This window comes from Aquarana catesbeiana, linkage group LG03, assembly GCF_042186555.1.
Source record: "Aquarana catesbeiana isolate 2022-GZ linkage group LG03, ASM4218655v1, whole genome shotgun sequence".
NCBI lineage: Eukaryota > Metazoa > Chordata > Amphibia > Anura > Ranidae > Aquarana > Aquarana catesbeiana.
Window position 1 is genome coordinate 654,495,501 of NC_133326.1, and position 72,089 is coordinate 654,567,589.

A 72,089-nucleotide genomic window follows, 5' to 3' on the forward strand; every position below is an offset into this window, starting at 1 on the left:
GGGTTTGGGACCCAGGTCCTGCCCCAGGGGACATGTATCAATGCAAAAAATTTTTTTAAAAACGGCCGTTTTTTCGGGAGCAGTGATTTTAATGATGCTTAAAGGAAAAAGAAAAAAAAGTGAAATATTCCTTTAAATATCGTACCTGGGGGGTGTCTATAGTATGCCTGTAAAGTGGCGTGTGTTTCCTGTGCTTATAATAGTCCCTGCACAAAATGTAATTTTTAAAGGAAAAAAAGTCATTTAAAAACTGCTTGCGGCCTTAATGTAATGTCAGGTCCTGGCAATATGGATGAAAATCAGTGGGACAAACGGCATGGGTACCCCCCACTCCATTACCAGGCCCTTTGGGTCTTGTATGGATATTAAGGGGAACCCCGCACCCAAATTAAAATAAGGAAAGGTGTGGGGCCACCAGGCCCTATATACTCTGAACAGCAGTATACAGGCGGTGCAAACAAGACAGGGACTGTAGGTTTGTTGTTAAGTAGAATCTGTTTGTAATTTTTAACGGGTACATTTTTAACGTGTTTAGATCCAGCCAAAAAATCTTTTTTAAGCTTTTTGGAAAACATAGGGAAGGTTATCACCCCTGTGACATTTGTTTTGCTGTCTGTCCTCCTCTCAGAAGATTTCACCTCACTTTTTGTCCCAATGACAAATGTTTTTTGAAAATTTGGGGTTTCTTTGTGGAACAAGGATTGGAAAGCATCAGTGGAAAGGAGAAATGTTTTTCCCATATTAACTCTTACAGGAGAGAATTTCCCTTCCTAGGGGTAGATTTCATCTCACTTCCTGTTGTCTCCTTCTGTTTGCAAGTAGGAGTCGTTTGTAAGTTAGATGTTTGAAAGTAGGGGCCTGCCCTATATACTCAGCAGAAATTTGGGCCTTAGGTGTTGTTGTGGCCACAACACTGTAAGCCCTCACAGGGCCCTGCTGTGAAATATTAGATCAAGAATTGTAATTACATGCCCCTGTTGAACAGGGGCAGAAAAATTGGGCCTTTGGTGGTGGTGCTGGTGCCACAACACTGTAAGTCCTCACTCGCTCTTGGTGGGCGCAGAAATGGGCCCTGCTGTGAAATATTAGATCAAGAATTGTAATTACATGCCCCTGTTGAACAGGGCTGAAAAATTAGGCCTTAGGCACTGGTGCTGGTGCCACAACACTGCAACCCCTCACAGACACTCTAGTTGGAACGCAGGAACGAGCCCTGCTGCAAAGTATTGCATCAAAAATTGTAATTACACGCCCCTGTTAAACAGGGGCTGAAAAATTGGGCCTTAGGCACTGGTGCTGGTGCCACAACACTGCAACCCCTCACAGATACTCTAGTTGGAACGCAGAAACAAGCCCTGCTGCAAAGTATTGCATCAAAAATTGTAATTACACGCTCCTGTTAAACAGGGGCTGAAAAATTGGGCCTTAGGCACTGGTGGTGGCGCCCAGAACCAAAAATGTTCTTACAAGCTATCAGCGTGATCATTGAGGAGGAAGAGGATAATTACTCAGGGATAGTCACTCAGCATCAGCATAGGCAGTCTTTGAAGGGATCTGAGATTTCAAAAAAAATTATTCGGTTACATCAGCATCAGTTGCTTGGTAGCTGGTGGTGATCCAAGACTGATTCATTTTTATGAAGGTCAGTCGATCGACCGAGTCGGTGGACAGACGCACCCTGTGATCAGTTACAAAGCCTCCAGCAGCACTGAATGTGCGTTCCAAAAGAACGTTGGATGCAGGACAGGCCAGTAGCTCAATTGCATACTGTGCAAGCTCTGGCCAGTGATCCATCCTCAAGACCCAGTAACCCAGAGGATTTTCGGTGGGAAAGGTGTCCAAGTCAGATCTTGCCCCTAGGTATTCCTGCACCATGTAAAACAGACGCTGGCAATGGTTGCTGGAACCGATCATACCTTGGAGCTGCAGACCAAAAAATTGTCTGAACGCATCGGTCAGACGGCCACCTTCTCCACCGCTCCTTCTTTGACTGACTGAAGCCTCAGCAACACGTTGTCCAGAAACAGGAGTTTGTAACCTCCCAGCCTCTGGGAACGCGTTGCACAGACCTTTCTGCAAGGCCTCCTGAAGATGTTTCATCCTCTGCTCCCTCTGCGATGGCAAGATAAGGTCCGCAATCTTACCCTTGTAACGTGGATCAAGGAGGGTTGCCAGCCAGTATTGGTCCTTCTCCTTGATACCACGAATACGAGGATCCTTATGCAGGCTTTGCAGGATCAGGGAGGCCATGCAGCGTAGGTTTGCTGAGGCATTCGGTCCGGAGTCCTCTGGGTCACTAAGGACGACATGGTCCGCAGCCACCTCCTCCCAGCCACGTACCAGTCCATGTGTTTCTTGGGGCTGATCCCTTAAAGACTGCTGCTGATTCTGAGTGCCAGGCTCCACCTCCATACTGACACAATCTTCCTCCTCCTCCTCGTCCTCTTCCTGTGTGATCGGCGGGCACGCAGGAACACTGTCTGGATAAAGGGGGCCTTGAGAGCTAAGGAAGTCCTCCTCTTCCTGCCTCTGTCCTGCCCCAAGTGCCCTGTCCATTATTCCACGCAGCGTGTGCTCCAACAGGTGGACAAGGGGGACAGTGTCACTGATGCATGCACTGTCACTGCTCACCATCCTCGTGGCCTCCTCAAATGGTGACAGGACAGTGCATGCATCCCTGATCATGGCCCACTGGCGTGGGGAAAAAAACCAAGCTCCCCTGACCCTGTCCTGGTGCCATAGTCGCACAGGTACTCATTGATGGCCCTCTGCTGCGTGTGCAGCCGCTGCAGCATGGCCAACTTCGAGTTCCACCTGGTGGGCATGTCACAGATTAGGCGGTTCTTGGGCAGGTTAAACTCCTTTTGGAAGTCCGCCAGCCGAGCACTGGCATTATATGACCGGCGGAAATGCACACAGACTTTCCTGGCCTGCCTCAGGACATCCTGTAAGCCCGGGTACCTGCCCAAGAACCGCTGCACCACCAAGTTAAGGACGTGAGCCAAACAGGGCACATGGGTCATTTGTCCCTGTCGGAGGGCAGAGAGGAGGTTGGTGCCATTGTCGCAAACCACCATTCCTGCCTTAAGTTGACGTGGCGTCAACCACCTCTGAACCTGCCCCTGCAGAGCTGACAGAACCTCTGTCCCAGTGTGGCTCCTGTCCCCCAAGCACACCAGCTCAAGCACCGCATGGCATCTTTTGGCCTGCGTACTTGCGTAGCCTCTTGAACGGCTACGGAGCACCGCTGGTTCCGAGGACAAAGCACAGGAAGAGGCCATGGAGGAAGAAGAAGAGGAGGGGGTGGAGGAGAGAGGTGTGTCACAATCATTAGTAGTGGCATTTTGGAGGCATGGTGGCGGAACAACCTCCAACACTACTACACCTTGTCCTGCATCCTTCCCAGCTGCCAGCAGAGTCACCCAATGCGCCGTGAAACTTAGGTAACGTCCCTGTCCATGCCTGCTGGACCATGAGTCAGCGGTAATATGCACCTTACCGCTGACCGCCCTGTCCAGCGAGGCATGGACATTGCCTTCCACATGCCGGTAGAGAGCCGGAATCGCTTTCCGTGAGAAAAAGTGGCATTTGGGTACCTGCCACTGAGGAACCGCACATTCCACAAACTCACGGAAGGGGGCAGAGTTTACCAACTGAAAAGGCAGCAGTTGAAGTGCTAGCAATTTTGCCAAGCTAGCATTCAACCGCTGGGCATGTGGATGGCTGGGAGCAAACTTCTTTCGGCGGTGCAGCAGCTGGGGCAGGGAAATTTGCCTGGTACAATCTGATGTCGGTGTACCAAAAGCAGATTGCCCACAAGTACTTGACTGTGACACACCTAATTCTACACCTTCATTCCTCTCAGTGCAGGTCTCAGAGAGGACTGAAGGTATAGTGGGGTTGGAGATCTCAGCTGATGAGGAGCAAGGAGAGGTCCTCTTTGTTCTTTGGTGTGGGTCTTTTAGATACGCTTGCCAACGAACTGCATGGCAGGTCAACATATGTCTGGTCAAGCATGTGGTACCCAAGCGGGAGATGTTTTGGCCATGCGAGATACGCTTGAGACATATGTTGCAAATAGCAGCGGTGCGATCTGATGCACTCGTCTCAAAAAAGGCTCACACCAAGAACTTTTTGAATAACGCACAGAGACTGCAGCGCCCTGCACATGTGGAGCTTTGGGGTGTGATGCAGTCAGTGTGCTGCCCTTAGGCAGGCCCCTGGAGGGCATCTTGCCTCGTTGGTGATGTGCCTCCTCCTCCTCCTCTCTCCTATCAGGCACCCATGTTGAGTCAGTGACCTCATCATCCCCTCCCTCCTCATCACTGGAGCAAACCTGGCAGTATGCTGCAGCAGGGGGAGCATGACTGCCAGATTGCTGTCCTTCTTGGGCACCCCCTCTGTCCATGCTCATGTTACTGCCTTCATCGAGCTCAGTATCATCATCAGAGCCTTCCAAATGCTGGGCATCCTTCTGGAGCATGTACCCAACACTGTGGTCAAACAGTTCGAGAGACTCCTCAGGAGGACATGGTGGGGCTAGGGAAGGAGTCACTGATGACATTGAGCCGAAAGAGGCCGCTGCTTTGCCAGACAAAGTACCCTGAGCATGGGTGAGAGAGGATGAGGAGGATGAGGACGGCTTGGTCATCCACTCGACCAAGTCTTCCGCATGTTGTGACTCAACACGGCCAGCTGCCGAAAAAAAGGCCACGTGCTGATGAGGATGCACCGTCTCCACGACCAGCACTAGACACAGAGCCTGCTTGCCTCTTTTATTGGCTTGTGACTGTCTGCCTCTCCTTCTTGGCCTTCCAGACATACTAATGGCCTGTAGCTGCACTAAGCTGGGATATATATATATATATATGTACTGATACTGCAGCTAGCAAAATCAACTGCCTGCCTGTAGTATGAGAACACCACCAACCTTCTACAGGTAGCTTTAGCTGAACACTGTGCAGAGCTCGCAAAAAACTAACTTGTAGCTTTTTTAGCTGCCTGCGGTAGTGATAGGATCAGGAAAACACCACCAACCTTCTACAGGTAGCTTTAGCTGAACACTGTGCAGAGCTCGCAAAAAAATAACTTGTAGTTTTAGCTGAACACTGTGAGCTGGACGCACTGCACTAACTTGTAGCTTTAGATGAACACTGTGCAGAGCTTGCAAAAAAATAACTTGTAGGTTTAGCTGAACACTGTGAGGAGGACGCACCACACTAACTTGTAGTTTTAGCTGAACACTGTGAGCAGGACGCACTACACTAACTTGTAGCTTTAGATGAACACTGTGCAGAGGTCCCACTACACTAACTTGTAGTTTTAGCTGAACACTGTGAGCAGGACGCACTACACTAACTGTAAATAGTCTAGCTGCCTGACTGTGGTACTAATAGGATCAAAGGAACACCAGCAATTTTCTTCAGGTAGCTGTAAATACTGTAACAAGACAAGCCTGCCTGTCAGTAGCAAGATAACAGGAACGGATCTAGCTAAACTGAATACAGTGTGTATAATATATATATATATATATATATGCAACACCTGGGATGCATATATACACACAATACATTGTAAGTGCAGCTAACTCACTGATTGTCCTGCCTAACCTAGCTAACTCAAATGAAATGACACTGTCTCTCTGTCTATCTATGTATCTCAACGCCGGAACACACACTACACAGGGCCGCCGTGCAGGCGGCCTTATATAGTGTGGGGCGTGTTCTAAACCCCCTGAGCCATAATTGGCCAAAGCCACCCTGGCTTTGGCCAATTACAGCTCTCTCTACCGACGGCGCTGTGATTGGCCAAGCATGCGGGTCATAGTGCATGCTTGGCCAATCACCAGCCAGCAATGCACTGCGATGCCGCAGTGAATTATGGGCCGTGACGCGCCACACGAATTTGGCGCGAACGGCCCATAACGTTCGGAATTCGGCGAACGACCGAACAGCCAATGTTCGAGTCGAACATGGGTTCGACTCGAAAACGAAGCTCATCCCTATATATTATTAGATATACTGTATATACTATTAGAGGAGATATATACTATTAGAGGAGATATACTGTATATACTATTAGAGGAGATATATACTATTAGAGGAGATATACTGTATATACTGTTAGAGGAGATATACTGTATATACTATTAGAGGAGATATATATAATTAGAGGAGATATACTGTATATACTATTAGAGGAGATATATACTATTAGAGGAGATATACTGTATATACTGTTAGAGGAGATATACTGTATATACAATAAGAGGTTGAATCTAGAAAATATCATCAGACTCAGAGATCAAATTTTTTTTATTTAAAAGAAAAAAAATTAATGATTGTTTTGCAGATTTTCAAACAGAACTGTAATATATTATATGTTGGCTATACAAAAACAATGTCTTCCTTCAAGAAAAAAAAATTAATTTTAAGAACGTTCGTTCGATTTTCCAATCGTTAGTGGGGTCAAATCGATGTTCGTATTAGAAATAATAGAAAACTTCTTGGTCAAAGGAATTTTCAGACAGCGGATGTGGTTTTCGTTCAGAAATGACATTCGTTTTAAAACAGAATGTTAAAAACAAGTGAAAATTTCAAACAACGTTCTTTCATTCAGCGAATGTACAAAGATTTTTCGTCTGAAAATTGATCTGTGTGGCCAGCATAATGCTTGGTGTACACACCTATGCAGTATGCTTTTGATCTGTTTCTGCAGTGCTTTTTGCTGTGCGTTTTGATTTTTTGGGCACAGCTGCTCACTATCCCCACTATGTATCTTCCCCCCACCTTCATATCAGCCAGGGAAGAAATAGAATAGAAAAAGGAGCATAGAAGAGGATTGTGGGACATGTAGTCCCGAGGACTGGCAGCCCCACTGTAACACGGAAACTGCAGCCCACACAGCATGCTCAGCTGAAAGGGAGAGAGAGAGAGAGAGAGAGACAGGAGCCCGGGAAAGCTTTCAGGGAAGTACACCCAGGACTCCAGAGGGAGAGGGCAGCGCTTAGGGAACACCATCAGAGAGAGAACCCCGCTGCCCTGCACCACAAGAGGGAAAGCCACATAGCCTGGCGCCATCCCTGGCGGAGAAAGGAATGGAGTCATTGCAGGAATACAGATCTGGGCTCTACCCAGCAGAGTTGCCACGGGCAATTCAGGATGAGCTGACTCCTGATCAGAGGAACCTTTGTTGCTGTATCGCTGGGTCAAGTGAGAGGGCCGATCGGCCATTATCTACTAACGTCCATAGGAACTGCAGTCTCTGACCATCTCCTGTACTATGTCTGCAGTCTCTGACTATCTCCTGTACTATGTCTGCAGTCTCTGACCATCTCCTGTACTATGTCTGCAGTCTCTGATCATCTCCTGTACTATGTCTGCAGTCTCTGATCATCTCCTGTACTATGTCTGCAGTCTATGACCATCTCCTGTAGTATGTCTGCAGTCTCTGATCATCTCCTATACTATGTCTGCAGTCTCTGATCATCTCCTGTACTATGTCTGCAGTCTCTGATCATCTCCTGTACTATGTCTGCAGTCTCTGACCATCCCCTGTATTATTTCTGCAGTCTCTGATCATCTCCTGTATTATGTGTGCAGTCTCTGACCATCTCCTGTACTATGCCTGCAGTCTCTGACCATCACCTGTAGTATGTCTGCAGTCTCTGACCATCACCTGTAGTATGTCTGCAGTCTCTGACCATCTCCTGTACTATGTCTGCAGTCTCTGACCATCTTCTGTATTATGTCTGCAGTCTCTGACCATCTCCTGTACTATGTCTGCAGTCTCAGACCATCTTCTGTAGTATATCTGCAGTCTCTGACCATCTCCTGTTCCATGATTGCAGTCTCTGACCGTCTCTTGTATCATAACTACAGTCTCTGACCATCTCCTGTAATATGTCTGGGGGCTCTTTCTAACAGAATCTCTAACAGAAGCCATCTCTGTGTGCATCAGAGAGTCCCCCTCCAGGTCTCATTAGTGTACGCTCTTCCTGTATTTTTTTTATTTTTAAAAGATCATGGGAGGATCCCAGGGTAACAAAGACCTCTTAGGGGAGCATCTCTGTTTTTGAGTCGTTGCCATAGAAACATTTGTAAAGGGGAGGAGGTGGTAAGATGACCACGCCCATGTGGGGGGCGCCAGAAATATTTCTGCACCCAGGCGCCAGTGACCCTAGGATCGGCCCTGAGCACAGAGTAAGTTTAGTGTGGTTCCGTTAAGTTGAGTTAACATTGCATTACAAGAGTGGAGATATAGCAGTAAAACAGTTTACTTTAAAACTAAATATAGCTACATTTTGATTAATGCAACTATCGCCCAGCCATTAAAAACTAGCCCACTATTGGTATTTTAAAAATAATTCAACTGCTTCCTAAAGTATACTGTTTAAGCCTGATTTTGCACTCTAACTATAGTATACTTTTGTATTGGGGTCTGATTCTGGAGGTGAGCGGGCATTGCACTTAGAGGTGGCGGTACACAGGACTCATTCGTGAAGATTTTAGCACCGTCACTTGTTCAAAACACAGTTTATGAAAAGAATATATATATATATATATATATATATATATATATATATATATATATATATATATATATATATATTACACACACACACACACTTGAGATTTATGAGAATATTGAAGACACATTTTATTATATAACTTTATTTTGTGTACCAGGCTTTAGATCCCATGCATTGTCAGTCTATGGGGTCCCACCTTCTGTACAAACTGTGCTTAAAGTGCATCTCTGGCCGGGCTATGGACTTTCAGTTTACATATTCTTAATGGAGAAGTAAAGCCAAAGCTTGTTTGGCTGTACCTCTGTGTATCGCAGGCGTGCAGTTCGTTCTGCCGATCCAGGCTTGGGCAAGATTGTGACAATGAAGTAGGGATCTGGCCACATGCCTGGACTGGCACCCGGGCTGCTGAGGGCTTGAGATGGCCACTCCCTCCACAGCCCAGCGCTCCAGTGAGCGAGGAGGGAGCAGAGTGGTGACTGACAGCTCTCTGCTAAGGGAGTCCTGAAAACCGAGTAATCGGCGGTGTTTGATCGCTCGGTTCTCAGTTTTCGAACCGGCATTGGACTGATGCTGCATCCTCCTAGGTAAGTATGAATCTGATAAAAAAAAAAGTCCATACTTCTCTTTTAACAAGAAGTAAAACGAACCTTCACTGACCTCTGTAGCAGCAGACCCTAGGCAGTAATTCAACCTCAAATCTTACAGCAGAAAAACCTTTCACTTTTTCACCAGCACAACCCACCCTATTACCTGCTCACAGGAGTAACCCAGAGTAGCTCATCTCCAGTGTTAATTTAAGTCTTAGTCCCATTTTAGTTTTCTGCAATTGTTTTAGTTTTAGTCGACTAAATCTCCAGTACATTTTAGTCGACGAAAATGTCCTACGTTTTAGTCGACTAAAATCTCCAGTACATTTCAGTAATTGCAATTTTTAGTTTTAGTCCTAGTCTTTTGACTAAAATGGCATTTTAGTTTTAGTCTCTATTTAGTCTTTTGACTAAAATGGCTTTTAGTTTTAGTTGTATTTTAGTCATCTCAATTGTTTTAGTCGTATTTTAGTCGACTAAAATAGTATTCATTTAGTCGACTAAAATGTTTTAGTCATTTTAATCAATTAAAATGTTTTAGTCGACTAAATTAACACTGCTCATCTCCCCATGCGTCCCTTCCCAGCAGTGACTTGGAAATTTAGCTCAGCTCTTCCCGGCATGGAAGGATGAGGACATGAGATAGTCGAGCGCCCGTCCCGCGGTCCTTTCCCAGCCTTACCGCACAGCTTCAACCCTGGATTTTCAGCTCTCCCAGCCCCACTGGTGACAGACCACACCGCAGACAGTTCCGATCCAGCCGTTGCTGGAAATATTCTCCCTGCTCCTGATCCCGCAGCCTCCAAGCAAGGAGACCGCGGGGAGGAACGTAACATGCCACCGTTCTTCCCGTGCCTGCCTCGCTCCTTCTCTATGTCTCCTGATACAGGGGATGGGACATTCAGTCTGGGCCCATGCCTCTCTCCGATAGCAACTACCCACTCTCAGAGACACAGCTGCAGCCCCAACATGGACACAGGCACCCAGCTACTTGGATCGTCATCACAGTCAGTACCTTCCCTAAAGATACCTTACAGCTCAGACCCCCCACTGCACAATTGACCGAGCAAACCCTGTGGGCCTTTCTTCAGCAGCTACCCACAAGAGCCAACTTTGAGGCTTCAGCTGACCAGGTGGAATCTGCACTCGGAGAATTGCAGGTGCTTAAGCAAGAAGTGACCGAGATAGACGATAGAGTGGCAGCATTGAAACAGGATAAAGGGGATTGTGGAGCATATAATTCATCACCTTCAATCTGCCCATACTGACCTAGCTGATCAAGTCGTACAGCTTCATCTACTTCTTGATGACCTTGATAATCGCAGCCGTAGACAGAACATTTGACTACGGGGCATTCCAGAGCATGTAACGCAGACAGAACTCCACTAACACGTTACTACCTTCTTTAACAGATATCTGGACCGCCCCCCAGAAACAGAGATTGCCATTAATAGGGTTCACCGTACTCTTGGCCCTAGATCTACACAAGACAGGCCAAGAGATGTGCTCTGCCGACTGCACGCCTACAACCATAAGGAAGAGATTTTGCAGCAAGCATGGAGAGTAGGAGCAGTGGCGTCGCTAGGGGGTGGCTGTTGGGGCTATAGCCCCGAGTCTCTTGCCGCAGGGTCCCTGTCTAACTAGCAGGCCACGACTGCGGCGGGTGGGCGGGCTGCATGAGAGAGGCGGATGAGAGAAGAGAAGCGGGAGAGTGTGTCCTGGCCACCGAGCAATATGGCCGTGTGATCCGTTGCTGCTCCGGGTGAAAAACCCGGCTCTCTGCATCCCAGCCCGCCCAGTCTGTTTCTCCCAGGGAGGAGAAGATCCCTGAAGTCCAAGATAGCGCCGCGAAGAGCAGCCGCCCTGCCCCACCACAACCACTGCCCAGAGACTCTGTGGACTCATCCATGTCAGAATCTGGGTGACAGTTGAAGCCTCCCTCTCCTCCTCATCTGACAGAGGTAAGAGAGCTGCAGTCTCCCCAGTCTCATCACCCACTAAGCTGCGCTCAGCCAAAAAGCAGCACTAGGCTTCACTGCCAGCACAGCCTGCCTTTCCTGCAGCAGATGTCCCAGCCACAGAGGCTACTCTAAAAGAGAGGAGAGAAGCGAGCGGGTGGACGAGCAGAAATGACATCATCTCTCAGTGCCCGCCCCGCATCACCGCTCTCCTGACCTCACTAAATAGACCAATGCTGCCAGCCTGCCACCAATGCAGCAACAATGCACATTTGGTGGCACTGGTTGGCATGGCAAGTGACAATCTACATCAGTTTGCAAGTGACAATCCACATCTGGTGCCAGGCGACGTGGCAAGTGACAATCCGCATCAGGTGGCAGGTGATGGGGCAAGTGACAATCTGCAAATGATGGCAGGTGACATGGCAAGTGACAATCCGCATCAGGTGGCATGTGACAATCTGCAAATGGTGGCAGGTGACTTGACAACTGACAATCCACATCTGGTGCCAGTGGTAAGTGACAATCCACATCTGGTGGCAGGCGACATGGCAATTGCTAATCCACACCTAGTGACAGGCGACGGGGGCAAGTGACACGCTGCATCTGGTGGCAGGAAATGTGTCAGCTGACATGCCCAGGGCCCCCACTGATTCTGCATTATGGTAAGTTGAACCGCTTCATTATATATTAGAAAGTAATAATAGAAACAATGCGCTTCAATCACCCTGACACCATATCAACCATGGTGCCGTGATGATTGAAGCACCAACACCAGCCATTGTCCAACCAACACCCCCCCCCGGTTGGCGACTGCTGCCATGGGCTCTAGCCCCAGATCTTTTGCAGACCTAGCAACACCCCTGAGTAGGAGTATTGGAATTCGATGGGGCCCACCGTCCACCTCCTGCCTAACGTTTCCAGAAAGACCCTGCTAATGCACAGACCCCTTAAACCCTTGCTGGAGAGGATAGTGGAGCTGGGAATGTCTTACACTTGGGGTCACCCCTTCCACCTCAAGGTACACAAAGGCAGTCAGTCGCTCTTTCACATTGCGCCGCCCCTTTGGAGTTACCTGACCTATTCAACCTTGCTGAGATGGAGCCCCTGCCAGTACCTGGCTTACCACTGATGTGTGATTTATCCCCCAGAAGGTGCTCCCTAGGGCAGACCTCAACGAGTCCAAGACAATCATAGATCCCGAAGAAACAGACAACGTACATCATGGAATGATGAATGTCGCTGATTACCTCTCAGATGTACTATGTGGTTTATCTACCCTGGGGTCACTATACACTGGAATAAATGTGCTGCTCCCTCTCACCTGGAAGACTCACCATTCAAGTATCCTTCTGGGCAGAACCCAACTGAGTTTTTTTTTTTTTATACTGTCTGTGGCTCATATAGTGAACATATGTTGTATAAAACTTAACACCACTGTCTGTACCCCCGGTACTAGTCCACATAATGACTGACTCCCCAAGATAGAATATAAAGCCACACACTAGTGTTCCTCCCAGGACCATGATTAGTTCCACTGGGAGGGTGTATTTACGATTATATTCTTTATGCTTCCGTGGGGGCCCCTACGGTCTCATGGGTGGGGGATAGCTGCTATCATCAATCCTCTCAGAAAGTAGTCGCCCACCATCTTTCTCGCCATTCCTAGCTCCGCATGGCCCATACTACAAAAGGGATTCAAAGTTATAGGCTAATTTCCCTTCAAGGAGCCACAAATTTCCTCCTCCTCCTCGGCCGACCATGGTAAGTGGTCCTGCTCCCTAGGTACACTGTTAGTCCCGACAGAGTGGCCTGCACATCTGAGCGGAATTGCTCCTCCCGCATACATGAGACCGTGGGGTGGCTACCCCCGTGATGGGTTTAATAGGATGAAAGATATGTAAACATAATACCCATCCTGCTTCATTTGACCCATTGGTACATACTATGCCTTCAGAGTGTTATACTGTTTGTTTACTAGCAATAGATGGCTTTGCCCTAGCAGGGTCCCTTGACTTTCACCGACTTTCGCACCGGGAGGGTCCTTTCAAGGGCAACACTTTTCTTTAGTGGGGCGTATCAAACAGCATACTAATTAGCTGTTTAGTCATTTACCTGTTCTTGTGCTGGTGGGAGCCCCTTGGGTCGGGGCTCTTCATCTGAAAGTGCCTTACCGCTACCCACTTTAGGCCTTCTCTGCCCTGGTGGCAGCAGACCTGCTCTTGGGAGCATTAACTTTATTGCCCTCTTTCCTTCTTTCCCTTTTCCCATTTCACTTTGCCACTTGTTAACTCTTCTTCCCCCTTCTTTTTTTTTCCCTCCCTCATTAGTCCCCTTATACCCCTTCCCATCCTCCCCTGAGTTTGCGTCGACAGCCTGCTAACGTCACGTCAGCCATGTCCATGAAGATTATTTCTTGGAATATCAAGGGCCTAAATTCACCAGAGAAACGAACTAGCTGCCTCAAAGAGCTCTGGAGACTGAGGGCTTACATAGCCTTTCTGCTAGAGACTCACTTCAGAGCAGATAAGATCCCTAAACTGCACAACAATAATTTCCCGACGGTTTATCATAGCCCATCCCCATCCTCCAAATCAACTAATATTCTTATAGCCAACTCCCTCCCCTGGCAACTTTACGATGTGTACTGAGATCCGGAGGGCAGATTCCTTCTGCTGAAAGGGAAGCTTTATTCCCGCAGTGCTCCCTAAGCGTTCAAGGGGCTATGCAAGCTGTCAGGCTAAAAGATGCCATGCGGTGCTTCAGTTGGTCTGTCTAGGGGACAGGAGCCACACTTGGGCAGAGATTCTGTCAGCTCTGCAGGGGCAGGCTCAAAGGTGGTTGACGCCAGGGCAGCTTGAGCCAGGAATGGTTGTATGCAACAATGGCACCAACCTTCTCTCCAACCGGGACACTTGGCACATGTCCTGAATTTGGTAGTGCAGCATTTCTTGAACAGGTACCCATACTTACAAGATCTACAAGAGGCAGGCCAGAAGTGCCTGTGGCCATTTCTGGCGGTCATACAATGCCAGTGTTCAGCTGGCTGACATTCAATGGGAATTCAACCTACCCACCAGCCACCTCATTTGTGACATATCCACCAGATGAAACTCAATATTGGCAATGCTGCAGCGGCTGCACACACAGCAGAGGGCCATCAAAGAGTACCTGTGTGAGTATGGCACAAGGACAGGCTTAAGGGAGCTGGGCTTCTTTTCACAACATTGGCTGCTGATAGGACAGTGCATGCATCCTTTGCCACCATTTTCCTGGTTTCCTGGAAGATAGGGTCGAGTAGCGTCATCATTTGAATGCTAAAGTGAGGCTTGGTTTTATTTATGTTACTTCCTGGTTTCCTGGAAGATAGGATGTGGCCACCAGAGTCTCTGAACGAGGTTTTACACTTGTATTTAAGGAGCGATGAGTCAGTGCGTCGCCCGTTCCTATGACAACGTCCAATAGGACGAAACGTACGTCGGAAGGCAGACACGCTGACGTCATCGTTTCTATCCCACTGTGAACGGGTGTATGCAGGCCGGCCGGCTGTTCTATGATATATGCTTTTAATTCGTTTGTTCCATGCAAGTGCAATTATCTTTTATTCATTAAACTGTCTATGCGGATTTACACTATGGAGGATGTGTCTTTCATTTCCCTGGGTTCCTCCTGCTGATTTCTGGTTCCTTCGGACGGAGAGTTCCAGGTTGTCTTCCCCCTGTGTTGAGACTGATGGTGGTGTCCCTGCAGAGTGGATTTCTAACATAAGCTTGGTTAAAGCTTACCTCTGGTAAGCGTACATCGTTATAGGTGGTGGATTATTTTCACTGGGTGTTTGCCGATTAAGTCTTCAATCACTACCTGTGGAATCATTTGTTTTAGGGACTTTTATATTGAAGTCACTATTAGTCACTGATCCAATTTTCTATCACTGTTTGAGGATTCATTTACTATAAGGACTTTTATATTAGAGTCACCATTATTCACGGATTTATTTACTATTTATCTTTATTTATTTTAGTCACATATGGTGTTCAAATACTATCATTTGGGTCTTAATACATCTTGTGTTTTTTCAATCGTGGCACAATTTGTGAGATATCTAAATAATAATAATTTTACCTAGATGTGGATCATTCACAATTATATAAAAAATCTCTCTGCTAGGGCGGTTCTGTTAAATATTCTAATTTATGTGATTTTGGTACCTACAAATTAGAACTGCAGCTTGGGGTATAGGGAAGCGCAGTAATTTTATATATCACAAGGATGGTGAGCCGTGACAATGCATGCATCAGTGACACTATCCCTCTAGTCTTTCTGCTGGAGCACAAGCTTTGTGGATACATGGACAGGGCACTTGAGGCAGAACAGCGGGAGGAAGAGGAGGACTTCCTTTCCTCTCAAGGCCCCCTTTATGCAGATACCAATCCTGCGGGGCCACAAAACACACAGGAGGAGGATTGTGGCAGAATGGATGTAGAGGATAACATACAGCAGTCTTCAAGGGATAGCTTTCAGTCCCCAGAAACCCCAGGAGTTGTACATGGCTAGGAGAAGGTAGTTCCTGACAATGTCATCCTTCGTGACCCAGAGGACTCAGAATCTCACGCCTCCTCAAACTTACGCTGCATTGGCTCCCAGATTCTGCAAAGCCTGCGAATAGATTCAAGGATTTCTGGCATCAAGGAATGATCATTGCCAGTTGGCAACTCTTCTTGATCTACGTTACAAGAGTAAAGTTGTAGAGCGCATCCTGCATTCGCAGAGGGAGCAGAGAATGAAGCAAATTGAAGACGCCTTGAAGAAAAATTTGTGTAACACCTTTCCAGACACTGTGAGGTTACCATTACCTGGACAATGCGTTTCTTTTCTGAGGCTTCGTTCGGTCAAAGGAAGAGCGGTGGAGAAGGCAGCCAGCTGACCGATGCCTTTAAACAATTCTTTAGTCCTCAGCGCCCAGGGCAGTTAAGCAACCATCCACAGCATCTGCATCATATGTTGCAGGATTATCTACAGGCAAGAGCAGACTTGGAGACCTTTCAAGCTGAGCATCCACTGGGTCTTGAGGATGGACCACTGGCCAGAACTTGCTCAATATATAATCGAGCTACTACATTCAGTTCTGCTGGAGATTTTGTGATGGATAAAAGAGTGCGTCTATCCAAAGACTCCGTTGACAGGCTAACATTTATCAAAATGAATCAGTTCTGTTTTAACAGCAGCTATCAAGCACCTGATGCTGATGTAACTGATTGAATTTGCTAGGGATCTGGGATCACTTGAAGACTGCATATGCTATTCCCAAATCTTGATTATGTAAGCTTCCAACAATGTTTTATGTTTAGGGCACCACCAACACCCAAGGCCCAATTGTTCTGCACCTGTTTGACAGGTGTATGTAATTTAAATTTTTTTAATTTTTAAACACGCTACGGGGGACGCTGTGCATACACGTTCTGCGCATGCGCAAATTTGATTTTACGGATCTGTATGGGTTTTTTACTTGCAAGGAACTATTTTTCCAGTCTCTTATGTATGCAGCATTGCAGCTATTTTACCAACAAAACGCCTTAAGAGACATTCTACACTATTTGGAGTTTTTCCCCTCTTTTTTCATCGGTGGATCCTCGATCCTACTAAGCGCTGTTTGACCCCCCTGAGTTAAGGGAGGTCGCAGGCTCTCTGATAAGTCTTTTATCCTAATGAGGTGACGGATATCACGGTGTCAAGCACTTGGTCTACGTTCCATATTGTGCTTGAGATCACCTTCATTGGATTTCAGCTACACATGAACATTTTTTATATCAGCTCTGTATTTTTGCACTTATATTGCACATCTGTGCATTTTCTTATATGCATTTTGTTGTTGGTTTCATTGCACATTAATTGAATAGAATTGCACATTTGCATTGCTCCATATTTTTTTTTTTTGGTTGTGTATACTATCGCACATTTTCACTTTATTGACGCATGTTATTCATACATAAGGTCATTTTGTGCATAACCTAGCGCTGCACTTTATCATTTGTATTTTAATTTTTAACAGCAGGGCCCATTCCTGCACCCAGCAAGAGTAACTGTGAGGGGTTACAGTGTTCAGGCACCACTAGGGATGGATGAACGGTTTGGGGTGAGAATAAGTTTGGGGAAGCCTTAACAACCTATTGACTGTGCGCTCGGCGGGTGAACATCCCGCTAAGTGCCCAGAAAGTTGGGGTGTTAGGCGAGTACCTGAATGGGCGATGTTCAGACCAAAACTTATACTTGGCCCAAAACTTAACTTTGCCTGTCCCTGGTGATGCCTGAACACTGTAACATCTCACAGTTACTCTTGCTTGGCGCAGGGATAGGCCCTGCTGTTAAAAATGAGAAAAAATAAATAAAATGTATCCTCCCAGTAATACATTACAGCTGCAATCAAGTTTAAATGACATCTTGTCCTTTAGAAATTTGAGTATTGCTGCAGCAGGCTCTATACATCATACAGATATGTCACTTTACAGACTAAGGGGACCCCCCCAGGCATGATAGTTAAAGGATTTTTTCTGTTTTTATGGTTTCACTTTAGAGCATCATTAAAATCACTGATCCTTTAAAAACAATAGTTTTAAAAAACATTTTTTTTGCATTCATTCGTGTTCCCCAGACCAGTACACAGGTCCCCATACACTTTTTATGGCAATAACTTGCATAGAAGCCTTTAAAAGTTAGGACTTTTGATTTTTCATGTTCGTGTCCCATTGACTTTAAAAGAGTTCACATGTTTGGAAGAACTTTTTCCCTGTTCAAGATGTTCTGGTGCGAACCGAGGGGGGTGTTTGGCCCATCACCAATTCCAACCATGACTTCTGTAGGCTTAGTTAAGAGGCCGATGTGCAAATAAGATTACACAGCTGACACCACTGTGCCTAATGGACAATGCTAACTGGCGTCCTATGATAGTGTTACCCATAGGAACTGGGATACTGCTGTATCACTGGTTTGTGATTAAAAAGAAAATATCTGGTAGCTATGAGCAATGCTCCCATCCTTTCATTCTCTAGAATCTCTTATAATTATTGTTCAAGTTTATTGAAATTCAGAGTATAAAAAAAACAAAAAACGCACACATACAGTCAACGTGGTAATATCAAAAATGTTTTCTTATTCAATATTACAAAACTATACAAAATCCTAAACTGCAAAGCAGAGTCTAAAGTTACATGAAAATGTTGGCATTCGTATTGAAGCTTTATAAAAATGTGTAAAGACAAAAAAAGAGACATCATTGAGATCTCATCTTTCTTGGCATTATCCAGATAGAATTAAAAAAATGGAAGGGTTAGCACTTTTGGCAGGTATAAAATGCTGTCTGTGTCCCCGTTGAGATTTTTCTCACTTCCTGTCAGACACAACTGTTAAAAATAGGAAGTGCAGAGAAACCCCTGCACTGAGATATGGCAATAAAAAGGGTGACCGAGGTGCTAACCCTTTCACAGCATAAAAAAAAAAAAAAAAGTTTTAGGCAAGGGTTGACGTCAACAAAAGACAGTAAATTTACATATTAGGTTTCAGATCGAGAAACATCTATTTGGCACATTTGTGTGACTGACACAACACTTAATGCAAAAAGTAGCGTGTTGATCAGTTGACAGTGTAATATCACTATGGTGTCACAGGGCAGTTTTTTAACTTTTTTCTTACTTTTATAAAGTCCATACCATCTGTCCCTAGATTACATACAAAGTCTCACATATCCAATTTGTTCATATATTGAAGAGCACTTGTTTTGTTCACAATGCACAAATCACTTGCTAAGCTGCCCACATCAAAGAATTAAGGGGTTGATTTACTAAAACTGGAGAGTGCAGAATCTGGTGTAGCTCTGCATAGAAACCAATCAGCTTCCAGTTTTTTTTTTGTCAAAACTTAAATTGAACAAGCTGAAGTTAGAAGCTGATTGGCTACCATGCACAGCTGCACCAGATTTTACGTTCTCCAGTTTTAGTAAAACAACCCCCAAGTAATCCCACTGACCTGAAACTAAAGTCTACACCTTCAAAGTTGTGCGTTCTTAGTAAATGCATAGGGTGAATATTTTGTGCAGCCCTCGTATTGGTTGCATTTAATACTGATGGGTGGCCGGTGCACTAAATGTAAAATTATACATCGATCAAAAGTTATCAAAGTTGAATTAACCAACCAAATGTAGATATCTTTCAAGGCGTTGTGGTGTTTCCGAATAAGGGACTATCAATTTGCAAATGACAGTATCCAGTTCCAAAGTTGGACACAGACATCCCTCCTGCAGTGCCCTAGAACTCTGCAACCAATAGAAAAGCTCATATTGCAAGTTGGTGTTCTACAGCTACGACTTTCTGAGCTGGAAGCCACTCCTTCCATTTTGAGTGTCCCCTGTTTACAGTGTTTGACAACCCGCAAAATAAATAAAAGTGTGTGCAGGCAGCTATTTCTACTTTTTTTGTTAGTTTAGCTCGATATCTTCAATGTCCAACTCCAGGGTTTATTTAGAGATAGATCTCAGTGCCCACACTGTTCTAAAATTAGAAGTAGCTCTTGCAATACTCGCCTCCTATCTGCTGCGGTCCCTTAAAGACTGCCCGCTCTGTAATCAAGTTCCGGTTCTCCTCTAGGTTAAACACCACCTAGGATCACTCAACCCACACCCTCTGACTGCAAGGTGTCATGCACCTGCTCCTTGAAGGGGCAACACCACTGTTTTCTGTACTTAGAGTACAACTACGCAGAGAATAGCATGAGCATCATTTACGACAGCAATGGTCTCTGCATCATTGTAGACTACCCAACACTGAAGAAGAAGTGAAAAAGGACCCTGTTTATCACATGACTGACCTGAAAACATCGAAAAAACATAAGCATGAAAAATGTGGGTGTGACTCCGGAAGGGTGGGGGGAGGGGGTTAAAGGTTTGGCAGTATCACATAAAGGGTTAGTCCACCCCAAACTGGTAATCTTTAAATGGGTTCATAACTGAACAGTCCAGGCTAACAGGAAACACAAGGGTAATGTCTGTAAATGCTACGCAGAGCTGAGAACTCTCATCACCAGATTTATAAGAATGTGGTTCAGCCTGACAACATCTACCCTAAACTGCTGGGCGGTTGGAAGAAACGCATCATCAAGCAGTGGTTTCCCCATCTTGGGAGGCCTGGATGGTGTCTACCAATGAAGGCGCTGCCTCTTTAGAAGGAACAAAGAATTGCTGTGATTCAATATGAAACAATGGGGTACTGGGTTGTCCTTCATCCGCTTGTGCCAGTGGCTCGGGGAGTTGATCCTGAGGGTTCTCCTGGTACAAGCTATTAGAAGATCCCCACGTGTTATTGGTTGACCTTTTGATAATTGATGAGCGACTGCCAGGTGGTAGAAATGTCGCACTGAGAGCAGCAGATGAGGCCAGCGGAGAAGCACCCACACTTTGCAAGAGTCGGCTCAGCAACGGAAATTGGGAGGATATAGTCTCTTCATTCATTTCCTCTATTTCTGAGAGCTGTTGGAACTGCATGTCCTCCTTGGCGAGCCTAATTGACAAATAAAAGGATACATTTCATCTAGAGATCACCAATCATTTTAAAGTGGTGCTAACACAAAGTTGCTTTCAAAGAATAATAAATAGTAACACGAGTTGAAAGGCCTACAATTTCTGAAGAACTTGCTGCTCCCCTGTCCCCCCCAACACTGCTCACATAAAACAAAGGCCTTGTGATTTGGTCTTGTGATGAGGGGAAGGATCAGAGTTCTGACTGGCTGAGCCTTCCCTTCAGCAGAGATCATATGATAAAATATGTAGGGGTTCCCCATTATGTTAAGCAGCACAAGAAGGAGCATTTTCTTCAGGAAAGGCAAGGATTTCAGCTGTGATATAGCAAAACGAAATGAGAGGTGGGCGATACTTACGCCATGTCAAATGTGGATCCCTGGAAGGAAGGTAGGTACTTCTGGAATAAGGTAGCTGCTGTGTATGGTGGACGAGGATCTGAATCATTCCAGTATCGATCCTTCACCAAAACAGGAACATCATCATACATCTCATCAACTGCCATCATGGACACCTAGAAAGAGAGCAGGAGGTCACACTCGGGAAATAACATTTACAAAAAACAAAACCCAATCCCATTCTCTGTGACACATCTGAGACAACATGGCCAGCCAATTAAAACAAGCTAATGACTAGGCTTTATGACATGGTTTTGTTCTCATAGTGGCCCTTGAAGAGTCTAATCTTCACATTTGGCTGCAATGCTCTGATAATAGCCTTTACCAGTATGTAAAGATACAATAAACACATACATACATACGCACACTCTCCACTCTAATTCATCCCAAAGGTGTTCTATTGGGTTGAGGTCAGGACTGTGCAGGGTAATCAAGTTCCTCCACCCCAAACTCGCTCATCCATGTCTTTATGGACCTTGCTTTGTGCACTGGTTTAAATCATTTGGTGGAGGGGGATTATGGTGTGGGGTTGTTTTTCAGGGGTTGGACTTGGCCCCTTAGTTCCAGTGAAGGGAACTCTTAAGGGGTCAGCATATCAAGACATTTTGGACAATTTGATGCTCCCAACTTTGTGAGAACAGTTTAGGGTGGCAATTTCCTGTTCCAACATTAGGTCCATAAAGACATGGATGACCGAGTTTGGGGTGAAGGAACTGGACTGGCCTGCACAGACTCCTGACCTCAACCCGATAGAACGCCTTTGGGATGAATTAGAGCAGAGACTGCGAACCAGGCCTTCTCGTCCAACATCAGTGCCTGACCTCACAAATGCTCTTCTGGAAGAATCATCAAACATTCCCATAGACACACTCCTAAACCTTGTGGACAGCCTTCCCAGAAGAGTTGAAGCTGTTATAGCTGCAAAGGGTGGGCCAACTCAATATTGAACCCTACGGACTAAGACTGGGATGCTATTAAAGTTCATGTGCGTGTAAAGGCAGGCGTCCCAATACTGCTGGTAATATAGAGAGTGTGTGCCCACTAAAACTATAGCATGATACGCATATGAATATTTGAGGTCTTTAGCTGTACACATACCTATCAATGTACTAAAACTGTATTATTTCTCTCATAGATGGACTAACCTTGATGTTTGACCAATGTCCTGAGGAAGCGGTGGATCCGCAAAACATGCCAACTAAAATGGGCTTTATTGCTATAAGCAATTTTATGTACTTTTCTTGATTTATATTGTGCATATTTTATGGATGTATTATCTATGTTGCAATTAATACTTTTATGATATATACTGTATGTATTTTATTTTATATTTATTTTTTTAATGAAAGCTTCCCATGTTTTCTTGGAAGTACACTTAAAGTGCCTAATTGCTATGTAGGCAATATTTCTCCAGCTTATCAATAGGAAATACACATAAAATAACAACAAAACTGTAGTATGCTCTCCTTTTAACTGACTGCTGAAGCTATATATTATAACATTGACTGAAAAGCCCCAGAAGAGCAAAATATCTCAATTGCGCAGCATCATTATTTTTCCACATACCATTTAACCATTGAACGCCACTCCATTTCTCAGGATATTGTATTTTATCTCTTAACTTGGTTACAACCAGCCTCCCATATATGGATTGAATCTCTGCTGGTTCAGCAGGGACCATGTATGGACGGCTTAACTCTTCCCCAAACTATACAAAAAGCTTAAAAAAAAAAAAAAAAAAAAAAAAAAAAAAAAGAAGAAGGAAGAAGACTGGCTGCAGTTAGGCTTTAAAGCTACCCCGCAGATATGTTTTTTTATCTACGGTAGCATTAAAAAGCACTTTTACCTACTTTATTCCTCCTCTCCTCTTACCTCCAACACTCGAGGTTGTGGGCTGCCGATGGAGTCCTCACTTACTAGACTACCGGCCCTGCCAGTAGTCTAGTAAGTAACAGAGTCTAGTCTAGTAACAGAAACATTGAAGAGTGACAGAAGAAAGACCAAGTGATCCATCGAGTCTGTTCTTTTTTTATTTTTACCTTTTTGTCTGAACATGGATCTAGGTTTGTCCCAAGCTTGATTAAATTCACTTATTGTTGACTCATTACTTCTTAGTTTATATCTGCATTGCCCTCTGAAAAACCAATCCGCAATGGACAGCCTTAACTCCTGAATGCTTGTTTTTTTTTTTTTTTGGACAACTGAACAGTTCTTTTCAATGGTTATACTGTATTGCATCCATGAGCCTAATGGATTGGCTGTCAGTTGCGGCACGGCCTCATTCACTTCAATGGTTTGCATTCGGTAGCAGTTCTGCCTCCTGAATGCAACAGGGGGTATAAGCACTGCAGGCATGGCATGTGTAGATATCCATAAAGCTGCCTTTGCAGTTTAAGGAGGAAAATCAAGGCATGCTAAAAATGAAAAAAAATAAAAAAATAAAAAAAAACACAACAGCTCCACCAACTATTTTTAATTCAGCCTTTTTTGGGTGATTTCACTTTTCTGAACATGAGTGCCTAAATTTAACAAAAAAAAAAAAAACAAACCACACACAACACACACGATACAACTAACACAACCCAGAAATATTCTGTACCTGGAAATTCCGGTCAATTAGGAAATTGGTTTCAAAGTCGTCGTCATCCTCACCAAATGGATTAATCAGCTGCTCTCCCACCTTAAGAGGAAGGAAGCCAATTAATGTTTAAATGATTCAAGAAACAACTCTGCTAAAGCCAATACACAACAGTTTAGAAGAGAAATCCTTTTGTATGACTATGATCTATTTGGGGTCTCGTACCTTCAGCCAGCCGGTATAGAAAAAGAACTGAAGGAGGGTGAAGACGGGGACATAGAGGTCCAGGTCGTGGCCCGGGTACCCCTGGGACGTATCCAGAAACTGACGTCCAATCAGACAGGTGAGAAAATAGCTGTATACGGCAATCGTTACTACCTGAGGTCAGAGAGAGAGAATAGAACAAAAATAGAAATTTAAATATGAAAGTGGAGTATATTCTATGCGTTTTTATATTGGGTATTTTTATTACAGTGTAATTTGGAAAAAAATATAAATAAACTGGTGCAAAATTAATAAAATATTTCAAACAAGTTTATTCTTAAAGCCCATTTGACCTAAAACTAAACTACTAAAAAAAATGTGTAATATTATAAAGTGCAAAATTAAAGTGTTCATAAATTCCAATCTACCTTTTCACATATGTGTATCAATAATTAATATTCAATAATCAAAAAAGAATGGGATCACGGATTATTTGATATGCACGTAAATGTGTCAGTCCGCCCAAGACTGATATTTTAGATGGCATCTAATGGGCTGAATATCAAGGTCCGGTCATCATTCCATACTCTATCCCTGCCCCGCCCCCCCAGAGTTTTGTGTTTTCCCGCTTCTTTTAAAGCATTCTACGTTATATACAATATAAATAATCTAGAATAATAAATATTCCACAATAAAAAGTCTGGGAGGCAGAGTGGGCACCACTCATAATAGACAGAGCCAGTATGCAGAGCCGGGAATTCGGTGCAGAAATCTCACCAATACAGTTCCCAATAGAAAGAAAAGTGTCTGTTGGTTTTAACTCTCCGGCATTTACCAAACACTGAAAGATCAGCTTTGGACCCAGCTGACCCTTTAATTTTACTGTCAATTACATCTCTTTGCTGTCCTAGGAGGACAATGGTATACTACACTTGGGTGATCCTGGAATGAGGTCACTCTTGAAGTTTTGATTTGGGGTTTCCATAAGAACAATAGATTTAGAGTTGGTGGTCCGAGAATAACAAAGGATTAGGATTTGAGGGTTCCAGAACAACAACACACTGACACAAAGTATCTTACCTGGGTGTACACCAGGGGGACACTTATCCAGTCATAGTGGAAGAGCATACCACAGTTTCCACGGAAAGCATTTAACTCCTATAGAAACAAAATAGTTGCTGAGATACTCTACAAAGTAACCATTAGATGTTTAAATAAAAAATAATTAATGTAGCAAAATAGCCCCAAGCAGTTTGTGTTAATTTTTTTTTCATTTAGGTGTTCCCCAAAAAAAATTAATTCTTCACCCACTAAATACACCAAACTGCCCCCCCCCCCCCATTCTATAGAATGTTACTGCGCTGGCATGGGCAATCCAGCACTATATGTTCACCGGCAGGGTTGAAGACCAGGCAGGAGGTTGCCATTATTGGAGAAGGTAAGTGTGCATCTGTGGGAGGGGGGTTGGGTATGTGAGGTTTGTGAACTTTTCCTTTAAAAAGGGCTGGTTCACACTGCAGCAGATGCATTCATGTGTATTTATTTTAATGCATGGTAACATGCTGCACATGTACACTGCCAATAATGGCACCCCATTAATTTCTCTTTCTTGTTGCTCTCTTCCAGGTCTCTTGAATAAACTATTGAAATCATTTAATTTAATGTATTTGTTTGATCTTGTCAGAAATTCTGAGCTATCCTACGTCCAGCGCTCACTTCCAGGGTTATCTCAAAAAGAGTAAAAAAAAAAAAAAATGAAATTGTCCAAAAAAGTCTTGGTATGCTGATGCCTTAAGAGTTCCCTTCACTGCAACTAAGGGGCCAAGCCCAACCCCTGAAAAGCAACCCCACACCATAATCCCTCCTCCACCAAATGATTTGGACCAGTGCACAAAGCAAGGTGCATAAAGACATGGATGAGCAAGTTTGGGGTGGAGGAACTTGACTGGCCTGCACAGAGCCCTGAACTCCACTCGATAGAACACCTTTGGGATGAATTAGAGCGGAGACTGAGCCAGGCCTTCTCATCCGAAAATCAGTGCCTGACCTCACAAATGCGCTTCTGGAAGAATGGTGAAACATTCCCATAGACACACTCCTGAACCTTGTGGACAGCCTTCCCAGAATAGTGGAAGCTGTTATAGCTGCAAAGGGAGGGCCAACTCAATATTGAACCTTATGGACTAAGACGCCAATAAAGTTTGTGTGTATAAAAGGTAGGTGTCCCAATACTTTTGGTAATATAGTGTATTGGGGGATACGAAATTAGGGTGGCCATAGCCGCTGTCGTAATACAATGTACTGGCGGGGGGGGGCGATTCCTCCATCCACTGCTGGCTGAACAAAAAAAAAAAAAAAAAAAAATGGCTGGTCACAGGCATTTCATTTTTTCAATCAGCCAGTAGACTGATCGATTAATAAAAAATACATAAATAAATAAAAAAGAAAAAAAACAGAAGAAAAAAAAAAAAAAAAGAAGAAGAAGTCTATGGCCAGCTTTAGCCTCTGTATTGAGGACATGGGAGATCCTGTAATTTGTGAGAACACAACAGAAAATTAGTAGCAGAGTTCATGTCTAGCAGATCAGAAAGTCGTTTTCTGTTCTTGCGGGTTATTTAAAGGAATTTAACATGGGGAAATGTGTATGTGTTGCAGAGATGAACTGCATGTTTTTGCCCCGTCATACACTTTAAATGCAGTCCCTATTATGATGTGAACAAGTTTTTCCAAGAACACAGCTATCCTCTCAGACATTTATATGAAGGTACACAGCACGAGGTCCTAATAGCATTCAATATTCTGGCACTATGCTCTACAAATAGTCTGAAGGGTATGGTGACAGTTCTAGGAAGCTGGTAATACAGACCTAGAGACAATAGGGGGTTATTTACTTAAGGAAAATCCACTTTGCACTACAAGTGCACTTGAAAGTGCAGTCACTGTAGATCTGAGGGGGACATGCGAGGAAAATAAAAAACAGCATTTTAGCTCTCACATGATTGGATGATAAAATCAGCAGTTTGCCCTCATTTCAAATATTTGCCTCAGGTCTACAGCGACTGCACTTCCAAGTGCACTTATAGTGCAGAGTGGATTTGCCTTTAGTAAATCAACCCCCAAATGTGTCATTAGATGCTGCTTATTTTATTTGCCTGGCAGTTAATGTAAATTACAATTGAAACTGTAAATGTGTTTATTTAATTCTCAATAAAAGCCTGAAGAGCCTCTCCCACCCTCTCACCTCTATGAGCATCTTATAGGCCTGTTCATCGCGAATTCGCCCCTCATTCCGGGCCTGACCGGCCAGACTGCAGAACCAAACACACGGAACCCAGTATTTATTATAGGACGAGCGCAGATTCTCAAACTTCTTCCGTTCAAAGCGAGTCATAAACCCTGGAAAGACATTATTACCATTATTATTATTACATCCTCCTGAACACCAGACAGACTCCCAAGACCCATAGCCCCTCTTATCACTGTCACCCTGTAATGTAAGGGACAGACTCCATGTCACATAGCTCTTCCTCTCTGTGTCACCCTGTGGTAGGAGGGACAGACTCCATGTCACATAGCTCCCCGTCAATGACACCCTGTAAATGGAGGTACAGGCTCTATGTCACATATCTCCCCCTGTCTGTGTCACCCTGTGGCGGAGGAGAATATATGTCACCAGCACACCATTGATCCAGATCATATAGCTCAGATATCTGTTTAAGTTACCAAAAAGTGAAAATAAAAGTGAAATAGTGCAAGTGTCACTTTTAGGGGCCATGCAGGACTTCCTTGTCAGCCATGTAATGATCACATGCCTAGCAAGGGGTCCTGTGTGACTCCCGAAATGCTGCACTTGTGATGTGATTGCTTTAATAAATACCTGGACTATATGAGAAGGATCTATGGTATACTAGCGACATATAGTTACATAGTAAGCGAGGAAAAAAAAAAAAAAAAGGACACAAGTCCATCAAGTCCAACCTATGTGTGTGATTATATGTCAGTATTACATTGTATATCCCTGTATGTTGCGGTCGTTCAGGTGATTATCTAATAGTTTCTTGAAACTATCGATGCCCCCCGCTGAGACCACCGCCTGTGGAAAGGAAATTCCACATCCTTGCCGCGCTTACAGTAAAAAAATATATTTTTTTCAAAGGGTTTGTTACCCCAACATTTCATATTCCTGCTATGTGCCTGCTGTTTCATGTACTTGTATGAAAGGGCATCCTGTTCTCTTTGTATTTGCTTCCTTTGTGTGAAATCCCTGGTGTTCCTGTCCATCCCTCTGCTTTCCTATTAACAACTGACCACACTAAACAGGAGAGTACAGCGTGGTCAGTTCTCTAGATGTGCTGGGAACTCAGCCTGCTCTCCTCTAATAAGACTTGTCATGACACCCCCCCCCCCCCCCCCCTGCACAGCCTTTCACTGGGAAGATCAGAGTACTGTTGTGCTCTTATGCAACTGAGAACAGAGGGAAAATAAAAAATAAAAGGGAAGAAAAAAAAAAAATTTTGATTTTTTTTTTTTTTTTATAAATACAGAAATGTTTTGTCTTTCATTTCTATTTTAAACTAAACTAAATTAGTTGTTTTACACGGCGATTGTTTACAATCACTTTAATGTTGTTAGCAGTTAAGCAGCTGGTGGTTATTGTAGCACCCTCTTACCCTAAACTTCTCCCAGGGAAGAGTGCAATGGCAATATAAATAGTATCCATGTGGTGGGCAGGACAGGCTTCATATTGGTTATCTCAAGTTGATCACACAGCACATCATATGCATACGTAGCAATTCCACGACAAACCCACCCACAGTACCAATAAACCTGGGTATGGTGAGAATGAGTACCCAACCCCATTCCTTCCTGCATGCACACAGTTCTTGAGAGACATCTTACCAAGCCCAAGCACTGTCACATGAGAGGTAGGGGTCTGTAGCTTTCCAAATACCACACCATGAGAAAGACAATAATTGCACAGGAACATTCGTAGACTCCTCCGGCAATCTAGATAAGCACATTGGCACTGTACAATTGTTATGGCTTTTGCATATATTGTATATCAACCATGCGTGTTCTGTTCATGCCCAAAGGCCTATATCACATAGCTACCCATCACCTACGGATTTCTAGGCATGGTCACAGAGCAGAAAGCAAATATACTCAGTACATATTAACAAGTAAGAGCTCACCGGCCTCTACAACATGGTCTATAGTTGGGAACCTCTTAAAGGCCGCTGTGCTGACAGATCGCAAGATGAGTAATCCAGACAGGCTACAATAACGCATGAGCGTTCGCCGGTACATCCTCCCCCGCTCATCCGAACCGTGTACTGTAGCAGTGATGGCACACATGACGCGGTCTGGCATTGGCATGCACAGGTACTGGTTCCACCACCTGTTCACAACCAGGGTGACATAGAAACCTGCAGGACACAAGAACAAGAGGGTCAGGGGATGAAGAGAAGGCCTAATGGGCGAGAATTAAAAAAAAAAAAAAAAACAAACAAACACACACACACAATATTAAAAAACGGGCCTCTAAGGCTTTTATGAAACTATAACAGTATTAGGTGAATTTTCTTTTTGTTTTCACACTCATTTTTAAGCTGATGTTTAAGATAGATAGTACTGGGTATCTAAAATCAGTTCACCCACAGCACCCTGTATTAGGCATTATGGGTTGCGAAAGAGAAAAAGCAGAAACTGTTTGCTTTCAGTCTCTCTCGCTCTCTTCTAATTGAATCTCTGTATGCAGTTGTGGGGATGGGGGTTTTAGTCACTCCTCTGACTCTTTCAACTGTGAATTTTTAATCCAAGCTTCAACTACTAAGCCCTGTGAACCATGGTCTTTTTCAGCAAAGCAGCTAAGAGTAGCCTAAAGGTGTAGATTGGATAAGAACTCCACCTCGGTCTGAAAAATTTAAAGAAAAAAGAAAAAAAAAAAAAAAAAAAAAACACAAAAACACACACAAATGTAGCCACTGCATCTAAGGACTAGCAATTGCAATATATTACATTTCTTCTGGACACACGGGAGTTTAAACAACTGGAAGTGGGAGCATGCATAGGTTAACTGAACACCTGAGGCAACCAATGTTATTGCATGGCTGTGAATTATTGGTTGCCAAGGCGTTGGCAGCTGAAACGCAGTCACTGGTTGCTAGGATGGAGATGACTGGACCATACAACAGTTTGTCATACTGCAGACGGCACCTGTTCCCCAACAAGCAATGACGCTGTGCGGCCCAGCCACCAGCATCCTAGGAATTGGCCGGTGTGGATACTCTGGCCTCAGTGACACCTGCGCCCCCCCCCCCTAGTTTAGTAACCTATTTGGCTGCTATTGTAGCACAGAACTTGGCACTTGTGTGTGTGTGTTGTGTGTGTGTGTGTGTTAAAAGGAATTGTAGGAAATTGCAGAAGTCTCTTACCCAGCACGAAGGAAACAGGGATGAGATTGGCGTAGTTGTTGCAGTAAATTGACACTTTTTCAAAGCTGCGTTTCTGATTCTCATTGAGTAGGAACCTGTGGAAGGGAACAGAACCAGATCATAGTGGGCTGAGAGATCAACATCCTTCTTGACACGTGTTTCGAATTCCTACATCCCCAACTATTCAACAAATACAAGAGTTAATGGAAAGACATACGCTTTTATTTATTTTTTTAATGTTGGATAAATGCCAATAAGGCTAAACCCCTGTGGCATTTGTTTCTGCCATCTGTCCCTTTACTTCGTATCCTGGGGCTGCAACAGGAAATCTCCCAAAAAGTCATTTGTCATCTGAACAGCTGTCACTGAGATTTCCCTTTGCCTCCTTTTTGGCTATAGATGTACTTTATGTACACCTCAGTCGAGCGTGGATATTTTTGCATGTTCTTTGCAACAAACCTGGACAATTTAAATGTCTTTATGATAAAAATTTGCTTGAAAAAAGGGAAAATTTTTAATAAACATCACTGCCAAAGAAAAAGGGAAATTTTAACAATTCTTTGCTGGTAAAGATGAGGTTTAGGCTCCTCTCATGAGCCCTCAGCCCTGATGCAAGCAGTCTGCTGGCTCTTGGGAGAATATACAAGGCCAGGTTCACATATGTGCGGTCGCAGGTTTGTGCCGTATTGCGTCTCCTCTCTAGATAGAGAGGTTGAGTGAGCATGGTCACTGTTGGGGCACCATTCTTCCCACTGCAGTGAGGCACCATTCCTTTCACCGACACCAATAATGGGGTATACTTCCTCCCACAGCAAACAATCATGCATTTTTTTTCTCACCGACACCAACAATGGGGCACTTTTCCCCTCAAGATAAGGAATTAGGCACTATTTCTTCCAATGAAAACAATGGGATACTTCTCCTCCCACTAATACCAATGATGGGCCATTATTCCTCCTAATGACCACAGGCACTATGCAATTTTTTTCCACCCCATTGACACTGAGGCATTTTCTCCTCCCACTGGTGACAGTCTGGCCCCCTAAAGTCTGAAGGACAATAAACTGGCTCTTTGTTTAGAAAGTTTGGAGACCCCTGCCCTAGGACAAGAAATGTGTTACTGGCAGGATCACCAGGTGAAAAAAACCAACAAGGCCACCTTACCTAAGAACTGGTGAGATGTAATAGATTACATTTTTGGTTTTAGGTTTAGATATTCTTGAAGCTGTGAGATTTTTCAAAATGATCAGTAGATCTGTAGATACAGGCAGCTGTAGTTCTATGCAAATCTTCCTTGTCTTGGATGTCATGCCTGGCCCTGCAGTCTTCCCCCACTTCTTATGCCTCCATCTTGATGAAAAGGCTGAAGGTCACATTTACATAACAATAGGGAGGCTAAGGAGGACAATTCATTTGAAAATGTGGGATTTGCCTAGAACTGTAGCTGCTATACCTTTTCACTTAAAGGGTTTGTCAACCCACATGATTTACTTTATATAATCAGCTCTGTCTTCTAAAATGTTCCCTTGTGTGTGGTGCTGTATTTAAAAAAAAAAAAAAACAGCCATATATACCTCATCTGAGAGCTGATCAGCGGTCAGGTGATGCAGCGCATCTCTCCTCTCCCCGTCTCACAAATGCAGCGGGAGAGGCTGAGATTCCCCCGCTGATCAGCACTCAGAGATGAGCTATATTATATACACAGTGGGGACGGAAAGTATTCAGACCTCCTTAAAATTTTTCACTCTTTGTTATATTGCATCCATTTGCTAAAATCATTTAAGTTTATTTCCTCATTAATGTACACACAGCACCCCATATTGACAGAAAAACACAGAATTGTTGACATTTTTGCAGATTTCTTAAAAAAGAAAAACTGAAATATCACATGGTCCTAAGTATTCAGACCCTTTGCTGTGACACTCATATATTTAACTCAGGTGCTGTCCATTTCTTCTGATCATCCTTGAGATGGTTCTACACCTTCATTTGAGTCCAGCTGTGTTTGATTATACTGATTGGACTTGATTAGGAAAGCCACACACCTGTCTATATAAGACCTTACAGCTCACAGTGCATGTCAGAGCAAATGAGAATCATGAGGTCAAAAGGAACAGCCTGGAGAGCTCAGAGACAGAATTGTGGCAAGACACAGATCTGGCCAAGGTTTACAAAAAAATTTCTGCTGCACTTAAGGTTCCTAAGAGCACAGTGGCCTCCATAATCCTTTAAATGGAAGAGGTTTGGGACGACCAGAACCCTTCCTAGAGCTGGCCGTCCGGCCAAACTGAGCTATCGAGGGAGAAAAGCCTTGGTGAGAGAGGTAAAGAAGAACCCAAAGATCACTGTGGCTGAGCTCCAGAGATGCAGTTGGGAGATGGGAGAAAGTCAACCATCACTGCAGCCCTCCACCAGTCGGGGCTTTATGGCAGAGTGGCCCGACGGAATCCTCTCCTCAGTGCAAGACACATGAAAGCCCGCATGGAGTTTACTAAAAAAAAAACACCTGAAGGACTCCAAGATGGTGAGAAATAAGATTCTTTGGTCTGATGAGACCAAGAGAACTTTTTGGCCTTAATTCTAAGCGGTATGTGTGGGAAAAAAACAGGCACTGCTCATCACCTGTCCAATACAGTCCCAACAGTGAAGCATGGTGGTGGCAGCATCATGCTGTGGGGGTGTTTTTCAGCTGCAGGGACAGGACGACTGGTTGCAATCGAGGGAAAGATGAATGCGGCCAAGTACAGGGATATCCTGGACGAAAACCTTCTCCAGAGTACTCAGGATCTCAGATTGGGCCGAAGGTTTACCTTCCAACAAGACAATGACCCTAAGCATACAGCTAAAATAACGAAGAAGTGGTTTCACAACAACTCCGTGACTGTTCTTGAATGGCCCAGCCAGAGCCCTGACTTAAACCCAATTGAGCATCTCTGGGTAGACCTAAAAATGGCTGTCCACCAACGTTTACCCTCCAGCCTGACAGAACTGGAGAGGATCTGCAGAGGATCCCCAAATCCAGGTGTGAAAAACTTTCCCAAAAAGACTCATGGCTGTATTAGATCAAAAGGGTGCTTCTACTAAATACTGAGCAAAGGGTCTGAATACTTAGGACCATGTGATATTTCAGTTTTTCTTTTTTAATAAATCTGCAAAAACGTCAACAATTCTGTGTTTTTCTGTTAATATGGGGTGCTGTGTGTACATTAATGAGGAAAAAAATTAACTTAAATGATTTTAGCAAATGGCTGCAATATAACAAAGAGTGAAAAATTTAAGGGGGTCTGAATACTTTCCATCCCCACAGTAGAATATATATATATATATATATACACACACACACACACACACACACACACACACACACACACACACACACACACACACACACAGTGGGGCAAAAGAGTATTTAGTCAGCCACCAATTGTGCAAGTTCTCCCACTTAAAAAGATGAGAGGCCTGTAATTGTCATCATAGGTATACCTCAACTATGAGAGACAAAATGTGGAAACAAATCCAGATAATCACATTGTCTGATTTTTTTAAAGAATTTATTTGCAAATTATGGTGGAAAATAAGTATTTGGTCACCTACAAACAAGCAAGATTTCTGGCTCTCACAGACCTGTATCTTCTTCTTTAAGAGGCTCCTCTGTCCTCCACTCATTACCTGTATTAATGGCACCTGTTTGAACTTGTTATCAGTATAAAAGACACCTGTCCACAACCTCAAACAGTCACACTCCAAACTCCACTATGGTGAAGACCAAAGAGCTGTCGAAGGACACCAGAAACAAAATTGTAGACCTGCACCAGGCTGGGAAGACTGAATCTGCAATAGGCAAGCAGCTTAGTGTGAAAAAAATCAACTGTGGGAGCAATAATTAGAAAATGGAAGACATACAAGACCACTGATAATCTCCCTCGATCTGGGGTTCCACGTAAGATCTCACCCCGTGGGGTCAAAATAATCACAAAAACGGTGAGCAAAAATCCCAGAACCTCACGGGGGGACCTAGTGAATGACCTGCAGAGAGCTGGAACCAACGTAACAAAGGCTACCATCAGTAACACACTATGCCGCCAGGGACTCAGATCCTGCAGTGCCAGACGTGTCCCCCTGCTTAAGCCAGTACATGTCCGGGCCCGTCTGAGGTTTGCTAGAGAGAATTTAGATGATCCAGAAGAGGATTGGGAGAATGTCATATGGTCAGATGAAACCAAAGTAGAACTGTTTGGTAGAAACACAACTCGTCGTGTTTAGAGGAGAGAGAATGCTGAGTTGCAACCAAAGAACACCATACCTACTGTGAAGCATGGGGGTGGCAACATCATGCTTTGGGGCTGTTTCTCTGCAAAGGGTACAGGACGACTGATCCGTGTACATGAAAGAATGAATGGGGCCATGTATCCTGAGATTTTGAGTGCAAACCTCCTCCCATCAGCACGGGCATTGGAGATGAAATGTGGCTGGGTCATTCAGCATGACAATGATCCCAAACACACCGCCCGGGCAACGAAGGAGTGGCTTCGTAAGAAGCATTTCAAGGTCCTGGAGTGGCCTAGCCAGTCTCCAGATCTCAACCCCATAGAAAACCTTTGGAGGGAGTTGAAAGTCCGTGTTGCCCAGCGACAGCCCCAAAACATCATTGCTCTAGAGGAGATCTGCATGGAGGAATGGGCCAACATACCGGCAACAGTGTGTGACAACCTTGTGAAGACTTACAGAAAACGTTTGTTATATATCCTTTGTTGGCAATGACAGAGGTCAAAGTATTGAGATGAACTTTTGATATTGACAAAATACTTATTTTCCACCATAATTTGCAAATAAATTCTTTCAAAAATCAGACAGACAATGTGATTGTCTGGATTTGTTTCCACATTTTGTCTCTCATAGTTGAGGTATACCTATGATGACAATTACAGGCCTCTCATCTTTTTAAGTGGGAGAACTTGCACAATTGGTGGCTGACTAAATACTTTTTTTGCCCCACTGTATATATCCCCATCTTTAAGGCAAGGCAAAAGGGGCAGCTGCCCTGGGCCCTGTCATTTTTGTGGGGCCCAAAGCAGCTACCTCATACTTGCCTACTATCCCAGTTTAAATTCCTCCCTTTAAGTTTTAGTCCTGCGCTGTGTCCCGATATCTCAGTGTGAAGTGCTGGTACTAATGCTGCCCAGCTCTGCCGTATTGTTGTGTACAGATGACTCACCTGCAGACCCTATGTTTACATGTAAATAACCGGCATTCATATGTAAATAGCGGCGGCATTACTAAGTAAATAGCTGCGGCCGGCGGCATTGATATGTAAATAAAAAGGTGGCATTCATATGTATATCATGCTCCCCTGCAGTGAGGAGATGATGTGCTGTAACCTCCAGCAACCAATCAGTGAGCAGTATTACTGTACAGCAATCTCTAGCAACCAATTAATGTGTGCGGGGGGGGGGGGGAACGACGTCACACAAGAGCAGAGACAGTAGGGCTGCGGCGGGATGCAAACTGACCACGCTGTCAGGGCTCAGCAGCCATCCTCATCAGGGATGGGGAGAAACTGGCAGGATCAGCCGGGGTTTTTTTTTTTTTCCTTAGATGTTCCAGGGGTCCAAATGACACAGGACAAGCACTGTGTCATATAACATGCTTTAAAAAGGAGCGGGATCCTTTTTTTTTTTTTTTTGGGTTAACATATTTAACACACAGGTAACACAATGGGTTAACATACGCTTTAAGGTAACTTCTGCCTATGTATCGCTTCATCACACATTTTTTAATTGTATTGCCTGAATTTACTTTAAATGGTCTTATGTGTGTGTGAGGCACAAACCGCAAAAGGCAATATATGTGTTAAGCCTGGTACACACGATGAGATTATCGGACAATGATCGTCGGGTTTTTTTTTGTATGTCTTTGGATTGAAAACTAATAGGTTACTAAAGTACATAAATCCCTGTACGACAGAATAAAACTCCAGAAGTGATGTAATGTATTTGTATTGTATTTTCGGACAAAAACTGTACTGATTAAACAAAAAACTAACTAACTATCTGGTATCATAGGAGAAAATTTTTCGTTTTTCCCTTTGGAAAATTTCAGACAAATGCTGTGTACCAACGGTCAGATTATCGCATGACTGCTTCGAAAGCGGTATTTTTTGTACAATATTCTGGATCGTGTGTACAGGGCTAAAGTCATGCAAGGTAATGAGCCGCAATAGAAATTTTAATTTAACTCCCCACTATTCTCAAGTGTGAGTACAATGATATGCAAGTAGTTCATATTCTGTTAATCTAACTCATGCTGTAACTCCCCCCTACCAAAGGACTGAACCCAACGTACCTGTATGTAATACTGAGGGTCAGATACATGAGAAAAAAGGCCAGAAACTCTTTGTACAATAGCTTATAAATGCTGCCTCTCCATAGTAGCAGGAGCTTATAGAACCCACCAAATCGTGCATTTGCCACCCGTGCTGTATATGTGACCGTCATGACACCCAGCTACGCGGCACAACACAGGAACCTGAAAAGAGAAGAATAAAAAAACATCATCAAAAATAAATAAATAAATAATAATAAAAAAAAAAAAAAAAAAATCAGACAGAGGCTAGGCTACTGTACTATGATGTTACAGGGGTAATAAGACACTCAGGAGCCGGGTTATTGTAATAAGATATTACAGGGGTAATAAGACACTCAGGAGCTGGGTTACTGTAATAAGATATTACAGGGGTAATAAGACACTCAGGAGCTGGGTTACTATAATAAGATATTACAGGGGTAATAAGACACTCAGGAGCTGGGTTATTGTAATAAGATATTACAGGGGGAATAAGACACTCGGGAGCTGGGTTAGGGTCCTTTCACACGGGGCGGATCCGTGATGATCCGCCCCGTGAACATCCGCTTGCTCAGCGGGGATCGCTCCGCTGATCCCCGCTGAGCAGTCAGATGACAGGTCCGTCGCTGCTCACTGTGCAGCGACGGACCTGTCAGAGCGCCGCTCTCCCCTATGGGGGATCGGATGATGACGGACCATAGAGTCCGTCGTCACCCGATCCGAAAACAGATGGAAAAGTAGGTTTTTCCTCCGTTACACTTTTTCGAATCGGAGCGGGTCGGATGTCAGCGGACATGTCACTGCTGACAATCGACGCTCCATAGAGATCTATGGAGGGTCCGTTTAGGTCCGCCTAAAAAAACTGACAGGCGGACCCGAACGGATCGTCAGTGTGAAAGAGGCCTTACTGCAATAAAATATTACAGGGGTAATAAGACACTCAGGAGCTGGATTACCGTGTTTAACTTTACTGATCCATTGTCTCCATCACTAATTAGTAACATTTCTGGGTGTCCATTATTGACCTCCATGGGATGAGAACAGGTAGGAGAGGTTTGTGGGGAATGTTAAGTAATATGTTCCTGTCTTCAATGCATGTACAAAAAGGGCCCAACACTTTTATTATCTGTCTAGTCTATACACACCGTCTGGTTTCTCGAGCGGTTCATACATTCCTGACAATAGCAAGCGCTGGAGAGTTCATTAGATTTTAGATTGAGCCATCCTAGCCAAGGACAGGTTAAGTCCATATAAAACAAACGAGAACCACAGGTGCAGAGATAACCAGACTCATTCCCATAGATCACCACCATGGCCTCCTCTATCCTGGGTCAGGAGATGATTGTGTTGTTCTGTAGAAACCTCATTCTCCCTTTGAGGCTTTGGTGAGATAACACAAAAAGGAGTTTGATTATTTATGGAAGGGAACTTGCTTTGTGACACTTTGATAAATGAAGAAACCTTATCTAAGAGAGAGTCTTATGCGTCAAGTAACATGTGCAGAAATCAGACTGACTGACACTACTCCAGCTTTACCTATTGACAAAGTATTTCCCATAGTCATAATAAAAAAAAAAAAAAAAAAAAAAAAAAATAATAATAAAAAGGGAGGAGGTATGGTTTTTGGCATGCGCCAAGTTTCAGATTTTTACAAAGCTTTTTTTTTCCCCCCGAAATTATGTTTCCCACTGCATAGAATATAGAGCAGCACTGTTATTTATGGGTCTCAAGAAATATTATAATATATATATATATATACACACGCACACACACACACACACACACACACACACACACACACACACACACACACACACACACACACACACACACACACACAATTACCAAAAGTATTGGGACACCTGCCTTTACATGCACATTAATTTTAATGGCATCTTCGTCCGTAGGGTTTAATATATAGAGTTGGCCCACCCTTTGCAGCTATAACAGCTTCAACTCTTCTGGGAAGGCTGTCCACAAGGTTTAGGAGTGTGTCTATGGGAAGGTTTGGCCATTCTTCCAGAAGCACATTTGTAAGGTCGGGCACTGATGTGGACAAGGCCTGGCCCGCAGTCTCCCCGATAGAACACCTTTGGGATGAATCAGAACGTTGAGGTCAGGACTCTGTGCAGGCCAGTCATGTTCCTCCACCCCAAACTCGCTCATCCATGTCTTGATGGACCTTGCTTTGTGCACTGGCCCAAATCATTTGCTGGAGGGGGGGGGGGGGATTAAGATGTGGGGTTGTTTTTCAGGGGTTGGGTTTGGCCCCTTAGTTCCAGTGAAGGGAACTATTAAGGCGTTAGCATACCAAGACATTTTGGACAATTTCATGCTCCCGACTTTGTAGGAATAGTTTGGGGATGGCCTTTTCCAACATAACTGTGCACCAGTGCACAAAGCAAGGTCCATAAAGACATGGATGAGCTAGTTTGGGGTGGAGGAACATGACTGGCCTGCACAGAGTCCTGACCTCAACCCGATAGAACACCTTTGGGATGAATTAGAGCAATTCTCATCCACATCAGTGCCTGACCTCACAAATGTGCTTCTGGAAGAAGAGTATATGGGAATGTTTGACCAAACATTCCCCAGATCTTATCACCACCCTCTACGCGTCCTTGAATGGCCGGTCACCTCACTTTCCTATGTAGCCCAGTGGGAAAGAGATATCGATACGGAGATTGATCCGGCGGACTGGAGCAGGGCTTGATCTTCAATTGCCAAATGCTCCTTCAATACTGCCACCTTGGAGGCGGCATACAAAGTGTTGTTACGATGGTACTGGGTTCCAGCACGTATTGCTTGTGCCAACCCAGCTTCTTGTAAACACTGTTTCCAGGGATGTGGCCATCGCTGGGATGCTCTGAACACTTGGTGGACTTGCCCCCCGATTGGTGGGCTTCTGATCCTGAGTGTTTGGTTTGTTGTATCCCCCGTTTCATTTGAACAATCGAAAAAGGAGGCTAAATTTGCTTTGCTACATTGCTCCATCCCAGGCCTATATGCTTGTCAGCAGAAATTGGCAACCTACTTGTTTATAACTGCTAAAGGGATGATTGCCCGGGCATGGAAGAAACCTATGGTTCCTTTCCAGGGAGTGAGATACAGCTTGATGGCCATGATGGTTAATGAACAAATGTCCAGAATTCTTAAAACACACACGTAAAGTTCCTTAAAGTCTGGGAACCATGGTTGACGTATGCCTCCCCTGATATCCCTCCGGCAAGTGTGAGTCGGCTCCAACTGGTATCTTGTGCAATACTGGATCCCTATTCTTTCATCTTATCTTTACCTTATCCTTCTCTTTTCTTTTTCTTGTATTGGGCTCTTAAGCCCCCCTTAGTTGTCTATATATGCCCAGGACTATTTAATATAAAAGTTCTAAAGATACAGATCCTGGCTACTTTTGCACTCAATGGGGTTAGTCCCAAGCTATATGTATGTTCCAGTTAAGATTTCTGTGCTCGTTAAATTGGGGGCCTTCCCTTCTTTGTTTACGCCGTGTTCTTTCTGCCGCCAGTCATAGCCCCGGCGTGGGCAGGCTAGGTGCTTTTGTGTTACCACATACAGTAGGTCACAAAAGTGAGTACACCCCTCACAATTTTGTAAATATATTATTCTATCTTTTCATGTGACAACACTGAAGAAATGACACTTTGCTATAATGTAAAGTAGTGAGTGTACAGCTTGTATAACGGTGTAAATTTGCTGTCCCCTCAAAATAACTCAACACACAGCCATTAATGTCTAGTGAGTACAGCCCTAAGTAAAAATGTCCAAATTGGGCCCAAAGTGTCAATATTTTGTGTGGCCAACATTATTTTCCAGCACTGCCTTAACCCTCTTGGGCATGGAGGTCACCAGAGCTTCTCAGGTTGCCACTGAAATCCTCTTCCACTCCTCCATGATGACATCACGGAGCTGGTGGATGTTAGAGACCTTGCGCTCCTCCACCCTCCGTTTCATGATGCCCCACAGATGCTCAATAGGGTTTAGGTCTGGAGACATGCTTGGCCAGTCCATCTCCTTTACCCTCAGCTTCTTTAGCAAGGCAGTGGTCACCTTGGAGGTGTGTTTGGGGTCATTCTGTTGAAATGCTGCCCAGTCTCTGAAGGGAGGGGATCATGCTCTGCTTCAGTATGTCACAGTACATGTTGGCTGATTTAGAACTATTCGCCTTTGGCTATTTCCGCCGGCTCGTACTGCGCCTGTGCAGTACAGGGGGGTCCTTATCCGCCGAGGGGAACTTTCTCGGCAGAACACCGGCAGTATTCATGCAGTTCCAGACCATGACACTCCCACCACCATGCTTGACTGTAGGCAAGACACACTTGTCTTTGTACTCCTCACCTGGTTGCCACCACACACGCTTGACACCATCTGAACCAAATACGTTTATCTTGGTCTCATCAGACCACAGGACATGGTTCCAGTAATCCATGTCCTTAGTCTGCTTGTCTTCAGCAAATTCTTTGCGGGCTTTCTTGTGCATCATCTTTAGATGAGGCTTCCTTCTGGCATGACAGCCATGCAGACCAATTTGATGCAGTGTGCGGCGTATGGTCTGAGCACTGACAGGCTGACCCCCCACCCCTTTAACCTCTGCAGCAATGCTGGCAGCGCTCATACATCTATTTCCCAAATACAACCTCTGGATATGACGCTGAGCATGTGCACTCAACTTCTTTAGTTGACCATGGCGAGGCCTGTTCTGAGTGGAACCTGTCCTATTAAACCGCTGTATGGTCTTGGGCACCGTGCTGCAGCTCAGTTTCAGGGGCTTGGAAATTTTCTTATAGCCCAAGCCATCTTTATGTAGAGAAATTATTTTTTTCAGATCCTCAGACCTTTGCCATGAGGTGCCATGTTGAAATTTCAGTGACCAGTATGAGAGAGTGAGAGCGATAACATCAAATTTAACACACCTGCTCCCCATTCACACCTGAGACCTTGTAACACTAAAGAGTCACGTGACATTGGGGAGGGAAGATGGCTAATTGGGCCCAATTTGGACATTTTCACTTAGGGGTGTACTCACTTTTGTTGCCAGCGGTTTAGACATTAATGGCTGTGTGTTGAGTTATTTTGAGGGGACAGCAAATACAAGCTGTACACTCACTACTTTACATTGTAGAAAAGTGTCATTTCTTCGGTGTTCTCACATGAAAAGATATAATAAAATATTTAGAAAAATGTGAGTGGTGTACTCACTTTTGTGAGATACTGTATGTTAATGATATTCCTGCAATAAAAAAAATTATTGAACCAGAAACATTCCCATAGACACACTCCTAAACCTTGTGGACAGCCTTCCCAGAAGAGTTGAAGCTGTTATAGCTGCAAAGGGCGGGCCAACTCAATATTGAACCCTACGGAATAAGCCTGGGAGCCGTGTAAAGGCAGGCGTCCCAATACTTTTGACAATATAGTGTAAGAATATATGCTGTATGGGTTTTTCCTTTTCAGCTGTGGCTGATTAGTGTATAATTATTTCTTTCTTCCTTTATTCTGATTTTCAGAAATTCCAAGGTTTCAAGCATCATAGGGCCTGAACAGGTGAACAGAGCGTAGGGGAGTCTGGAATGATTACATTCCTTTAAACACAGAGGGTCATAGCTTTTCTAAAGTTACAAAAAAATTGTTGTATCATCATCAGAAATAACATTATCCAGACCCACGAACCTCAGTCGCAGTGCAAGCAGCCCACACAGTAGGATATACTGTATACAGTCCGGGTAGGAGTTGTATTCCTTTGTTCCAGATAAAACACAATAGACATTCCATTTTTATTGGATTAGTCAGCATTCCTCCACTTTCCCTGCACTTGACTCTATCCAGTGTAGTCCTTCAGCCATACAGAACAGAGAATTCAGGATTTGCTTGGTAAACCAGCCCTACGACCTAACACTAAGAGGACCTGTACAAACTGACCGTAGCTAACCACATAACTCGGGGGCGCCTTTCCGGTAAACAAAGACCTTCATAAAGAATCGATACAATCAGTATACCTTATTTCTGCAGAAAATAGCTCAAAACAACATACACAGTGGGGACAGAAAGTATTCAGACCCCCTTAAATTTTTCACTCTGTTATATTGCAGCCATTTGCTAAAATCATTTAAGTTCATTTTTTTCCTCATTAATGTACACACAGCACCCCATATTGACAGAAAAACACAGAATTGTTGACATTTTTGCAGATTTATCAAAAAAGAAAAACTAAAATATCACATGGTCCTAAGTATTCAGACCCCTTGCTGTGACACTCATATTTAGCTCAGGTGCTGTCCATTTCTTCTGATCATCTTTGAGATGGTTCTACACTTTCATTTGAGGGCAGCTGTATTTGATTATACTGATTGGACTTTATTAGGAAAGCCACACACCTGTCTATATAAGACCTTACAGCTCACAGTGCATGTCAGAGCAAATCAGAAACATGAGGTCAAAGGAACTGCCTGAAGAGCTCAGAGACAGAATTGTAGCAAGGCACAGATCTGGCCAAGGTTACAAAAAAAAAAAAAAAAAAATCTGCTGCACTTCCTAAGAGCACAGTGGCCTCCATAATCCTTAAATGGAGGACATTTGGGACGACCAGAACCCTTCCTAGAGCTGACCGTCCGGCCAAACTGAGCTATCGGGGGAGAAGAGCCTTGGTGAGAGAGGTAAAGAAGAACACAAAGATCACTGTGGCTGAGCTCCAGAGATGCAGTCAGGAGATGGGAGAAAGTTGTAGAAAGTCAACCATCACTGCAGCCCTCCACCAGTCGGGGCTTTATGGCAGAGTGGCCCGACGGAAGCCTCTCCTCAGTGCAAGACACATGAAAGCCCGCATGGAGTTTTCTAAAAAACACCTGAAGGACTCCAAGATGGTGAGAAATAAGATTCTTTGGTCTGATGAGACCAAGATAGAACTCTTTGGCTTTAATTCTAAGTGGTATGTGTGGAGAAAACCAGGCACTGCTAATAACCTGTCCAATGCAGTCCCAACAGTGAAGCATGGTGGTGGCAGCATCATGCTGTGGGGGTGTTTTTCAGCTGCAGGGACAGGACGACTGGTTGCAATCGAGGTAAAGAAGAATGCGGCCAAGTACAGTGAAAAACTTGTTGCATCTTTCCCCAAAAAGATTCATGTCTGTATTAGATCAAAAGGGTGCTTCTACTAAATACTGAGCAAAGGGTCTGAATACTTAGGACCATGTGATATTTCAGTTTTTCTTTTTTAATAAATCTGCAAAAATGTCAACAATTCTGTGTTTTTCTGTCAATATGGGGTGCTGTGTGTACATTAATGAGGAAAAAAAATGAACTTAAATGATTTTAGCAAATGGCTGCAATATAACAAAGAGTGAAAAATTTAAGGGGGTCTGAATACTTTCTGTCCCCACTGTACATCCATTTCTTTAGAAGCATACTTACCTATGTATTTGCAGCGATAATCAGGACACGGCTGGGCGCAAACAGGCCGCGCAGCCTTCTGAGATGGTCACAGACGGGCAGACGGTCACGTTGGCGGGAGATCATTGGCTGAGGGATTTCGGAATGTTCCGCACACAGCAGGATGACGGGAGGATGTGACCCGCGAGGTTCATACTGATCGGTTCCAAGAATGCCAATCGAATTAGAGGGACTGAAACCTCCAACTGTAGGGAAATGAGGCCCGAATACAACACTAGAACCCCGAGACGGGTGTCAGAAACCATCCCCTGAAATGGCACAAGAAAGTCTTCCTGGACAGCAGCTGGATGGCAATAATGCATGGATGCACTACAAAGGCATGCCTGTTATGGGACACTACTGAGATAACATTAAAAGGTGAAAATTATAAATGGTCGTCTGAGGAAGAGGAGTAAGAATTGGGACAGAAAAATAAATGAATCACTGCACTCTGGGCTGCAGCAACTTCTAAATGATGTGTTGTAAATGATATTCTTAATAATCAATACATATCCACTAAAGTAGTTCTAAAACCTTAAAGTGATTGTAAGCGTTCGTTTTTTGTTTGTTTTTTTTTTTTTAATAAAAAAAAAAAAAAAAAAAAAAAAAAAAAATCATTCTTACCTCCATTGTAAAGCTTGTTTTGTACAGAGTGGCCGCGAACCTGCTCTTCTGGGGTCCCTCGTCGGCTCTTATGGCTCCTCCCTGCATCAGATAACCCCCTAGGAGAAGCGCTCCCCCAAGGGGTTTACCTTGCGGGCGCGCTCCTGAGTCTAGCATTCGGCAGCCTAATGCTGGCCATACACTATATGAAAAATCGGCCGAAAAATCGTTCGTATGGACACTTCGTTCGTTTTTCGGCAAGTTAGTGGGTACAAATCGATAATCGTTTGTGACGTTTTTGTGGAAAAAAAACGAACGGCATGTTTGGAAAATTTCTGCCGAACGTACGATAAATTGCAAGGTTAATGTGTTTCCCGTCCGAACTGCCTGCACTAGGTATATGTAAAAAAACGAAAAAACACAAAATTATTTATTCATGTCCACTGAACAGATTATCGGACATTATATGATGGCACGATCGTTTGCGGTCACGGTCGAACGTTCGTTTTTCGAAAATGGGTTCGGCCGATTTTCTGTATAGTGTATGGCCAGCATTAGCCGCCGAATCTAGGACTCGACCACGCCCCTGGCGCCCACTTCATTGGGATTTAATTGACAGCAGCGGGAGCCAATGGCTGCGCTGCTATCAATCTATTCAATCAAGAGCCAAGAACTCCGGGCAGAGAGACAACCCATCAAGTTCCAGGGCTCAGGTAAGTAAAACGGGTGGAGTAGGGGGGTTTTTGCTTACTGCCAGGTGTTTTTTCCAATGCATTAAAAAGGTGAAAAAACACAAGAGATTTACAACCCCTTTAAGGTTTTTCACCTTAATGCATTAAAAGGTGAAAAACCTTCTGTGCTGCAGCTGCCCCCCCCCCCCCCTTTTCCTTACCTGAGCCCAATCCAATGATGTGCACCCACCACTGACTCTCTCCTCAGTGGACAGATTGATAGCAGCGGGAGCGATTGGTTTCTGCTGCTGTCAATCAAATACGGTGGAGTCCCGCCTTCTGTGTCAATAGAAGCAGCAGGACTTGGGAGCGAGCACGCACAGGTGCCCCCCAGGAAAGCGGCTTTTCCTGGGGGCATCCGATGAAGAAGAGGGGCATGGAGCGGAGCGCAGGCAGGGGACCCAAGAAGAGGATCGGGGCTGCTCTGTGAAAAACCACTGCACACAGCAGGTAGGGGCATTTTTTTTTTTTTTTTTTTTTAAATAAAAATAACAAAGAAAAAAAAAAACTAAGCTTTATAATCAGTTTAATGGCCATGTAAATTTTTTTTTATACTCTTTATTTAAAGAAGTTTTGCACAGACAGGCAGCAAGTTACAGGGTCACAAGATACAGGTATCAGGGCAGTCCGCAATGTCCACCAAACAAAACAATCACAGACTCTACCTGATAAACAGCGCTCAGTGTGTACAGTACACTGTAGAGATAAGGTTTAGGCCCCCTTCACACATACACGTTCATTTCATCAGTTCAGTCACCTTTCTTCAAAGAAACCGTCCCGGAGCCATTTTTTCCATGCAAAAAAAAAAAAAAAAAACAGACCGTTTGTTCACCTCCGTCTTTCATCCGATTAATTTTTTTTAGCAGAAGAAAAAAAAAAAAAAAAAAAATGGATTTGGGTCGGATGCCGAAAAGAAATGGATGATCCCTTTACATCCGTTTTTTCCATAGAGATGCACTGATGTCCGTTTTTCATGCATCAACAGATAAATGAAAAATGGACAAACAGTCCACATGTGTGAAAGGGGCCCAACTGTGACAACCAGTCAGATTGATATCTTTCTCATCTGAACAATTTTTAAATTTAATTCAAAACTTTTCTAAGCAAAGAAAGAATACAATTGAACTTGAATAGATTTTTTTTTTTTTTTTTTTTTTTAAACCAGAGTTCAGTGTCTTTTTTTTGTCAAATCCTCAGTGGTGCGAAAAAACAAAAACCATTAAGTGTACAAAAAAGATGCATGTGAAATACACACACCAAAAAAAAAAAAAAAGTGCACTTAAGGGCGTGCTTTTGTCCACCCCACGAAGGGTTAGGACCTTACCCTGAACTCCCTGGGGTGCAAGGCTCCTGACAGGGACAAGGTTACGAACTAAAAGCAGCGTTCTTTTCTGCCCACCTTATCGGGTTTTCATATTTTAACGTCAATCTGCAGGCAAAGATTGCATGGGTGCTTTATCTGATATTTTAAGGGATACTAAAGTCCTAATTTTTTTTTTTTTTTTTTTTTTAAAATAACAAACGTGTTATACTAATCCTGCTCTGTGTAGTGGTTTTGCACAGAGCAGCCCAGGTCCTCCTTTTCTTGGGTCCCTCCTCCCTGCCAAGTGCCCTCAGCAACATCGCTGGATTGAGATGGGGCTCAGGTAAGCATTAGGGGGCCTGCTGCACACAGAAGGTTTTTTAATCCTAATGCATAAAAAAAAAAAAAACACACCACACACTTCTGTCTTTACAACCACTTTAAATACTAAAAGCATGTTGACACCACAACGCTCTACTGCACATGGCCGCTCAATGACAAGGTGAATGGGCCTTGAGCACTCATTCACACTGAAGGCGGGTTTGAAATTGTGTGAGTTCACTTGAACTCGCGCAATTTCAAACCCACATTTCAGTGCGAGTTTGAGAGACATCTGTGCAGGTTCATGCATAGATTTCTATTGAAATCGCCACGGAAGTGGCCAAAAGTAGTGCAGGAACTACTTTTGGGAATCGGTTTGGGAATCGGTGCAGGAACCGCAAAGTCGGCGTCCCACCGATTCGGAAAGTGCTGTTGCCGGCAATAGGCTGTGAATTTGACATGTCAAATTGCACCAATGTGAATGAAGGCTTAAAATTAAACCGAGACACAAAACCCCGTTCAGAAAGTTGATAATACAGAAGCAGAGATTTGGTGATACTTCATGTTGAAGGTAATTTTAGTCAACCTAATCTGAGGTTGTCATTGCTCACCTGCCCTTAGAAAAGACCAGTTCTTTGCCTGTCATGCTGATCCTGTGGCTTCAGCACATTGCCAGTCACTGACCCAGAACAAGTATGAAGATCAGGAGTTTTTACTTTCCTGCATGCTTATTTCAATGTCTTGGAACACAAAGAAGCCAGGAACAACCAGGCCCCAGCATTTCCAGATGGGGGTCAGCCATTGCAGCCCATGTCCATCTGTCAGTACAGGTCTCCTTTAATCGCAATCACCTCTTCCAGCAACAAAGCCGTGTACACAGTGTTCTTCTACCTGCTGTTTGTTTGGGGTCTGCCCAGGAATGCAATGGCTGGTGCAGAGTGGTATGATGGGAGGGAGGAGAAGCCAACAAATCTAAAAGAGAAAAAAAAAAAACCTGGGGGAGATTTCCTAAGGCAGGCCATACATGGGTCGAATTTCGAAAGAATTTTCTTTCGAAAACCTTATTTAAGAATTTGCGTTCGTATTTCGCACCATTAGTGGGCTGCAGCAACAGTCGATTTTCGTGCGGACATTGAATTTGAGTAATCGGACATGTTGGAATTTTTTAACGGCTTCCTGACCGCCTCACGCAGATATACTGCGGCAGAAGGGCACGTACAGGCAGATTAACATACCTGTACGTTGTCCTTTGAGAGGCGGCTTGCGGGAGCGCGCCGCCGGGAGCTCCGTGATCGGGATACCCACGATCGTCTCACGGTGAGGAAGAACGGGGAAATGCTGATGTAAACAAGCAGTTCCCCTTTCTGCCTAGTGACAGTGATCATAGCTCTCTAATCGGGAGCGGTGATCAGTGTCGTGTCACACACAGCCCCTCCCCCCCAGTTAGAATCACTCCCTAGGACACACTTAACCCCTACAGTTCCACCTAGTGGTTAACTTCCCTGCCAGTCACATTTACACAGTAATCAATGCATTTTTAATCGCACTGATCGCTGTATAAAATGTTAATGGTCCCAAAATAGCGGCAAAAGTGTCCGATCTGTCCGCCATAATGTCGCAGTCAATCACAGAAAAAGAAAAAAAAAAAAAAAAAAGCTGATCCGCCTTTACTGGAAATAAAAAAAATTAATACATTTTGTAGACGCTATAACTTTTGCGCAAACCAACCAATAAACGCTTATTGTGATTTTTGTTACCAAAAATATTTAGAAGAATATGTATGGGCCTAAACCGAGGAAAATATATTTTTTGGGGCTATTTATTATAGCAAAAAATATTGCTTTTTTTTTTCAAAATTGTCTCTCTTTTTTTGTTTATAGCGCAAAAGATAAAAACCGCAGAGGTGATCAAATACCACCAAAATAAAGCTCTATTTGTGTGGGGGGGGGGGGGGGCGGACATCAATCTTGTTTGGGAGCCAGATCACACGACCGCACAATTGTTAGTTAAGCGACGCAGTGCCGAATCGCAAAAAGTGCTCTGGTCTTTGGCCAGCCAAATGGTCCGGGGCTTAAGTGAATAAAAAAAAAAACAAACGATTTTCTAATTAATGGTGGGAGAATTGTGCGAGAAATGTAAAATCGAAAAAGAAATGCGCATGTGCAAGAAAAGAAAAATTCCCGGAAAGAAAAGAAGATTCCCAGCCACGAAAATTATTTTCTGTAGCAACATGAGGTGAAATTGAAGGCTTGGTTAGCCAAATTTCGAAATCCATGGTGGCACCATCGGATCACAAAACGCATAAATTTTCTGGATTTTCAAAAGAAAATTCTTTCGAAATTCCACCATGTATGGCCTGCCTAAAACTGGAGCAGACCGAATCTGGTGCAGTTCTGCATAGTAACCAGCTTCTAACTTCAGCTTGTTCAATGAAACAAAACCTGGAAACTGATTGGATACTATGCACAGCTGCACCAGATTCTGTGCGCTTCAGTAAATCTAACCCAATATTCTTCTTTTCTATGAGCTTGACCTACTACCCTACACCGACTACCCCTTCGCCATAGGTTTATTGCACTAAGATGTTATAATATAATTTTTTAATTTCTTAGCCCCCGGTGCTCACGTGACTCCCCACCGCTGGGCTGACTGCTACAGCAGTGTGTGTAATATAAATAAATATATATATATATATATATATATATATATACACATACACACACACACACACACACACACACACACACACAGTATCTCACAAAAGTAAGTACACCCCTCACATTTTTGTACATATTTTCTTATATCTTTTCATGTGACAACACTGAAGAAATGACACTTTGCTACAATGTAAAGTAGTGAGTGTACAGCTTGTATAACAGTGTAAATTTGCTGTCCCCTCAAAATAACTCAACACACAGCCATTAATGTCTAAACCGCTGGCAAAAGTGAGTACACCCCTAAGTGAAAATGTCCAAATTGGGCCCAATTAGCCATTTTCCCTCCCCGATGTCATGTGACTCGTTAGTGTTACAAGGTCTCAGGTGTGAATGGGGAGCAGGTGTGTTAAATTTTACATTATCGTTCTCACTCTCTCATACTGGTCACTACCTCGTGACAAAGAACTCTGAGGATCTGAAAAAAAGAATTGTTGCTCTACATAAAGATGGCCTAGGCTATAAGAAGATTGCCAAGACCCTGAAACTGAGCTGCAGCACGGTGGCCAAGACCATACAGGGGTTTAACAGGACAGGTTCCACTCAGAACAGGCCTCGCCATGGTCCACCAAAGAAGTTGAGTGCACGTGCTCAGCGTCATATCCAGAGGTTGTCTTTGGGAAATAGACGTATGAGTGCTGCCAGCATTGCTGCAGATGTTGAAGGGGTGGGGGTGGGGGGGGTCAGCCTGTCAGTGCTCAGACCATACACTGCACACTGCATCAAATTGATCTGCATGGCTGTTGTCCCAGAAGGAAGCCTCTTCTAAAGATGATGCACAAGAAAGCCTGCAAACAGTTTGCTGAAGACAAGCAGACTAAGGACATGGATTACTGGAACCATGTCCTGTGGTCTGAGACCAAGATAAACTTATTTGGTTCAGATGGTGTCCAGCGTGTGTGGGGGCAACCAGGTGAGGAGTACAAAGACAAGTGTGTCTTGCCTACAGTCAAGCATGGTGGTGGGAGTGTCATGGTCTGGGGCTGCATGAGTGCTGGGGGCACTGGGGAGCTACAGTTCACCGAGGGAGCCATGAATGCCAACATGTACTGTGACATACTGAAGCAGAGCATGATCCCCTCCCTTTGGAGACTGGGCCGCAGGGCAGTATTCCAACATGATAACGACCCTAAACACACCTCTGGTGAACTCCATGCCCAAGAGGGTTAAGGCAGTGCTGAAAAATAATATAATATAATAATAATAAAAAAAATATTAAGATAATCTGGGTGAATCAACTCAAGTGTTGCATGCGATATTAGGAACACGGTTCAGTCCAGACTGTATTTTAAAGGCTTGGCAGGCCACATTTATTTAAAGGAAACAAAGTTCAAAGAAAATAACAGCAATTTCCCTCGCAGGGGGTTCCACCACTATTGTATAGCTCAAACCTCCATCCTCCTGGCTTACTCTCTTGCAGCACCGCTGCTTCAGCCCTCACACCTAGGCCTTTGGGTTGCTCCTCAGGGCATATGCTCACGCTGCCAGCTGCAGCCTCCCTCTCCTAGAGAACGTGGGTGACCTCCTGACACTCATACACAGACCTCATCTGTAGGGTGGAGTCCTAACAACTCCTCAGCCAGACTTCCTGTCTGCCTGGGTGGAGCTGTCTCCAAGTAGGAGCCCTGAGCTCTCTATTCACAGATGTGTAATTAGCATGCCTGCTTCTGCCACAATCAGGCTTATATCGCTAATCCACTTCACAATAATAAAATTATTATATATAATAATTTTATTATGACTGCGCACCAGTGCACAAAGCAAGGTCCATAAAAGACACGGATGAGCAAGTTTGGGGTGGAGGAACTTGACTGGCCTGCACAGAGTCCTGACCTCAACCCGATAGAACACCTTTGGGATGAATTGGAGCAGAGACTGCGAGCCAGGCCTTCTCATCCAACATCAGTGCCTGACCTCACAAAATGCGCTTCTGGAAGGATGGTCAAACATTCCCATAGACACACTCCTAAACCTTGTGGACAGCCTTCCCAGAAGAGTTGAAGCTGTTACAGGTGCAGATAGTGGGCCAACTCAGTACACACGGGTAGAATGTTGGGACACATTTTCACACATTAAAAAAAATAAATAAATAATAATCTGACATTCCGCCCCTGTGTATTTTGGACGTGCATGCAGGAAAAACAGCAGCTGACCAACTATCAGCGCTCTTAGCCAATGACAGACAGCGTTGAGCGAGTGTTCCTGTGTTCTGCCGAGAAAGTTCCCCTCAGTGGATAATGACCCCCCTGTACTGCGCTTGCGCAGTGCGAACAACAAGGAAGCCGCCAAAAATCTCTGAAGCTGAACAGCTGTGAGTCAGCTGTAGACGGCGCCTGCGCAATGAGCAGGACACGCTCCCGATGCTCTTGCTACTCTGCAGGGGGCGGGTGTATTACTGTCATATCGTGGTAAGGGGCGGAAGCTACAGAAGAGGTCGAATATTAAATTAAAGAGCAGAGCTGTTTGCGGGAGCGTGCGGCATTGTCTGGTAGCATCTGTTAGAATGTGGTGTTCAGCTAACTCTCAGCTGTGTATGTTCGGCTATTTTCGGCGGCTCTCCGCCAGGGGAACTTTTTCGGCAAGCGCAGTACAGGGGGGTCCTTATCCGCAAGACACTGGTTGTGGGGGCCAGTCCCCTGTCACAGCAGCTCATCAGGGGAGATCACTGGTCTAACCTCGGATGGTTAGTACAGCGCCTCTGACTGGAGCCAATAGTTTTTGTGGTTTTTTTTTTGTGCGCACCAGGATTAAGACTGGGATACCATTAAAGTTCATGTAAAGGCCGGCGTCCCAATAATTTTGGTTATATAGTGTATACACATACAAAATGATCAAACTAGGAATAGTTCGAATGGACTTCTTAAAATGAGCTGTGACTTCAGGGGAGGGGAGGGTTGTTTGTTCGGAATGTTGTAATAGAGAGTTGGAATTGTTAGGTAGATGTTCCTTGGCCATGTTAGGCCAAGGAGAGATAGTGTCACGTGGGCACATCTCAATGTTTGTATGTTACATGGGAAAAAAAAAAAAAAAAAAAAAAACTAGGAATAGTTTCAAACTGACAGAGGTGTGGTAACAACTTTCTGGATAACAAACACAAAACTATAGCAACAAAAACAACCAAAACGAAAAAACAAAACCTCTCACCACACACAATTAAAAAACAACAACAACAACAACAACAACTGCTCTGACATAAAAGCTGCTGCAGGGCGGAACACACACTCACACCTTTGCAATGAGCTCTATGACCGCATGCATCTATACAATGCCTGTTAGTGCAACAGGTTTAGCACGCTTAGTGTGCGTTGACGTTCATTTTGGAGCAGCACTCCAATACACTAAGGTAATGCAGCTCCAGCGCACATGCCGGGTATCGCACCACAATACATGGTAATGCAGTACTGTACATTACAGTGCATGGTGTTGCAATAAATAGCGCATTACAGTTTTCTAGGGCATTTTGATGTGTTGCTAGTTTATTCATATTTGACGAGTTACGTGCACAAAAACCAAATGCGTTAACGCGTTTTAATGCAACGCGCAGTGACACCAAGGTCTGTACATAGACCCCCCTAGGTGTATCCAGTAAAACAAAACAGGGAACTCCTCTTCTTAGCACAAGATATACAATGGATGCACAGGAAGTGGGATGATATGATCATGCTTACTGTGGAGACATTTTATCTAATGGAAGCTCAGGAGTCTTATTTGTTTTTTTAAGATCAGTATACATTGCTGATAGCAAGGTACACATGACTGCTGAACAGTCTATAGAACACAAACTTAAAAACTGAAAAACAAAACTGTAACAACAAACAAAAAATAAAACTTAATCTAAATCAGTATACATTGCTGCCAGTTTACACACAATTTGGCTGCCGAACAGTCTATAGAAAGTAAACAAGCTACTGTAATAGCATAAAGAGAAAAAAAAAAAAAAAAACTAACAATATATATAGTAATAAAAAAAAAAAAAAAAAAAAAAGGAAGGGGAAGGAGCACAAATGTGAACAGTTTCCATTGTTGCCAGATTACAGACACTTGGCTATTAAACAGTCTATGGAGCGCACACACACACACACACACACACACACAGTAATAGCAAACAACCAAAACAACTCAGGCTGCTGAACAGTCTATGAAAAATAAACAAAAAAAGGGGAACACCCCTTGAACACAACACAACAACTTTAGTAGCAAGCAAACAAAACCAAATGTGAACATTTGCTGCCTGCTTACAGGCAAGTTGGCTGCTTAACAGTCAAATAAATGTAAAATAAACATATAAAAAAAAAAAAAATATATATATATATAATAATAATAATAATAAATATATATATATATATATATATATAATATAAAAAACCCACAGCAACATCTGTACTAGCAGGCAACTAAAAATTTAAAAATGATGTTGTCAGTATCCATTGCAGACGGCTTACAAGCAACTTGCTTAACAGTCTGTGAAAAATAAACAACGAACAACAAACAGCAGCAAAAAAAAAAAAAAAAAAAATTATATATATATATATATATATATATATATATATATATATATATAAATAAATAAAATAGTAAAGAAACAAAAAACATTAGCTTAATATGATCAGTATTCATTGTTGCCAGCATACAGGGAGACTTTATATAATAAAGCTATATAAAATGATTTGCTGATTCTAAACAGGATTATAAAATATATCAGTTTACTGACTTTTGTATACATATCGTTACAAGGGAATATTGATAGTAATTACAATGTAACACATTTATAGGGATGTCCCAGGTAGTCCAGTGACCCAGGAAGATACATTGTAGGCTATCACACCAGGGTCAGCGGTCCCCATTGTCCTGGTAGAAGGGTCCCTGTGTGTGACCCTCTCGGGTCATGTGATCATGGATAAGAAACACCTGCAATATGTTAGAACACAAGCAAGACTTACCTTCTGCAGAGGATTCTATGCTGGGCAGCTCCAGTCCAAATCACACAGGAGAGAAGTCTAACTCCAAACCCACCACTGCCTGCCCTGTCTCTCCTCTACCCCCTCCCTCTATTCTCACCCCCATCTGATTGTCCAGGTGATGGGGGAGGGGCAGGCCAGGATAGCTTGGGGGGTGGGGGGTGTTTACAATGAAACCCCAGCAGGGTGACACTGGATGTCCCAATCTACACCTCTACCCCTGTGATCCCTTTTCTATTGTTAGGTTAGATTTTCATTTCATTTCCCCCCCAATTTCCTGGAATTATCTGCAAATGTCCTTCATCCCAATTATAATGATGCTGGACACACACAACCATCATCCCCAGAGATTGTCAGCAGGCAGGTGATCGGCAGCAAAAATCAGAAACCTTTTGTAGTGAAATGTATCCGTTTCTTTCTTTGAGATGCATTTAACACACATTATGTTGCCCATTAGAGAGTGTGATGTTAAGGCAGCCAATTTAAAATGAATGGGTCGGCGCACTCCTAAAATGCCTAAAATCACACGACTCTTTTTTTATAATGCACTGTCATGTGTTGTGGAGTGCTACAGTACAGTTGGTTGGCTTGGGATGCTATTTAAAGTGAATGCCACCGCCATACAGGACTGCAAGTTGTGTTCTACAATGTAGGAGTGGGGTTCCATTAAAAATGAATGGAAGTGCAATGCATATTATGTGCATTACAGCATGTTGTAATAACGCATTTGGTAATTCAAGTGTTAACTCAAGTTGGACATGTAAAGTCGGTAAAAATACGTACAAAACGACACCCCTAAAAACGAAATGCTAAAAACCTGGGGCACGCATGGGATCATTGCTGGATGGTCTTTCAGCTTGTACTTCTGTTATGCTTCTGCTATCCTTAATCCTGAATTCGCTTGACTCTGTCATTGACCCGGTGTAGCGTCACATATGGCGACCCATCACATTTCGCTACCTGCTGGAGTGCGCATGCGCGATGCCGCCATATGCGTTCCAACACTTTTATGACAAAACTCCACACCCCTCGTGGGCTCGCTTCGCTTGCCACACTTTGCTCGCCACGCTTCGGGCACGGCCTCGCTTCGCTCACCACGCTTCGGGCACGGCCTCGCTTCGCTCTCCACGCTTTGGGCATGGCCTTGCTTCACTCGGCATAATTATATTCTAGCTGTATGTCCACTTGGATGGTGGGGCTTGAACCTGGACTTAGGGGTGGAGTTTTGTCGTAAAAGTGTTGGAACGCATATGGCGGCGTCGCGCATGCGCACTCCAGCGGGTAGCGAAATGTGATGGGTCGCCATATGTGACGTTACACCGGGTTTCCTCTGACCTGCCTCTTGGCTACTCCTGCCTGTTGATGTCTACTGCCTACCCGTCTTACCAAGCTCAGCCTGGACTCTTGACCAAGATTTTGTCTAACGATTCTGTACCTTGCTGCCAGCACTTTGCCAACCTTTGCTCGTTTCTGACCTTGAACCTGCTCGTGATTTTGTGTCTTCCTACCCTTCTGTTGCTTGGCTTGTGATCTAGCTCTGCTCTTTACTGGTTTGGGTGAAGTTGGGGTGCCCTCATCGCTGTACTTCTGCCTACTTGACACCAGTGCTCCCAAATCCTAGCACCTGTGCCCTACTATTGCCGTAGCAATTCCCATCTCAACTTTCAGGGATGCTCGGGTGAGAATTGTGCAAGAGGCCACCCTCACCATCTTGAGCTCCATGTACAGGTAGGTGGCACCCATATAATGAAAAGGGGGACTTGGCAAAGGGGCAATAGACTTCTCCTTCCTCTTGGCTTGAACATCCAGTTGGATACCCAGTTATCCAATTAGCTGCCCTCACTGAAGTCAGGTGGTACTAACCCTCAGCTATTCCACTATTGCATCCTCAATTAAGGCTTTGTTATGCATCTCTTCCAAATTTATTTACAAATCGTTATTCAAGCCCTGAGGAAGGGAAGTCCATTCCCCTTAAATGTATTGGCTCTATCAATGTTCAAAAAAATAATTTAAAAGAACTTCCAAGCGAGAAAAGCATTTCCTACTAGACACTCCTCACTACATTCCCAGGATTTGATCTTCTGTTGAGCGATTCCTCCATCGTGATCAGAGAGGCAGTTAACCACTGGTAAGGTCCTAGGCTTATAAGTCTTAACCACTTCTTTTGAAGCAATCTTCTTTTAAATATTTTTGGGATGGTAACGGGAGTCGCTTTAATCCAAAATGCAAAGGGTACAGTGCAATAACACACAGAAATCCACCACCAAACATTTTCCACTGGTAGAACTGATAAACAGAAATCTGATGAGTTGCTATGTGTTACTGCACTTTGCTCTCTGTGACTTTTTCCATGCTGAACTCCCGTCAACATGGGCACAAGGTGCTCTGGGCTGGTGCCCCAAAGCATCCCCCTATGTTGAGGGCATGTGGCCTGGTATGGTTCAGGAGCTAGCTCACCCCTCCCCCTTCCTGGCCTGCATGCTCAGATAAGGGTCTGGTATGGATTTTGGGGGGACCCCAAGCCAAAAAAAAAAGTTGGTGTGGGGTTCCCCTTGAAATCCATACCAGACCCCAAAGGGCCTGATATGGATTGAGAGGGGGCCCATGCTGTTTTTTCAGAATTTTCTATTGCCGGCATTCTTTTGTTTACATTTCAGCTCTCAGTGGGGAATCCCTCTGACAGCTGATGAGTCATCGGTTGTTAAGGATGAGGCAACCTGCTTCCCAGCCCGCTCCTTAACAACCAGCTATTCTTCACACGGAATTCAAATCAGTCAATCATTTTTCGTCCAATCCGAATTCGAATTGTTCAGAAAATTTGGAATTCATTTGAAAAATAATAAACTATACATAACGAAACAAAACAAAACTAAACAAATTCCAAAACTAATCAACTAAACAAAATTAGTGACATAACAAATCTATCCAAAATGAAACTAAAGCAATTTTTCCGTTCTGTACATGTCTAGCCATATTATGGCAATGATGTGTTGAGCAACCACACCCCTTTGTGTACATGCAGCTGCAGGACAGGGGTACCCCACCCGCCATCGATTGACCCAGCAGTGACAGCTTCCTTCTGGGTTCGGAGCAAACCCAAGCTCATGAGTAGTGAACTAAGGCGGTTGCCTCTTCTGCTTACCCCTTGGCTCAGCCCTGGTCACTGGAACAGATGTCCGCATTCAAACATTCCCTCTCACCTCCTGTTTCAGTGACAGCTGCAAAGTTGGGAAACAGTGCTTTATTGCTAACGCCTGGCGCAGCTTAGTGTGAAAGGGCTCTAAGGACATGGATTATTGGAACCACGTCCTGTGGTTTGATGAGACCAAGATAAACTTATTTGGTTCAGATGGTGTCAAGCGTATGTGGCGGCAACCAGGTAAGGAGTACAAAGACAAGTGTGTTTTGCCTACAGTCAAGCACAGTGGTGGGAGTGTCATGGTCTGGGGCTGCATGAGTGCTGCCGGCACTGGGGAGCTACAGTTCATTGGGGAACCATGAATGCCAACATGTACTGTGACATACTGAAGCAGAGCATTATCCCCTCCCTTCGGAGACTGGGCTGCAGGGCAGTATTCCTACATGATAATGACCCCAAACACACCTCCAAGACCACCACTGCCTTGCTAAAGAAGCTGAGGCTAAAGGTGATGGACTGGCCAAGCAGACTCCAGACCTAAAACCTATTGAGCATCTGTGGGGCATCTGAAAATGGAAGGTGGAAGAGCACAAGGTCTCTAACATCCACCAGCTTGTGATGTCATCATGGAGGAGTGGAAGAGGACTCCAGTGGCAATGTGTGAAGCTCTGGTGAACTCCAGAGGGTTAATGGCAGTGCTGGAAAATAATGCTGACCATACAAAATATTGACACTTTGGGGTGTACTCACTTTTGTTGCCAGCGGTTTAGACATTAATGGCTGGGTGTTGAGTTATTTTGAGGGGACAGCAAATTTACACTGTTATACAAGCTGTACACTCACTACCTTACATTGTAGCAAAGTGTCATTTCTTCAGTGTTGTCACATGAAAAGTTATAATAAAATATTTACTTACTTTTAATATTGTACTTACTTTTGTGAGATACTGTATACACTTAGTTACTTATACTTAGTGTATATTATGCCCTGTAATGTGATTTCTGATGATGTTCCTTCTATCATGGATATTATTCAGACTAATCATCTACCCCTGAAGAAGAAAATTCGAAATCTACTCCTTTTGAAACACGGGGGACCTCTGTCCCCTTGGTTCAATTTGTGGACAGAAGAATTTGGTTATTTCTGTTTGTCTACCATTCAGTATCTTTTAAGAACCACATTCAGTCTTTTTTATAGAATTACTGTTTAATTTTTAATGTGTAATCAATAAACTTTTTGTACTTTTATATATACCTTTGTTTATGCCTTTCAAAGTCCCATTTAGAGGTTGTTTTGTCCTAAGTGCACCCTTTGCAGCTATAACAGCTTCAACTCTTCTGGGAAGGCTGTCCACAAGGTTTAGGAGTGTGTCTATGGGAATGTTTGACAAGTGCATATGTGAGGTCAGGCACTAATGTTGGACGAGAAGGCCTGGCTCGCAGTCTCCACTCTAATTCATTCCAAAGGTGTTCTACTGGGTTGAGGTCAGGACTCTGTGCAGGCCAATCAAGTTCCTCCACCCCATACTCACTCATGTCTTTATGGACCTTGCTTTGTGCACTGGTGCGCAGTTATGTTGGAACAGGAAGGTCCATCCCCAAACTGTTCCCACAAAGTTGGGTGCATGAAATTGTCCAAAATGTTATGGTATGCTGACGCCTTATGAGTTCCCTTCACTGGAACTAAGTCAACCTCTGAAAAACAACCCCACACCATAATCCCCCCTCCACCAAATTTTTGGACCAGTGCACAAAGTAAGGACCGTAAAGACATGGATGAGGGGGGCGTGGCTGGACGCTGAGCGAGATGGCAGCCTGATCCCTTGCTCTCCTGAGACATGCCACTGACCGCCTCTATACGGAGACACAGCCCCACGCAGATGTGCAAATCCCGCACCACCGCTCGCAGAAGCAAGGGGGATCCTTGGGACAGCCTCACCTGCCAGGTCCCCCGATCGAATCGTACTTCACTCTGCCTTCAGACACCAACACGAAGGAGGCTGAGAACATGGCGCCGCAGCGCGCCACACAGGCACCCTCTTCTACCCCTTCCGAGACTCCAAGTCACCTGCAGCTGACTCCCGACCTCACGAGCAGTGCCCTGGATGGCAGGCTCCCTGATGGTCGACCTGCCCCACTATCCTAAGAACCGCCATCCCTGCACGGCCTGCCTCAGTACCCCCACGTGGAGCGACCACCGCCATCTTGCCGGGACGTTGTGGAAGCGGCTCCACTGATCACGCGGGTAAGTCCCTCTCCAACTCCTTCTCAAACAAAGGGCCCTGCTCCAGACTCCCTCTCCCTGCAGGGCACCCCGCTGGCGTTCTGGCACTGGGGCCCTCCCCCTCAGTTCTATCGGGCCGCTCACAATTACTGCCGTGGCTGCGGCCTACCTCTCCTGCTCTCCAGGCCCCATCCTCTGCCCCGGGCTCTCCCAAGCCTCAGAGGCCACCCCTCTCCCGGGACTCCTACTCCGAGGACCCTACGGCAGACCATCCGCCCTCCTCACCTCCCCCAGTTACCTCACGGGCCCCCCATCAGCTCCCAGAGCACTCCATTCAAGAGCAGAGTGAGTGGTTTGAACCCGGGGCCTCTCCCTCGCGGGTAGGGCCCCATCATCAGCCCCTACACCTTATTCCATCCATCCCCACCGCTGCCGAAATGTTTTTTTGGCGAGAGCAGCTTCACTCTCTACCTACCCAGGATGATTTCAGGCTCCTAATTGCAGAGGTTAAAGAGGCCTGCCGCAGAAAGATCGAAGCGCTGCAAGCAAACTTCCACCAGCTAGCTACTCAGGTGGAGGATCTCCAAACTACTAAGCTTGCCGTGCACCGCATTCAATCCCACCAGACGGACGATCGCTTTATACTCCATGATATGCAATGTCATCTTGAGGACCTCGACAACTGAAATCGCCGTAACAACATTAGGGTCCGGGGCTTCCCTGAATCCAACGGCCCGGAGGATCTGAGAATGGTCCTTCAAACTATATTCAACAATCTTTTGGGAGTACCAACCACCACACACGTGGAAATGGATAGAGCCCACAGAGCCCTGAAACCTAAAGATCAAGCCGCCAAACCCAAGGATGTCATCTGCAGGGTGCATTCGTTCACTTTAAAAGAGGACATTATGCGCAAAGCACGGGTGATCAAACCAATCCTCTTTTCTGACCTATCCTGGATCACTCTCCAGAAGCGCAGACTGCTTCAACCGCTCCTTCACTTACTGCAGGACAACATCACCCACCGTTGGGGCTTCCCCTTTAGCCGGACGGCCACGCATAATGGGAAGACAGCAACCCTTAGGGTCCCGAAGGACATCCGCTACTTCTGCGAGACCTTGAACATTCCCATCCCAGACCTACCGGGGTGGGATATCATCCCTCCACCTCCTCCTCCTCCGACCACTGGCTGGCAGAGGGTTCCTCTAAAGAAGAGAGGGTGGACCCCCGATTCCCCCCGCAAGAGCCCCAAGCATCATCCACCATGAGGAACTTTCTCGGCGTACATCGCCCATCTGCCTTTTTTCTGGCAATTACGGAAGGATGACCAGACTGCAGGAGAATGTTTTGTTTTTACATTTAAACTTAAGTTGAAATGCTAGTTCTTAAAGTTTAACATCTCTTTTTCTCCAGGTTGTGGTCCCCATCCTTCGGGGGCGAGGCATCGCCCCCCCCCCCCCCCCCCCCAGATTTGGCTGTTTTTCTGGGGCTCCCCCCACGCCCCGGGCGGTCTGCCCCGGGTGATTGCTGTCCGCCTTGGGCACAGGCCTTCCCCTCCTCGGATCGCATACTCTGCCCAAAGAGTTATTACTCATTTATGCCCGTTTGGTACTTCACTAGTATTGTCCCCCAGCCTTTTAATCTCTAACAATGTCCCCCTTTTTGGCAGGTCCTAGAGCTTAAATAGCAGTTGACACTTGCTGTTTGACACTAACTTCTTCAATTTCTATTGTAATTTGAAGTTCCCAGGTTGTTGTTTTTCCTGTTTTTTTTTTTATCTCCACTTTTTTTACCACCGCCACGATGGACGATGGCGGTAATACGGAACTGTTGGCCCAATGATGGCCTTGAATTATTTGTTTTTGGATATGTGATTTATTTCTTCTTATCTCTCTTCTCTTTTCCTCTCCTCCCACGGCTCGCCACTCCTGGATCCTTGACTCCGCACACGAGAATTGAATTTCACCACTGGCTCCAACCATCACCTTTCCAGACCCCCCAGGTCAGATAAGTATGACGCACCTCTACATAAAGTTACACAACATTATCCGCTCACACCACGGCCCTCTCATGATTCAGATTTACACACATAATGTCAATGGCCTTAAAGCGGAGGGCCACCCTAAAAATAAATTTCACATTATTAGCTTCCTTTTAATGTACTAATAATCATTTAGTTAAAAAAAAAATTTTACTTGCCCGAAAAACCCTGTTACTAGGCAGAGTTCCTAATCTGCCTACTTCCTATTCCGCTGTGTTTCTACCTCTCTTCCTGACTCGCCTGGCCCCCTGGGAAATGAGTGTCATCATTTCCCATGACTGTGTTGAAAAAGATATATCTTTAAATAAAAATAAATGTATGTTGCAAGATGCCAGTAACAGCCCACCTTATCCAAATAAACTGCTTGGAAGGGGAGGGATTCGTTATTTTTATTATCTGAATACTTCTGTTATCTTAGTTGTCATAACAACGGGGCGGGACCTTCCTCCGTCGCCGCCCGTTGCTATGACAACTATACAAACTAACGGCACTACAAGCGCCGTTTAACTGCGCAGGCACGAGATCAAGAGGTGCATGCTGGTTACCCAGCATGCACCTCTCTCAGGAAAATAAGGAAGACAAATCAACTGGGCTTCACATGCCCATAGCAAAGATGGAAACAGCCACAAGATCGATCACAGCATATTCTGTAAGTTTTTTAATTGATACCTGAACAGATCAGGAACTATTTCTATTTGTTACTGAAAATATATTATCTTAATTTTGAGATTGTAAAAAAAAAACGCTTTAACTAAAATTTTAGGCGGCAGCTGGCATTGAGGAGCTTTAGAGATTCAGGGGCAGAGGTAATATTTGTTCAAGAAACACACTTTGACAAAAGAGGCTCCCTAGCGTTTGCTTCTAGATTCTTCTCCACAGGGTGCTTAGCATCTGGTACCAAAAAGAGAGCGGGGGTAGCTATTTTAGTTAAAAGGGGCTCCCCATTTACACCTGTATCTGATCCCCAGAGTTGGTTCCTGATCCTTAGAGGCAAATGGCAACAATCCGATTGTGACATTCTGTAATATCTGTGCCCCAAATGCGAATCATATGTGCTTTGTAACCAGGGTGTACAATCGTTTGTTTCGCTCTAATCACACCTTCCTGGTCGTGGGAGGGGACTTCAATCTCCCTTTCTCCCCGGCCTAGGACAGGACCTCACTCGCCACGAAAACTACCCCTTCCCGTCTCTCCAGACAATCCCAACAGTTCCGTCAGGTGACCCGCAAGTTTGCCCTGTTCGATGCATTGCGCGTAGCCCACCTGTCTGAGCGTCAATACTCCCATTATTCTCATCCATTCCGCACGCATGCGCGATTAGACTATTTCTTTCTAAACGCTCCCTCCCTGAGGGCACTTGCTGCTATAGACATCCTGTCTATGTCATGGTTGGACCATGCCCCGATACTTCTACAGCTTAAACTAGACTCCTTTAGGGTCAAGAGATGCCACTGGCGGCTCAATGACTACCTCCTGAAAGATGACGCAGCCAGGATGGACCTAGAAACTGCTCAAAAACAGTATTTTATCGAAAACAGTGCCCCAGAGACTTCCATTGGAATACTATGGGAGGCACATAAGGCGGTAATACGCGGACACTGTATAGCTGTTTCGACGGCCTGGAAAAAAAACACTAAACTAATGAGACAGCAGACAGTACAGGGACTCCGAGATCTAGAGTCCAGACTCGCATCCTCATCTTCCATCAGACTACTCAGAGAAATTATACGCCTACGGGTGGTCCTTAAGAGCACAGCTATAGGTAGGGTAGAAAAAGCCCTTCAAAAACTATGCCAGCTCTACTATAATAAGGGGAACAAAGCCCATACCCTATTGGCCCCTAATATCTTAGTTCGGACGTATAGCCTCGATCAAAATGACCATATTGCCTAAAATACTGTATTGCTTTATGACCCTCCCAGTTCCTATCCCACTAGTTCAACTTAGGAAACTCCAGACTGATCTCTTAAACTTCACATGGAGTTACAAACGGCACCGCGTTGCTCGCTCGATACTCTATGCCTCCCAGAACGAGGGTGGTCTGGCCTTCCCAAACCTCCTTCGCTATTACTATGCTACCCAGTTGAGAGCAATCGCATCCTGGGTCACCCTCCCGGCCTAAAATAGGGGAACCCAAATAGATAAATTATGGATAGCCCTCATCCACCCGAACAACTTACTGTGGAACACAAACGCCGATGTCCCCTCCACCTCTCTATTACACACCATGAATCTACTGCGGTCCATTTGGAAACAACTGAACCGTGTTAATCCCCTCTAATCTGAGGCCTCCTTAGTCACAGCCTTTCTCTATAACCCTAAATTACCCAATAGTTTAACCTACCAGATGATTTATTCCTGTTTACAGAAAAATCTTTTTCACTTCGGACATCTAGTAAACCCGGTAACCAGGGTATTACTACCCTTTGACCAACTTAGAGCCAAGCATGACCCCCCTAGTACTGCTCTCTTCGGGTACATTCAGATACGGCATTATGCCCTCACTATCCTCCCGACACTACAGTTCTCCATGCTTTCTCCATTTGAGAGAGTGGTCCTTTCAGGCCCCTCACAGAGAGGTCTGACCTTGGATATATACAAAATTCGAAACTCTAGTGACAGACTCTCCTTGGGGAAACATAGCTACATGCGCAAGTGGGAAGAAAACCTCGGGGAGGAACTCTCCCTTGCACACTGGAGAGCTGTATGGTCCTGTGCGGCCAAAAGTTCTATATGTACTCTTTACAAAAAAAACACTTATAAGGTGCTTTACGGTTGGTACCTAACACAGTCTCGCTTACACGCCATATACCCATCGGCCTCGGACCGCTGTTGGAGGTGTCTCCGTGACCGAGGCACACTATTCCATATTTACTGGAGCTGCCAGCTCTCCAGCCCTACTGGAGCTCGGTGCGGGGCCTTCTCCATCAGCTGTTGGAGGTGGATGTCCCCCTCTTCCCTAAGCTGTTCCTACTGGGTCTTTTCCCTCCCAACCTCCCCGGACTAGCAAAAAAAACTCACCACACATATCCTTACAGCGGCAAGGTGCTTAGTGGCATTACACTGGAAGAATCGACACCCCCCAACTCTCTCAAATCTCTACGCCAGAATTAAAGACGTAGAGCTCATGGAGTCTATGTCGGCCTGACTAGAAAATCGCATGGCCACACACAGCAATATGGGAGGGCTTGTATCTTCGGGTGGGACCCCCATGACTGCTTGGGTTACCCCCTTCTCGACTCGGTGGGGTTCACGTGTACGTCTGCGCAGGATCCTCGAGTGACGGGTCTAGCTGGTTGGAATTACTCTCCTCTACACTACAGAGCTTGACAAAGGAGCGCAGCCGTCACGTCACTCATGGCTAGCTGGCTCAGGAAACGCGTCGCACAGTGTGTGATGTCATCATCCCTTGCCCGGATAACTGTTTGCTTCTCAAGCCTCGCTCTGGCGTTCTCCCTCGCTGTCGGCCGATATACATCCAGCGCTTTGGGAACAAGACAGAGGACACACATCCACGGCTGGGAGAGATGACCTCACGGACCCCCTTGATTGCCTTGGGACTTTTTTATGCTTGATATTCACTTTGCAAATGTGAGTGCAAACCTTGTTGTTGCCTATTTATTAAATTGATTTAAGTCTGCACCCAGAGGTGCCTCCGTTTTCCTTGTTTTACAGTGTCTTTTTGGGAATATGGTTTTCGCTCCCACCAGAAGGCTGCCATGAATGCGGACTCCACACATCATTCCCATCATCCATTTTGCTGTGTCACATCACGGACTCTATCTCCATTACCATTTATAATGACATTTTATTTAATTCAGAGTTCATTTATGTACAACATTGTTATATGATTTGGAACACTTGTTATATTTTCCTTTTTTACTATCCCCCTTTTTTTTGTTTTAGATATACAGGCTATGCATTTACAGAAAAATTTTCTTCCTCGTGGTATGTTTAACTGATGACCGGGACCTGCATATAGGCCTATAGGTACTGCCACTGTGTTGGGCACACGCTCTCTTAGAGCCGAGCCTCAACCCTGGTCGGTCAACCAGCTAAGCCTTATGTTTGATAATTGCAGGATGCACTCACACTACCTACGGATGTCTGTTGATGCTTTCTTATTTCCCACCCCTCTCCCCTTCTGTGTTTGTTTTATCCCACTATCCCCCCTTGTTTTTGTGCTTCGTATTTTTGCATTGTAACTTTTAAACCTTAATAAAAATTGTCAATTAAAAAAAAAAAAAAAAAGACATGGATGAGTGAGTTTGGGATGGTGGAACTTGACTGGCCTGCACAGAGCCCTGACCTAAACCCGATAGAACACCTTTGGGATGAATTAGAGCAGAGACTGCGAGCCAGGCCTTCTCGTCCAACATCAGTGCCTGACCTCACAAATTCGCTCCTGGAAGAATGGTCAAACACTCCCATAGACACACTCCTAAACCTTGTGGACAGCCTTCCCAGAAGAGTTGAATCTGTTTTAGCTGCAAAGGGTGGGCCAACTCAATATTGAACCCTACGGAGTTTAAAGTTCATGTGCGTGTAAAGGCAGGTGTCCCAATACTTTTGACAATATAGTGTAGATGCCTCTGTAGACTGACCCTTTAATGGTTTAGGTGGGGGCCCCAGGCTCAAAGTATAGTTAATCCATCACTACGCTCCTGTATCTATCCATGAATTCATGTTTTATAGCTGTGAAAAGTTGGTGTTTGGAGGAAGGTTTAACAGTCAGAACACGGCACAGTAGGGGAAACCTCTTCCCCGCAGTAATGAACTTCATCTACACCGCTCTCCTCTGCATGAATCTCTTCTGAACAGAAAGGTTAAAGGGAACTTCATCCTGCAGGGATAGATTTAACTTTGAGACCCTTGCCATGTTGCGTACACAACAACTCAACAGCTTACATAACAGCCCTATTCAGTGACAGGCCGACAGCAGAGCTGCTAATACTGTAATGAAAGTGTTATTGCATTGCTTATTTTAAAAGATATGTAAACCCTTACAACAAACTTCTTGTTTTTTGTCTCTAAGGCCCCATTTATACCTTAGCGTTTTGGAGCTCAAGCTCCAAAACGCTGGAGGTGAAAAAAAAACAATTATTCTCAGAGTTCGAGGAGTTGGTTCTCCACTACAAGTCGCCTGAAGCTCAAAAAAGTTCTGGAGCTTTTTTTGTAGCTTGAATGGGGCAGATTGGCGTGTTTTTGAAGCGTTTTTTGTTCCATAGAGATGCATGGAAATTCTTGATTCATGTGATTTTGAGTTTTTTAACGCGTTTTGTCACACGTTTTTGAGCGTTTTTCTGCTCAAATGAAATAATTCAAATACAAATAATAAATAAAATACATAAATAATAATCATCATAAATAAATAATAAATACATAAATAATATTAAACATAAATAAATAAAAAACCCTCAAAATCCATACCAGACCCTTTTCCGTGTGTGCTGCCCGGCAGGTCAGGAAAGGGAGGGGACGAGCGAGCGCCCCCTCCTGAAAGATACCAAGCCGCATGCCCTCAACATTGGGGAGGGGGGTGGGTGCTTTGGGGCGGGGGGGGGCTCGGCACTCCCCCACCCCAAAGCACCTTGCCCCCATGTTGATGAGGACAAGGGCATCTTCCCGACAACCCTAGCCGGTGGTTGTCGGGGTCTGCTGGCGGGTGGCTTATCGGAAGCCCCCCCATGTGAATGGGTATCGGGTACATCGTACCATTACCCATTCACCAAAAAAGCAGTAAAAGGAATAAAAACACAAGAGCCGGTTTTTGACAATTCCTTTATCAATAGCTCTGTCTTCTCTAGCTGTCTCTTCCCGTCATCTTCTCCTTCCCGCCGTCTCCTCCTCGAGCTGTCTCTTCCCACTGTCTTCTCCTTCCTGCCGTCTCTTCCTGTCGTCTTCTCCTCGAGCTGTCTCTTCCCGCCGCCAACTCTTCAAGCTGCTGTCTTCTTCCTCGCCGCCGATTACCCGCAAAAAAAATGTAAAAAGCCGCTCTTGTTCTGTTGATGTCTTCATCTGTTTTGTTGTCGCCCGCTCTCTGCCAACTCTTATATAGCTATGAGGCGTGGCCATCACCCAAAGCACCCCCCCCCCCATGAGTGCATGCCGCCTGGTATGGTTCAGGAGGGGGGGCGCTCGCTCGTCCCCTCCTTTTCCTGGCTTGCTGGGCGGCATGCTTGGATAAGGGTCTGGTATGGATTTTGGGGGGACCCCACGCCATTTTTTATTTTGGTGTGGGGGTCCCTTCTGAATCCATACTAGACCTGAAGGGGGAACCCCATGCCGTTTTTTCGAGAATGAGGAGCTGGGTAAAGGGAAAAGAGGAACCGGAACCAGTTGGGGGGAGAGAGGGAGTGATCTGGGGGTCTCTCTCTAGGAGGTAAAGATGGGAGTGTTGCCAACTACAGTGCCTTAAAAAGGTATTCATACCCATTGAAAATGTCCACATTTTGTAATGTTTCAAGCAAAAGAAAATGTATTTTATTGGGATTTTATGTGATAGACCAAGTGGCACATATATGTGAAGTGGAAGGAAAATTATTAATGATTGTCCAAACTTTTTACAAATAAATATGTGAAAAGTGTGGCGTGTATTTGTATTCAGCACCCCTGAGTCAATACTTTGTAGAACCACCTTTCACTGCAATTGCAGCTGCAAGTCTTTTTGGGTATGTCTCTACCAACTTTGCACATCTAGAGAGTGAAATTTTTGCCCATTCCTCTTTGGAAAATAGCTCAAGCTCAATGACACATTTACTGGCCCCTTCCCCGATCTCCATCTTGACAGCATCCGCCGCAGCTCTGCCCAGCTTCCCCCTCCCCTGTCGGCTGCAGGGGACAAGGGGGGGAGAGCACAGGGGGGCCGGGAGAGAGGACAGGGGCCCAGGGGGAGCATTAGGAAGCTGGATAGGAGGGGCGGCAGCATGTATAAGAACCAATTCCCTCCCTCCTGCAGCTGCTGAATGCCTGCGGGAGGGAGAGGAGGAGAAGCAGACATTCAGCGGCTGTAGGAGATTGGTTCCTCCATATGCCACTTCTCTTCCTATCCAGGTGTACAGAGGGCCACACAGGCCTCCTGGAACACGGGGCCAGGTTGCAATTGTGACCCCTATAGGTACACCCCTGGATGGTAGTAATCTGTCAGCCAAGACCTTCACAAACAATTTAAGGGTCTGCTTTCAACAGGGCAACAGGCCTGTAACTGCCACAATGTGATGGATCCTTCCCCTCTTTGGGGATCAGGGTGAGGAAGGTCCTCAGTGCATCAACAGGAATAAGTTTCCCATTCAGCCAGGTTTTGTAATAAGAGGGTGTAAACCCATCTGGGACAGGGGCCTTCCTGAGTTTAAAGGGCTATGCTTAATTCCTTAACTGTAATTGGAAATTCCAGTTTCTTGCTGGCAGTATCCGATAGTGAGGGCATTCCTGAGGGCAACCAACATAAGCCTGAATCTTTGCATAGAGGTTGGGTATCTGTTCTGGATTTGAGGGCTGATGCAGATTGCACAGGGTATGGAAGAAGGAATAGAACTCTCTTGCCATGGAAGTGTGAGATTCAACACTCCTGAGACCCAGCTTTGATTCAGAGGAGCAATGAAGGTTTGGGTCTTAAAGTATTAAGAGGGAGGTACAAAATTCATAGGAGACCCATTTTTGGTTCAGGGGAGCAATGAGGATGTGTGTCCTTAAGAGGAAGGTCAAAAATCCCCAGGAGACCCATTTTTGGGTCAGAAGAGCAATGAAGATATGAGTTTAGGAAAGAGGTCCAAAAATTCTTAGGTGACCCATTTTTGGTTCAGAGGAGCAATAACGATGTCGGTCTTTCATTGAGTGGTCCAACATTCCTAGGGGACCCAATTTCGGTTCAGGGGAGCAATGAAGATAGATAGCTTTGTTAATATGAAACACTTGTTACCAGTGTTGAACCAACACCTCAAGAACATATGGATAAGATCCCTCCCATTCCTGAAGTTCATTTAGGGCATAATGGTGGGTCCAGGATATTGTGTAGCAGGAATAATCTATGTACATTGTCTTAAAAAAAATATTCATAACCCTTGAAATTTTCCACATTTTATCATGTTACAACCAAAAATGTAAATGTATTTTATTGGGTTTTTATGTGATAGAGATAGACCAACACAAAGCGGGACATAATTGTGAAGTGGAAGGAAAATGATAAATGGTGTTTTCACAATTTATTACAAATAAATATGTGAAAAGTGTGGCGTGTATTTGTATTCAGCACCCCTGAGTCAATACTTTGTAGAACCACCTTTCACTGCAATTACAACTGTAAGTCTTTTTGGGTATGTCCCTACCAGCTTGGCACATCTAGAGAGTGACATTTTTGCCTATTCTCCTTTGCAAAATAGCTCAAGCTCCGTCAGATTGGATGGAGAGCGTCTGTGAACAATAATTTTCATGTCTTGCCACAGATTCTCAAATGGATTTGGGTCTGAACTTTGACTAGGCCATTCTATCACATAAATATGCTTTGATCCAAACCATTCCATTGTAGCTCTGGCTGTATGTTTAGGGTCGTTGTCTTGCTGGAAGGTGAACCTCCACCCCAGTCTCATGTCTTTTGCATACTCTAACAGGTTTTCTTCTAAGATTGTCCTGTATTTGGCTCCATCCATCTTCCCATCAACTCTGACCAGCTTCCCTGTCCCTGCTGAAGAAAAGCATCCCCACAACATGATGCTGCCACCACCATGTTTCACAGTGGGGATGGTGTGTTCAGGGTGATGTGCAGTATTAGTTTTCCGCCACACATAGCGTTTTGCTTTTTAGGCAAAAAAGTTCAAATTTGCTCTCATCTGACCAGAGCACCTTCTTCCATGTTTGCGGTGTCCCCCACATGGCCTCTCACAAACTGCAAATGGGACTTCTCATGGTTTTCTTTTAACAATAGCTTTCTTCTTGCCCCTCTTCCATAAAGGCCAGATTTGTAAAGTGCATGACTAATAGTTGTCCTGTGGACAGATTCTCCAGCCTGCAGCTCCTCCAGAGTTACCATGGGCCACTTGGCTGCTTCTCTCATTATTGCTCTCCTTGCCCGGCCTGTCAGTTTAGGTGGACGGCCATGTCTTGGTAGGTTTGCAGTTGTGCCATACTCTATCCATTTTCGGATGATGGATTGAACAGTGCTCCGTGAGATGTTCAAAGCTTGGGATATTGTTTTTATAACCTAACCCTGCTTTAAACTTCTCCACAACTTTATCCCTGGCCTGTCTGGTGTGTTCCTTGGCCTGCTTCATGATGCTGTTTGTTCACTAAGGTTCTCTAACAAACCTCTGAGGGCTTCGCAGAATAGCTGTATTTATACTGAGATTAAATTACACACAGATGGACTCTATTTATATATTAGGTGACTTCTGAAGGCAATTCTACTAGATTTTAGTTAGGGGTATTAGAGTAAAGGGAGCTGAATACAAATGCACACCACTTTTTACATATTTATTGTAAAAAATGTTGAAAATCATTGATCATTTTCCTTCCACTTCACATTTATGTGCTGCTTTGTGTTGGTCTATAACATAAAAAAGCCCAATAAAATACATTTACAGTTTTGATTGGAACATAACAAAATGTGGAAAATTTCAAGGGGTATGAATACTTTTTCAAGGTACTGTAAGTCTCAGGAGAGGGGAATATTGGCATCTGAACAACCCTTTGCCGTACTTTTAACTACCACTCATTCATAAGTGGTTTCATACCTTGTATTCATGTTTCTTTGCTTAATGATGTCAATAGACAGTGGGACCTCGCCAATAAAGGATCATATATTTTAGATACCCTTTGTGTGGGCATGTATTTTAAAAAAATATATGTTACATTATATTTCTTATACATATACTTATTTGCGATTTCCACAGAAGGAGGGACAGGAGCCATGGTCAGGATGTTATTTTTAGGCCCGCCAGCCATTGTCCTTGTCTGTCACCTCTCACCATCCATTATACAATCATACACTACTATCACACTTTCAAAGCATTATAAAAGGATTTTTTCTAA

The 72,089-nt window shown here is 44.5% G+C and overlaps 1 protein-coding gene across 1 annotated transcript; it reads right to left on the reverse strand.

The window, feature by feature from the left end:
- Positions 1–19,749: 19,749 nt before the first annotated feature.
- BEST2 (bestrophin 2) lies at positions 19,750–36,758 on the reverse strand. The gene is made up of 9 exons (XM_073622717.1): positions 36,594–36,758; positions 30,252–30,346; positions 29,010–29,243; positions 27,059–27,213; positions 24,898–24,975; positions 23,839–23,991; positions 23,635–23,715; positions 20,997–21,151; positions 19,750–20,620 (listed from the first exon to the last, which is right to left on the reverse strand). Exons 1-9 carry the CDS (start codon positions 36,743–36,745, stop codon positions 20,218–20,220), a joined length of 1,506 nt encoding a protein of 501 aa, XP_073478818.1. The 5' UTR covers positions 36,746–36,758; the 3' UTR covers positions 19,750–20,217.
- Between the last annotated feature and the right edge of the window lie 35,331 nt (positions 36,759–72,089).

What these genes read in the sequence shown, in the direction of transcription:
- BEST2 (XM_073622717.1), bottom strand. Translation starts at nt 36,745, where the DNA reads ATGACGGTCACATATACAGCACGGGTGGCAAATGCACGATTTGGTGGG. An exon ending in TAATTGACCGGAATTTCCAG is followed by an intron (nt 21,152 to 23,634) that starts GTACAGAATATT and finishes CTCTCTTTCTAG; the next exon opens with GTGTCCATGATGGCAGTTGA. An exon ending in GGATCCACATTTGACATGGC is followed by an intron (nt 20,621 to 20,996) that starts GTAAGTATCGCC and finishes TTTGTCAATTAG; the next exon opens with GCTCGCCAAGGAGGACATGC.